This window comes from Mytilus trossulus, chromosome 3 (genome assembly GCF_036588685.1).
Source record: "Mytilus trossulus isolate FHL-02 chromosome 3, PNRI_Mtr1.1.1.hap1, whole genome shotgun sequence".
Taxonomy (NCBI): Eukaryota; Metazoa; Mollusca; class Bivalvia; order Mytilida; family Mytilidae; genus Mytilus; species Mytilus trossulus.
Genome location: NC_086375.1, coordinates 33958068 through 34030156, shown reverse-complemented (window position 1 = coordinate 34030156; position 72089 = coordinate 33958068). Strand labels below are relative to the sequence as shown.

Genomic DNA, 72089 nt, shown 5'->3' with positions numbered 1-72089 from the left:
AGTAAACTTAATTTGCGACCATCAAATTCCCAATTGATGTCGTCATAGCTTAATACAATATTGTTATCTCATTTCTAATGCAACTGACATAAAACAACGTTAAAATATGTATTTTAAATCTGTCATATGCCGTCTGCGCTTGCGCATACGTTCCAAAGCATCAATTGTCAATTGATGCAATGTAAATAAGTGACTTTATCCAATCAAAATGAACGTTACAAAAGTTGTTGCATTAGAATTGTCGTTTGTTGATGTAGTTTATAAGTGTTCCTCGTTTCTCGTTTCTTAATTGGATTTGACCGTTGGTTTTCCCGCTTGAATAGTTTGAACCTAGTCTGATTGTGGGCCCTTTAGTTTATAGCTTGCTGTTCGATGTAATCCAATGCTCCGTGTTGAAGACCGTACTTTGACCTATAATGATTTGCTTTTACAAATAGTGACTTGGATGGAGAGTTGTCTCTTTGGCACTCATACCACATCTTCCCATACTTATTTAGCACATAAGTCTAATTTAAGGCCGACCATGATTCGTGCTTAGTGAAGAAGTAGTACAACAATTGTTAAATCAATGGTTTGAGCAGCGTTGGATCCATAATTTTCAGAAACGGGGGTCCGCATCATTTTTTGGCTCTCAAAGGAGAGCACGATCAAAATTTTGCCAAATATTTAATGTTATTTATAAATATTGTTCAGGTCCCTCTGAGTTCCACTTAATACATATTCACATACGTTGACTTGAACCAAACTTTCCTGGGTTGTCATTTTCCTATTTCAGAATGGCCGCCCTAGCTTTTATTTCGTAGCCACATATTTTCAAGTAATATGGTTCCTTAAAGCACTGATTATATTTTCATGCTTCTCCCACTCTACTTGCTAGCTTACTGTGGAATCTTTTAGTTGTTTATTTTGGGATTATTTTTTTGGGGAAAAAGGAGCAGGGCGGCTTAGAAAACAAGTTTTGACCTACGTTTTATTTTAAACAATATACAGTCAGACGTTTATTTTTTTTGATCTGGTCCTTGATTTGTTACTCCATTTATATATTGGTACCTTCTTTTATTGCAAATTTCTTCTTCGTAACATCCCCATCTCACTTATCAAAATAAGATAACTACCGAACCTTGAAATAACCTTAATTTTTTAATCGAAAAAAAAAGAATAATGTTGATATAATAAAAACGGGATTTGTTTATGTACATAAATTAAGGCACATTTACATTCATATGATAAATATGGCAATATAGATGCAGGAAAAAATAACGTATTTGGCTTTATATGTTTTTGTAGACGAAACGCGCGTCTGGCGTAAATACAAAATTTAATCCTGGTATCTATGATAAGTTTATTTACAACCGCTGTGTCGATGTCACTGCTAGTAGAGTTTTAATTCCCCGAGGGTATCAACAGCCCAGTAGTCAGCACTTCTGTGATGACATGAATTATCATTGATATGGTCATATTTATAAATTAACTGTTTACAAAACTTTTGAATTTTTGAAATACTAAGGCTTGTCTGCGTCAGGAATATATTGCCTTAGTTGTATTTGAAAACAAATGGTTGAAGGGTAACAATTAATATTTGCTTTTAGCAACTATATCACTTTGCACCAGAAGTCCATATCTTAGTGGCATCAAGCTGTTCAGCTAAATTTGCACAAGGTGTCATGTTAGCTTATGTTATTACTTTGCGTCTTTCGTTCGTCTGTTAATGTCTAACATTTCAAAATCAATACAAATAAACACTTGAAAAAAAGAAAACAAAACAAATACAATATAAATTTAAAAAATACGACAAAATGCCCAAAAAATCCAGACTACAATCCCAAAGGAGAAGAGTTTTTAAATAAGAAGAAAACAAATTTAACTAAAAGATAGTGTATTGTACAAGTTATTATCTTTTTCTCCACAAAATTTGTACGGGTTATTACTTGTACAATTATAATTGTACAAGTAATAACCTGTATGATGGCATCATACTAGTATACACATTTTGTACAAGTGACAACCTGTACAAAATGATAAAATGTACACAACATATACATGTGTATGAGCGTGACAACATACCGGTATCAGATTGAAATGTGCTATTATGAAAACTCGAGATTCAATTTCTGATTCTTATTGTCGATGAAGCGATACTACGCTCCGTTAAAGGGCTCATTATGAATCACGTGCGCCGCTACATTAATTTTTAAGACGACCGTTGTATTTTATTTTCAGAGTCGAAGTCAAATGTCGGTAAAGAGACTTTCCGTAAATCTCTAAGAGTATATAACTACCATAATTGATCTCTGTTACTGTACCAATACAACACAAACTGTAATTACTGAAGGTCCTTGGTGTTGTCTTCCATGATTCGTGGATTCTTATTTCTCAGTACTTTATAGCCCAAACTATAGTTCTGACGGCTTTGTACATTGTAGTATTTGTAATATATCTTATATACCGGATATTCAGCACCTTCATGCATATATAAATGTTTAAGTCATTTTAAAGAATTTTCAAAAGATTTAATTTAATTCAAAAAAACCAAAGAAATCAGTCATAAACTAAAAAAAATCTTGGAGGAAAATTCAAACGTAAAAGTTTATAATGGCAAAATCAAAAGCTTTAACTAATTATACGAATGAATAACAACTGTCATACTCCTAACTTGGTACAGGCATTTTCTAAGGTAGAAAATGATGAATTAAACCTGGTTTTAAAGCTAGCTGAACCTCTTATTTGTATGTCATTCACATAAAATTCCATTATATTGACAACAAATTGTAAGTTCACTTTTCTGTTTCAAATATTTCTGTTTTCCTTGGATAGAAAAAAACCTTGGTCACGGACAATATCGTATTCTTTTTGTAATTTCTTAATTGTTTAAGGCAGGACGCATTAACGTTACTTTTATTCTTTTTACGATTTCTTTACTAAAAGATAACGTCACGACTGATATATCTTGTAAAATTATTATCAGTTAAAAGTTGTGTTGATGTAACTCAAGATATTGTTTTCCAGATAATTTGGAAGGTAATGTTAAAATTTGCAAATGCTATCGTGAGATGCAGTGATATGACATCTAATGCAATAATATGTTAAATAAATCAAAAACTTTTATCATAAATAATCACTTGTTTGATAAAAATATATTGACAGAATAACTATCTAGTAGTGATTTTAAGTTACTTCGGTATATTAAAATTTAGAAGATAACAAATACATTATAAACAATTTCTCAACTATCTTGCATCTCTTGTTGCAGAACATTGATATTCATTCTGCTTTTAAATATCATTTTTATTCACACTTATTACTAGGCCAAGTTAATTTTTTTCTCAAAAATCCTTAAAATTCCCCCCTCCCTCTTCCGAAAACTCAATTGATTGCACCATCACGTTTATATATTTAACTCTGTTCGGTGGTAATACTTTAGAAACCAAGTATAAATAAAGAGGTGCTCCAAAACTACCGACCAGTCTCCAACTTACCTTTCATTTCAAAGACACTGGAAAAGGTTGTCGACAGTCGACTGGAAAATCACATGAGTTCACATTCTCTACATGATAGTGTTCAGACAGTCTTCCGTCCGTACATGTCATTCCACGGAAACTGCTCTCTTACGTGTTCATCACGATATTGCCTTTGCACTAGATAATAACTGTTGTGCCGTTTTGCTCATGCTCGATCTATCGGCCGCTTTTGATACCATCGACCATCAGATTTTTTTTTATCGTTTGGAATATTCTTTCGGCGTTACCGGTGATGCTTTGCTATGGTTAAAATCGTATCTTATGAACAGGACTCAACGTGTTGCTATAGGATCAGTACAATTTGACGATATCAAACTCAATTTTGGTGTACCGCAGGGCTCGGTCTTAGGGCCGAAACTACGTGTATATTGTATTTTTGCAAAACCAGTAGGCGAAATTTGTAGGCGCCACGGAATGTCATACCATTCGTACGCAGACGATACTCAGGTTTATCAAATCATTAGACCGAAAGGAGACTGGGGCGATCTGTCCAAACGCCTAGAAAAATGTTTTTCTGATATTGGTGATTGGATGAGTGCCAACATGCTGAACTTAATGAAGACAAAACAGAATTATCAATTTTTGCACCAAAACATCAATTGAAGCATCTTTCTGATTTTCGTCTGACATGTGATGGAACAGTGTTAAGCGACGTTTCTTGTGTGAAAAATCTGAGAATGTACTTTGATAAAACCATCAGTATGGAACATCAAGCCAGTGCGATCAGGGCTTGTTTTTACTAAATTCAGAAAATTGGTCAAATTCGAGCCTGTAAAACACTAGTGTGCTCCCTAGTTACATCAAGGCTGGACTATGGCAATGCATTGTTGTACGGTACTAACATCAACATTATCAGTAAATTGCAGCGGGTCCAAAACACAGCATCACGTTTGATAACACGAAAAAGGAAATTTGACTCAATTACACCTGTTTTAATATCTTTACACTGGCTACCCATACATTACCGTTGATAATATAAACTTCTTTTATATGTGTACAAAGCACAGCATGGCAAGGCTCCTAGTTACCTTCAAAATTTAATTACGCCATACAAGCCAAGTAGATCTCTCAGGTCGGAAAATAGTACGCTCCTACATCCTCCAAATGACGTTCAAACGAAAAGCTACGGTGAGAGGCGTTTTGACAAGGCTGCACCTCACTCTGGAACAATTTGCCATCGTCTTTACGGAGTGTAAATTCTTTAGATGTCTTTAAAAAGTAACTCAAGACTTAATTTATTTCGGACTGTTTTTAAGGATTTCTTGTAGATTTTATATACTTTTAATTGACTGCATTAGTTTAAGACAGTTTTGTATATTTTAGGGTACATGAATTTTTCATTTCTTTTATTTCATTTATTTCTTTTTTCTTTTTTTAAGTATCTTCATAAATTTTTATATGCTTGTTTGATTCTTTGAAAATAGTGCTTTGTAATCTTTGTTTTATGTATTTTTGTATTTTATACATATTTTTTCAAACGTGAAGCGCTTAGAGTAATTTTTGTTATTATATAATGCGCTCTATAAATATTGTATTTATTATTATTATATATTGTTATAGAATATTTTTGGTTGACAGTTATATCGTTGACATTTATCCTTTATCTAATAGCTAGAATGTAAATCAAAATTGTTCCTTACAAACTATATGTTTTCATCTCAACGTGTTTGCTCGTTTTTGTTTACATTTGACCTTTAGATTGATAAAAGTTCTTCAAATAAATATGCACTAAGTAGTGATCTGAAAGTACTGCAGTTACTGACAGCTAGTTCAAAGCCATTTACAACTAATACAAAGTCATGCATCTAAGACTAAATTATCAATCAGTACACGCCCAACATCCAATGGGTTGAGTGTACAGACGTCACAAACAGTCAGAGAAAATGTGACCTTGTGCAATGCCAAGATACATTTACTGACAGACTGTAGATCCATGAATGTGTATATGTATATAACAATAATATTTAGTCTGCTTTCAATTTACTGATTACAAAATCAATATTGATACTAATAAAAACAATACTTAATGATATCATTACAGTGTTGAATTGTAACCTTTTAGAATTAGTTTATTTGAAGGAACGATTTGACTGTATAGTCTTTTTTTGTGATATTCATTTGCCTGGACTCTGTTTCTTTGATGCAAATGACGTGGCTCTGTGCTTAAACATCCCGTCATTGTGTTATTGTTCTAAGATAATTTTGAATTCTTGCCATTCATTTTCGCTGATGTGCTTTGTCTATATGACTTTTGTGTTTCTTTGATACATATGACTTTTGTTTGTACTTAAACATACCGTCATATTGTTATTGTGCTAATGTAAAGGAGTAGGTCCGGTAAGACCCCTTTTTGGCCCCAAAATATAACATTTTTACAGAATTGTTAGAATATAAATTTTTAGCTATTTATTGGACAGAAGAATGCTTCTGCTACATAAATATGGGCTGTTTTTGACAATACAATGCACATATATCGGGTTGTAGCACCATTAAGCTATGCTAAATTACTGAAATCTTCAAAATTCAAGCATTTTAGTTAAATTTTTGACGGTTTCCTTGTAAAACAAAAGTGGCCGCATTCGTGTTCATCCTTAATATTGAAATTTAAGTTGTATTTGATGATAATATATAGCATATATAAAGGTTGTGGATGAACACGGATGCAGCCACTTTCATTTTTGACAAACACCATCTGTAAAGTGACATTTTCCGGCATATTTGGTAGATTTTTCATATTTAAGCTTGAATCGGATCGTTCTTAATGACTAAATCAGTTAAAATCTTTCACATGCACTAATTGCATCAAATGAAATAGACACTTAAGTGTTTAAAAAGTGGTCAAATCTTTCGTCAGATGAACCTGAAATTTGAGGCCAAAATCGGTCCTAACCGGACCTACTCCTTTTTGTATTCTTGTTTTTTATTTTTGTTAATATACTTTGTCTGTATGCAATTTTGTGCTTCTTTGTTACATATTGTTTTGTTTTTTTAGGGAGTAAGATTAAAACACAATTTTGAATGCTGTATCCCTTTTTGAAATTTTTACTTATAACGTCTGTTTGTTTTGTCACACATCGTTGTCAATATAATAGAACTTGATGTGACTGTCACACAAGTGAGAGGTTTTGCTAACTTTAAACCACATTTAATCCACCATTTTCTACATAAGAAAATGCATGTACCAATTCAGGAATATGACAGTTGTTGTCCATTCGTTTGATGTGTTTTATCATTTGATTTTGCCATTTGATTATGGACTTTCCGTTTTGAATTTCCTCGGAGGTCATACTTTTTGTGATTTTACTTTTTAATAATGTGTTTTAAACAATTTGTCTATTTATTTTTAGATTTTAATGCGCGTTTTATTGGCGATATGCTTATATTTATGTTTCATAGTTTTATATTATATCAAGATAAATTTCATTGCGTTTGAGGGAATAAAACATAAAACTCCAAGTGTAGTAGTGGGAATGTCATTCATTGCCCCTTCACGTTCGTACGAACCTAAATTTCGTAAAAAAGTAAAATCACAAAATTACTTAACTCCGCGGAAAATTCAAAACGTAAGTTCTTAATCAAATGGCAAAATCAAAACATCAAGTTTGGATATACAAGTACCCGACCCCATCCTATATGTGTTTTTGTTAGATGTATTTATATTTATCCAACAGATGAGTTGAACCTTTTTTCAATTGATTTTCATAGTTCGTCTTTATGTTGAACTATTACACCACTGTCCCAAGTCAGGATGAGGATTATGATCCCGCTAACATGTTAACCCCCGCCAAATTATGTATTCATGTGACTTCTTCCACATCTTAATCATCATTTAGAGTTACATAACACTATATCTATAATCTGTCGTTTTAAACCAGATCGGAACCATTACATGATGAAAAAAATAAAATTCTTCCACATCAGTTTTCTGATAAAGGAATCGATACTTCAGACATCAGCAATGTACGTCATCACAAGAAGTAACATACACAAATCCCATTTCATTTTCAATCTGTTACTATTGTATCCTACAATTACGTCCAAACCATTGTACTTAATATATTTGAATTATCTGATTGGGAATCATTCTATATATTCTAATTTTTAAATTTGCTGTCTTTGAAAAATGTCTTTTATAGTTCAAATATTAAATCAATTGGTTCAAAGAAACATTTAAGTTTATTAGGAACTAGATAGGAGCTTTGATTCTTCTTGAATAGTTTGCAAATTCGTGTTTAACGTAGATTTATGACTGAATGAAAATATTGAATACAAAAATTACATTAGAGATGTTTATCATTTACTGTGCCAAATTGAATATATACGAAGGGAAATAATCCCTAAAAGATCTGATGTTTTTATAATATTTGTGTCGGCTGTTCCTGCATTCAACCTACACACTAGTTGCTTGTTGTTACACGGCTATTGTGTTATTTATGTGGTATTTGAAAGACAACGTAAACGATTTATATGGCTAACAAATGGCAAAGTTTTGCTCATTGTTCGACCCGTACGGTGATATACAATTGTGCATTTCTATGCCTGTTGGTCTCTTGTGGAGAGTGGCGGCATTGGCAATCATCCTACATCTCATTGTACCCAAATCATTCGAGACAAATGTTATTGTAATAACACCGTTATGGAGTTACCTCTTATTTTTTAATCACATTTGCAAGTTTTGCAATGGATTACGTATTTTTCAGGTGTTTTTAAAACTAATTGATTGTCAGATATTGATTGCATCAAAGGCATTTCAAGTCTTCTTCAACAAATCGTGGATCAGATTTCTCCTTTATGTCTAAGCTCAAGTGCTATTGCTACTTAACGTAAATACAGATCTGCCTTCCACTCGGTTTTTATCTCCGGATACACCGGTAGTACCTTATCTAATTTAAATGGCTTATACTGGTAAATCGTCACGAATCTTTGTGAGTCTAAATCAGTCGTCATATTATAGAGGGATCTACGAACATCTGTTAGATATAACCGTGTTAAACAGTTCATTAAGTTCCATGCAAGTGGAATTTGCGTTTTGCAGGTTTTCTTAGACATTCAGTGTTATCTTGCATTACGTGTCATAATTTGTGGTTTTGTGAATCTCACATTAAGTAGTTTAGAGTATCTAAAATCTGTACTATCTGATTTGATATCTGCGTTTTACAATTATTTGCCTAACATTCGAACAGTACACTTGACATTATATGTTCTAGAAATAGCAACATCTCTTCCAAGAAATCAATTTAGCGCGACTAATTTTAATACAAAAAAGACTTAGCTTCACAAATATTTGTAACTTAATTCGTTGTAATTTACAATTTGCCATATACATTTAATGTAAATATATATACTTATATTTTCTTAAATATTGTGAACATGGTTTTATTTGGATAACATATGGTATTGAATAAACTGTTTGTAAATTTGTAATTCATGATCATGAATATAAAAATCATCTTTTTTAATGTTTCTTCAAATTAATGGTTTTAGTATGAATGAGATATACGACTCCGTCCAAAGAATAAGGCGGAAGAGCCTATCTAATTCTTTGTTTCTGATAACAACCTGATAGTTCTATACACAATTGGTGTTTCTAAATTCTGATTGATAATGGTGTTAAACCATTCAGTGTTCTTCTGCGAGTCTTTGTTTTTTTTTAGGGAAAGAACAAATCATAGGAAAATGCAGCGCGATTTATATACTAGTGTAGTATGATTGCTGGATTTTTAAATGTGAACCATTTATCTGAAATACTTTTCAGATCTTTTCTGCATACAAGCGTATCTGGGTGTGAGTGTCTTCTTCATTTCAATCGTAAGCAAGTGTACGTTTCTACTAATAGTTAAATCATAAGTTTTCAAACTTATTTGTGCCTGTTCTAAGCCAAGAGTTTTTCCGAAATTGTTGGCCTATCAAATATATTATTTTGTTTTATTTCTTACACTAGAATCAGTAACTGACTAAGAATATTTATATCTTTTACTGAAAAGCACAATAAGAAAAACACCAAACCCGAAGGAAAAATCAAGCTCTTGAATGCCGAATGAATTGGGGAATATATAAACAATATGCAGGTGAATATAAAAAAGAAGAAGTGGTATGATTGCCAATGAGACAACTGTCCACAAGAGATCAAAATGACACAGACATTAACAACTATAGGTCACCGTACGGCCTTCGATAACGAGCAAAGGCCATACCGCATAGTCAGCTATAAAAGGCCCCGATATGACAATCTAAATCAATTGAAACTGGTATAATGCTGCTTAGGCGAGGGAAAATTCATAATTTCAAAATTTTAATCGTATGGTTTGTGATACATTCTAGTACTGAGATGACCGCGTAATTCGAATTCGAGGCATAAGTCTATAAATGAGATTGAGGAAGCCGTGTTTGTTGTTTCTTTAATTTTATAATCCGTAGAATAAACAAATGGAACAACCTATCAGAAAAGTTAGGATTATAAATAGAAATTGTATCATAAATATATCTGAGTATAAAATTAAATGACCTGGCAGTTTTGATCTTCTTGTATTTGACATGTGTCTGAAGGAACAACTTCGACTCATATGAAAATAGGAAGAGGTCGACAAGGAGAGGCGCACACTTCGTTTCACTCACTTAACTGCCATTACTCCGGAATGGCCAAAAGAAGACCTAATCTGGAAAAATCCAGTGCCTAGTTATCATGTACTTTCTATATAAACAAAATATTTCAAAGTTTCAGCAACAACACAATAAACATGTTTCCATTGTTGCAGTTTTATTTCGAAACATTTTTCAGGCTTGTGAGGCCAAACTTTCTTTCAACATGGTATTTTATAGCTAGAAACAGCAGCCATGTTATTCAATTCAGTTCAGACAAAAAGAAGCTAAAAATATATTTGAATATATAACTAATTTGAACAAATACTTTTTTTTTAAATGTTGCAATTTACATTCATTTCTTTTATCTTCCAGTTTCGAATACCTTAGTGTTTTTGGTATATTAAAGTAATGTGTGTTTCTGATTTCCTTTAATAACAGCATTTCATGGTATTGAACATTCAACATGTTTAAGATCTAATTTAGTTGAAACATATTTTATTTGCTTAAGGTAGATAACCAGTATATATTTTTTGAGACAGATTTTTTTTATAATTTGCCAAAATGAAGATTTTACTATGCTCTTTTCAAAAATTTAATAAAAAGTATGGGTCACCGTGCTATTTTTCAAGCAATGAGTCGTTGAAAATTGCAAAAATTTGGTTAGTTTGTTCATGAAAAAACACATTAGTGTGCATAAAAAAAATTCTATGAGATAGAATTTTGAAATAAATTGTGAGAAGAAAGGTTTCATAATATGTTTGAAGAAAATAAAAAGAAAACATGGTGTCACCGAACTTGTTTTCTTGCTACAAGTAAAAATAAAAAATTCCCCTATTAGCCCAGTATAAATTTTGTACTAAAAGAGTTATCTCCCCTTAAATGGCTTATTTGAAAAAAATAGTTTAAAACCCCCAAAAAATGATAAAATATTTTGAATGAATCCATTAATAAACAGGTTTTCTTCAAATAGAAAAACAGTCTAACTATTGAATTACAATTCTGTCTCTAAATTGGCAGATTTAGGCAAATAACTAGACCGATTTTGTACTGTGATTGTACAATCCAAGATGGCGGTATACCATCAATCTACCTTAAATAATCAAAAAGGGACATTGTCGATTCTAAATTTCTACAACACATGTTTGCAGTTGAAAAAATTGGGGGTTGTTTTGGGTGTAATATATGATTGTACTTCCACGGAGGTACTCTAGATATTACTGATTACAGAAGAAGGATATGACTTAAGCGGGGCCTATCGTGTCCTTCATTTTTGAAAACTCTGTGATCGATAACATGTAAACTAATAGTGTGATTTTGTATTGATAGTGAATTCTAAACATGATATGAACAAAGAATTAAATTTTGAAAATGAAATAATAAACCACAACCATTAACGAATTCACCGATTAAGGACAGGTACATGCATGTTGCGATTAAATTAAGTAATCATCCACTCCTTTAAATTTGGAAGAATTACAAAATGTACAATAGAAAATAAATCAGTGATACAAGTACAGGAAAACACAAGACATTGAAACACTAGACGATTAGGAAAACAAAACCACAAGTACCAGGTTATCATATAAAACAATAGTGTAATCAAACAATGTTTGCACATCCGTAAAGGAAGTGCATGAGTATTTTATGAAAATAACACTTTATGAATTAGTTTATTTTTGCTTTCGTTTGAGGTACTTTCTGTTATATAGTGAGACTAATATCCAAAGTGTTTCTGAATCAAAACATCCAACCACAAAAACGAAGGCGAACACACCGTATCACCTCGTTAAGAAAATTTTTCATGTTTCATGTAAAACATAACTTGAGAAATCATCATTTTGGCTTATCCCATATCCTTTTTTAATCAAGCGTTTGTTTGTCAACTATTGTTGTTACTTTTAGAATTGCCTGGTTTTTTAATTATACGCTTGAAATACATTTTTAACTTGACTATTTAGAACGATCAATAATTCTTGAGATATTTGTAAACACTTGCATTTCCATTTTGACCGCGTTATCGTAATTCACGTATACGTGCGTTTGCTAGTAAACGCGAAAAATGAAGTTTACTAACAAAATATGTGCACGCGGCGTTAATGTGCGTTTACTTTATATAATTCTTGGTCTGCACCCAACTATATACTATGTTTGTATTGATACACGTTGTAAGGGTTTTGCCTATTTCAAAATATAACCTAAATGAAAAGGGTAAATATTGTCTCTGACGTATCTTTCATCAGACGGATGGTAAATTTGTTCGTGGATGATTATTGTATGCATTTAAACGAAATCTTCACCTTGTTTTGGGAGTTGATAGCATGAGATGCCAGTTAAGTCATTGTCTTTTGGTTCAGTCAATTTGGCAAGAACTCATTTGACTTTTTCTTGGGAATACCATTTGAATGAAAAAGATACGAATACACAATAACTCAAAAATCCAATATACACAACAGAGCATTTCATTTAGAAACATAGATAAAATTGAGAATGGAAATGGGGAATGTGTCAAAGAGACAACAACCCGACCAAATAAAAAAACAACAGCAGAAGGTCACCAACAGGTCTTCAATGGAGCGAGAAATTCCCGCTAGTATAGGTCAATGTATATCTCTTTATCTCTGAAAGGCTTGTTATTTGGATGGAGAGTTGTCTCATTGGCACTCACACCACATCTTCCTATATCTATTGATAAACCTTGAACACTTATCAAAATAATTATCGAAGTGAAAATTTATTTAAGTGCAAAAAGATAAAAAAAAATAATAATTATACAATGACAATAAGTTTACGTAGATGACCTGTCAGAATGACTAAATATATTGAGAGAGACTGCTATATAATCCTAATTATGGAATAACTTTTAAAAAACTTTGAATTTTTTAAATTCGAAGGCTTTTCTACGTCGGGAATATATTACTTTAGCTGTGTTTGGCAAAGCTTTTAGGAATTTTTGTTCCTCAATGGTCCTCGACTTCGTATCTTATTTTTCTTTTTTTTTCTTTTTTTTTTTTTTAGATTCGAGCGTTACTGGTGAGTCTTTTGTAGACTAAAATACTAAATTTTAATCCTGGTATCTATGATGACTTCATATACCCTGTAAAACATCCTTTTTGAAATATTTGTTTTATATCAGTTAGTTACTTGGGATCTGAGATATAAACTCAAAAGCTAAACTTTAAAATACAAAACCATGAGGTGTAAAAATGGGTTTTACTTTCATGTTACTGAAAATAAAGTCAAATGAAAGAAATGCATACGTGGATTACTAAAGATAGATATTTAGTCGAATTTGCAAACGGTTGTTAAGTCTAATGAGGCTTACTTCTTTGCATTACACACATCCGTATGTATAAATGAAATATGTATTTCATGTCGTATTACAGTATCACAACATTGAGTAATCATATTTTCTTGGATTGTTTTGGTTTACATGTATGAAATCTCATAATAAAAGACGAACCTGTAAGTCGTCACGGTTGTATCCGCAAATTACTTAAGAATTGAATGCTCTTTTTTGTAAATTTATTGGGGTGTAAAAGCGTTGACCGAAGTACATTTTGTATGAAGCGCGGCTTTTACAACCCTATAAAGTTATAAAAAAAAAAGCATTCAATACTTATAATTACATTTTTACCTATAGGATCATGAAAACATGCCTTTTATCAAGTTTTTATTTCATTTACCTGTGCACTTTATTGTGGGACCTCGTGTCATCATTAATAAAAAGTTGCATTGTGTAATGCAATTGATTAAAGAATATCACGAGATTGCTAGTTAGCCAATCAGAATAAAGTATAATAATGAAACATACATCTAATGTAATCACTAAGAGCTAATTGCATACTAAATTGATAATTATAAATCATGTTTTGCAGTATAAAGACAACAAAGTGCTTTTATTTGACATGAAAACTTGATTAATCAGTTCAAAAATATAAAGGGGAAAAAAGTGATTTGACTTCTTTCATCGTATTTATGCAAACTCAAAACACTTTAATTGCGCAAATGTAACTTACAAATTTTGAAAACAGTCAAAATGTAAATCGATACACAAACAAACAAAATTGACAAAAATGAGATATCAAAAATTTGTTGTAATTTATAAGTTTGACCTAGGGAGTTTATTATCTTTTTGCTATTCATGTCAATATTTCCAGTCCACAAGGAAAGCTTTCATACGAATTCCGACAGATTCGGTAATTAATCATTGAAGGAACCAAATTCCGTACGACCATTTCGTCTCCATAAGACTTTTGAATAAAGCTCAAAATAGAAAGGTTGTGATGCCACAACAAATACGAAGTTGAAGAGCATAACAAAACCCATATAGTAGCGATTCAATTCAATCAATTTATAAATAGTTACTTTACAAAAAGGGATATATCAAAGATATTGCATGCAAAACTACTGGCCAGTGGAAACCTCGGGAAAAATCATTCATCAGCAGTGGCATCGACCAAGCTGTTGTAAAAACAATCAAAGATATCAGAAGTATAAAACAATTTTTTACCGAAAAAAAGTAAACGAAATTATTATCCTTATTTATGTTTATACATTTAATCCTTTTACACACATCACATACAATACCATTATGTATGTTAAGCTGTATTTTCCATATTTAAAGTACAAATAATATCGTTGAAGTACATTGACAATATCAGATAATTTGCAACGCATAAAAATATAAACACGTGTAACATAAGTTAAGCCACTATATATTGAACTAGAATTTGTTACAATTTATTTTGCGTTATTGTTTTCAAGTTTGACAAAAGGAAGACATGAAGTACGTCTTTGGTTTATTTATTTTGTCTACGATCACCTTAAGTGAAGGCAGTACGACAGTTACGACAGTAAGATCATGTTTATCTTTTTATCGTTATATTTCTTAAAACGTATTTTTTTTCTAATTCCTGATTGATACGTGTCCATTTAATTGATTTATTTTACTCATATTTGATACCATAATTGATTGATGACTATATATATATATACATCCCTATTGCACCCTTAAGCAAATAAAATATGTTTAAACTAAACTATTATACTCCTTTTATATTTTATACCTTATCTGGTTGATCAATTATGTTACACAAATTTAGTACAGACAGATTCCATATAAACTATTGGAGTAGGTTTCCATTCTGATAGTATATACAGCTCAGTAGTCAGAATTAGTGTGTTGACATTAAAAATCAAAGACATTTTCATACTCATAAATTAACTTCTAACGAAACTTTAAATTACTAATGCTCTTTATTCAACCTTTAAAATTTTTGATACGAGCGTCATTGATGAGTCTATTGTAGACGAAACGCGCGTCTGGCGTAAATGTAAAACTGCAATCCTGGTATCAATGATGAGTTTATTTATATACTAAGTATTTTCGACTGTAGGAAGAGAGTCCTTATTAGTATTTTGCAATACCATTCTGAATTTTGAGGCAATGACCTTCAACTTCGATCTTTATTAGGCTTTTTACTTTTCTTATTCGAGCGTTACTGGTGTGTCTTTTGTAAACAAAACGTGCGTCTGGCGTACGAAATAGAAGACTGATTCTCTAATGAGGTTTTTCAATCACAGATTTCACGATAGATATCAAACCTGATATGGTGAATTCATTCATTTACTTAGATACACACATTCGTTAATTGATGAAAATATTGTCATTCATTGATATATGACTTCGTTCTGTTCGAGATTTCTGCAATATGCTTAAAAGAACACTTGTAATTCACTATATATCTAGATGCGTGGTTCTGTTGACTTTCAACTCCAAATATTAAGTACCCCCGAATATAAACGAGTATTGTTGACTTTTATTTCTTGATATGGTGAATTCATTCATTTACTTAGATACACACATTCGTTAATTGATGAAAATATTGTCATTCATTGATAAATGACTTCGTTCTGTTCGAGATTTCTGCAATATGCTTAAAAGAACACCTGTAAATCACTATATATCTAGATGCGTGGTTCTGTTGACTTTCAATTCCAAATATTAAGTACCCCCGAATATAAACGAGTATTGTTGACTTTATTTCTTATTTCATTTATTGGCCGATTTGGCTTTACCTATTTTAGGTATACCAGCTAGTTATCTTATGTGACCTTGAACATAATTGAAGAGGCATAGATTGTCAAATCAGATTTAAAAAAAAAAAAAAAATTTAAGTTCGTTCTTTATTTTTTCTTCCATACATTTGTATATTTTAATCTTTATCCATTTTTGATAGTTTACTTAAGACGTGGATCAGTACTTATACATCCCGCTGTTATGTTATTTTGTCAATTATGAGTTGTTGTCTTTCATTTTTGCTTATGTGATTGTGTTTCTTTGTTGAAACAGTTGTTTGTTTTTATAGTGAGTAAGATAATATTTTAAAATCCATTGAGGATAGTATTATGGTTATCCTCTGTGCGTCCGTTTCCAGTTTTCTGTTTGGACTGATTCTCCATCCGTGACCTCCACATCAAAGCTCGCTTTCAGTATTTTACATCTTAGGTTAATTTCTTAATTTTACGACGTAGTAAATAATTTTTTCTACTAAATGTTAATCATACGAAAGAAGATTGCTTTACTGTTACACGAGTCATTTGTCAATGTTTACTGAAAATTTAATGCAAAAACACTAATATGTTTATAATTGCAATAGGTCTAATGTGTCACCAGATGTTTTCCTAATGATAATTTAAAACTTATTAGAACCAGCACATGTATCCATACGAAATTGTTCTCTTTATTATTAACTGAAAAAAAATCTTTAAAAAAATGACGAAATGACGAAATATTAAAATTTGAATGCGTTTGATAAAAAAAAATTACTTTCAGAAATAATATTAAGTCTTTATTAACAGGACCCTGTTCGAAAGCAGATTTTATTGAAATGTGATTCTCAAGAATATGCAACACGACCGAGCTTTGCTGCAAGGAGGATCAGTCATCAACTTAGTAAATAGATATTGAAATCCCCAATAGACAGATGTTTATAAAGGCAACAGTAGTTTACTGGTGTCCAATAGTCATAAATCGATTGAGAGAAAACAAATCAGGGCTTCAAAATTAAATCAAGGGGAACACATCAATTATAAGAGGAAAACAGAGGAACAACAGGAACACTTCAAATGGCAACATACATTACTTATACAATATGTTATGCTCTTACACCAAAAAAAGTTGAATTTAATGCAACAGAGACTGTTGATGATCTACAATCAATTCTGTAATATCAAAACAACCAACAAAAAGTAACCTACAAAAAAAAAAAAAACCAACAACAAAGAAACTAACAAAAAAAAAACAAAAAAAAAAAAAATAATAAAACAAGATGATATGACAACAGACAACGTTAAGGTGGTATGGGTGTCTTTCGCCATCTTTGATTGTAAAAAACAGAGATTAAAAAGTCCAGATTTTCAATCAATTCAGTAAAATTTGATGCAGGAATGCAAATAACTTATTTGAATTTTCATTCAAAAGAACCAAGTTATAAGAATATAACTTAAAAAAAAAAATTTTTACAAATGTATATTATTTTTTTTTTTTATTTATTTTTTTAAAATTGGCATTTTAAGGGGAGCTAACTCTGAAACGGTGCATTTTCTGAAGGATTCTACATGGAATTTTTCCTATTTTGTATTTTAGCCGGAATAAATGTACGGTGACCCTATATTTTCTTCTGATATTCTCAAAGCCTGGTCTAAAAGCTATCTTTTCGTAATTTATTTTACAATTCTATCATTTAGTTTAGTTTCCAATAACAAAATGGTGTGTTTTCTTGTATAATCCATACAAAATGTCTCATTTTGTCACAACCTCAAGCTTAAGAAAATGCATGGTGACCTATCATTTATATTATATTTTTGAACATATATCAATATATACTACATTTTTGCAAAGTATGCACAAATTCTATCATTTTTATTTCAGACTCTCATACCACCTTAATAGTAATTTTTAATATACATTTCAACCCCTCTTTAATCTCGAAAAGAACTAAAAGAACTAACAATATAATTCTATGAAAACTGTTAAAACTAGATTAAACACACCACATGTCCATGTGAATGAGTCAGCAACCTTGTCAGTGTTATCACGTGACATATTATATGCGTTGTTTTCTAGGAAAAATTCGATGTTAATGTAATCAAGTTTTTATTTTTATAGTTAAATCTTTTTTTTTTGCGCACAGCTTTTGGAAAGGTGCAATTTTTCATCTATGTGATGTGTTTTTCGAGTAATTTTTCAGAAATATTCATGGATATAAAAAAAAACAAAAAAAAAAACAAAAAAAAAACCAGCAGCAGTATACAATTATCGAAAGGTGGTCAAAAATGATAATCATCAACGCATTTTAATAACTTCATGGCTCTCTAGTTGTCTTTATTTCGTATTTAGAAACGCAGCTATACTTTGTGTAATGTCAATTTCATCATGAAACACTTTCTCCCCACAATCAGGGCTTAAGGCATGAACATAAGTTTGACGATTTAAAAAGCCATCAATGAATTAATTAAAGTTGCAGCATAAAACAATATGAAGCCATTGTCATGAAAATATAAACCTGTGTGTATTCGGCACAAAACTGGGGACGGTTCGGAAAAACCTCACCCTTCCACTGTTTCTCAGCCTCATACAAAATCTTTATTTTTTTTTCTGACATTGACCTAATATTGTATATTTATTCATTCAATTGCATAAATCAATGATCACAAATTGAACTATACACAGAATAAATCTCCTTCTATTTACAACCTTCCCTTGCTTAAACTTTTCTCACACATTTTGATTTCTTAATCTAAATTTAGACATACTAGTATAATCTACAGAAAGCTATACATCCCGTCACATTTATTGTGATATTGTAATTTTTTTTATTCTTGTCTTTTATTTTTGCTTATGTGCTTTGTCTATGTACCTTTTGTGTTTCTTTAATGCATATTTGTATGTTTTATAGTGATTAAGATTATAACACAATGTTGACAGCTGTGCCCCTATTTTTGATATTTTTACCTATTATGTCTATTTGTTTTGTTCACACAACGTTGTCAATAAAGTAGAATGTATGCGATTTTCATACAAGTGAGAGGTTTAGCTAGTTATAAAACAGGATTAATCCATTATTTTCTACATATGAAAATGCCTGTACTCAGTCCGGAATATGACATTTCTTATCCATTTGTTTTTTGTGAGATGCTGGGCTTTTTATTTTTCTTCTTTCGTTTTTGAATTTTCCTTGAAATTTAGTATTTTTGTGATTTTACTTTATTTTTTATGTTTAATTTAATTTAAAGAAAACCTATGTCACAAAGTAAGTTTAATATCGTTTTTGTTTTTATAAAATCGGTAATTTTGTTTAGCTAAAACTACTTGACTAGTCTTTACAAATATTTACTTTTGAGTCTTTTGTAGACGAAACGCGCGTCTGGCGTATATACAAAATTTAGTCCTGGTATCTATGATGAGTTTATTTACAACCACTGGGTAGATGTCACTGCTGGTGGAGATTTATTTCCTCGAGGGTATCACCAGCCCAGTCGTCAGCACTTTTTTGTGCTGACATGAATTATCATTGATATGGTTATATTTATAAATTACCTGTTTACAAAATTTTGAATTTTTGAAATACTAAGGCTTTTCTACCTCAGGCATAGATTACCTTAGCTGTATTTGGCAAAACTTTTTAGGAATTTTGGTCCTTAATGCTCTTCAACTTCGTACTTTATTTGACCTTTTTAATTTTTTTGGATTCGAGCGTCACTGATGAGTCTTTTGTAGACGAAACGCGCATCTGGCGTATATACAAAATTTAGTCCTGGTATCTATGATGAGTTGATTTACTAGTATTCTAATATACATTAATGAAAAAAATTATCTCACATCAAGTACAGAGTCTGGTAAAATGTATAAAAAAAAATACACCGAAAACAGACTTTTAAGATAAATAAAAGAATACAATAACGCGTTATCAAGATGATAAATAATGTCAGTACCCAGAATCTATACTTCAAGACTATAGTGTATTATTTGCAATTGGATACGGAATATATACTAGGTAAAATAAGAAACTTTATATTGGTTTTTAAGTTGACAAAAATCACATACATTGTATATTAATTTCCAATATTTTTAAGATTAAAAATGGTCCCCTGAATGATTTATATATCAGATTTATCGGGCGTATTGCATTTCCGCTAATATTTTATATTCCCAATACTACGTTTCCGCAAATTTAAAATATACGTTTCCGAATATGTATTTATTACTTTTCCGGAAATTTACCTGGTAAATAAAAAATATTTGAATATATATTAGATAAATTATCTATTTTATTTTTTAATAAAGAAAATGTTCTGATCTTATATCTACAATATACTAGATATAACTAGTTGACTCTGGTAAGGATTAGTTAAACTTTGGCCTACTTGCCAACTGACATGATCGAAGAATGCTTTGTTGAAATAATAGCCGATGCTCAATCTGACGATAAATGCATGGAGTTTGCCGATTATACATTGTATATTGGAATTTTATTTAGATGGCAATTGCAATTTGAGATATCCATCAACCATTTGGGCATCATCTCTAGACACCGAGGAAAAGAGAACAACGAATGGTGCCGAGTCTTTTCATGTCCACCTGAACGAGCAGTTTTACGCTAGCCATCCTAACATTTGTGTCTTTGTCGTTGTGTTATTGAAACTGCAAACAATATCTTACATACAGATGATAACTCTAACTGTAAAAGCATCCGTTTGGAAATATGAAAAGGAGAAGATGGACTTCCTTCTTGACCAAAATACAAAACTTGTAAACGCTGAATGTACCACTGTGGACTTTGTACACAGTACGACGTGTTGACTACAAATATTCTGCCAGAACTGACTTATGAACTCATATCAAGATATATCTGATTAGTGCTGACTTTTGTACATATGTTTTCATCCATTTAAATGATGAACTTTCCTTGCATGTTATGATGACCTTTAACTTAATAAATATTTATTTTGTATCATGACTTTGCTTTCGATCAACAGGTATTCTTTAATTATTTTCGGAAAAGTAATCATTTATTTTTTCCGGAAACGTAAACTTTTTTTTCCGGAAACGTCATCTTTGTAAAATTATCGGAAATGACGTAACGTAATTTTCTGATTTCAAACAAATAACTTTTTTTTTTACCTGTATATAGATGGAATCGAGTTGTTCTGTTGGTCATTAATTGTGTTGAACGCGATTGTTAACAAAAGTTCACATGCATGTCAATGCCCCGTCTACTTCAAAATGAGAAAGAACGAGCTATTGGGATGTTGCACGCGCCGAGCTGAAAATCATCGTTCGTAACCTAAATACAAACAGGAATAGGGACGAAATATGGCTCCCGTTTTTCGAAGACATCTTCTTAACCACGTTTTCAGTAGGACAGCGCCCGTTGTCACATGGCACACGTTTTGATGAACTTTTTGGAAAATAACCATATTAGTGTGTTGCCATGGCAAGCAATGTCTCCAGAATTATGGCGAATTGTACATCTTTGAAACGAACTTGGACGACGTATCAAAAATAGCCAAAATTAGCCGCAGACGCTCGCCCAGTTCCGATTAGCACTTACAGGGAATGAAACATCTCTCAAGACTTGACTCGACGTCTTGTTGATTCTATGCGACAGAAGTGTCAGGCGGTGATAAATGCACAAAATGATTAAAGAGTGTACAGAAGACTTATTTATGATATATGCATACATTGGTCCAAGAACTGGATTAACATTATTGTTTCCTAGTCACTCGTTGCATATGCCTTTAACTATTATCCATAATTATATGCGTGTGTTTCATTTTAGAAACCAGGATGTCCACCAATTGATCCACGAATCAGGTGTGTTCATTTTCACGAACAATGTAAATCGGATTCAGAATGCAAGCCAGGTAAAATAACATAAAAGGCAGGATAGATTTCTTAATGCATGGCATTTTTTGTTTAACATACAATTACAAACCAATAGCATCAAAAACTTACAGCGACACCTTCAACACGAAACTGAAAATTGTAATGTACATTGTTCGAAGAAAATATAAAAAGTTTAATTAAAATTAGTCAAACCAGCAGATAATAAACCAATCAAATTACTGTTTGAGACATGATTCCGTCATATATTGCGAAACAGTAACATATTTGTAGAGTTTTAAAACGTTTAAATCTTTGTACTTTTATTCGGGTGAAGATGTGTCCCTATGTATGAAAACCAGTTAAGCATTACATCAGATGTACAGAGAAAAAGAAACACATACAGTCTTCATTATGATAAGTGTGTATATGCATAACAGTACTATTTCCTTCGAGGAAAACGTTGGTAATTATATACAATCTCACAGTAGAATACACAACTATATGATATTTGAATTAAAAATCTGATTACAACGAATAATATAATATTTCGAAATTAAAAAATAAACATATATGATTAATGATGTCTTTCTTGTCCATGTCTTTTAATTTTTTTTCTACTTTAATTCATCTTTTGCAGGACAGTTATGTTGTGGAGATAATTGCGGAACGAATTGTAGAGGTATGTATTTGCATCTAAGTGTTAAAAATACAAGCAGGTTGACAAATTTTGATACGAAAACAACATAATGCATCCTCTGTTGGCAAAAAATAACAAAATATTTTCATTCCCTGAAAATTAAATAATATGTTTTGCTTTGTTTCATTCAAATTGAAAATCGGCGTGAAACAAATAAAATGTATGATTGAACAGAAACAAAAACCGAATAAACCATACATTTAAAGAAGATGTATCATATAATGAGAAGGAAATTGAGAAGAAAGTACTTTAAATAAGAAGATGTGGTATGAGTACCATTGAGACGACCCTCCATCCAATTCACAATGTATAAACAATTAAAATAAAGTTCTACATAAGAAAAAGCTTGTAAAAAGTCGGAAACATGACAGTTATTATCCATTCGTTTGATGTGTTTGAGCTTTTGATTTTGCCTTTGATAGGGCACTTTCCATTTTGAATTTTCCTCGGGGCTTGGTATTTTTGTGATTTTTACAATTATAGGTCAAAGTATGGCATATAACTTGGCTCTTACCGATCAGCAAGCTAATAATGGCACCATAATGACTATTGTAAAACTATCTATACAGGAAAACCAACGGTCTAATATATTATATCAAAACAAGAAACGAGAAAAAAAAACATATGAACCACGCCAACAAAGGACAACCATTGAACATCAGGCTTTTATAGGCGTCAGCTTTCGCCCTTAACTATGACAGAAGTGTTACATTGAAACATAAAAGCACACACCATAAACTATCAATTAAAATGGCCTAACTCGTTCGAAACGAAAAACAAATGAGAAATACAGAAACAAATGAGAACTGCTGAATTACGTACACCTAATCAAGACATGTTCCTAACCATTTTCTATTAATAAAATGGTTATCGTTGATTCTAAATGAGTTTGTTTGTTTTGTGTCTTTATTTTCATCTTTTTCTTTATGGTGGTGGTCTGTCTTGAACTAGTCTAAGTTCAAACAATTTCAATGAGTACCCACATGTGTTTTCTGAAACACATATTTCAGGCAATATCTCAAAAGTTAAGAAGGTTATCTTGATTTACCTTAATTAATAAGAAACGCCGCAACCCACAACCTGGAAGTCAACGATGTAAAACTACTTTATTAATAGAAGCTTCGTGACCGGAAACATAAAATGAAAAGTCCAATTTGTTTAAGATAACTTTGACTTAGATAAAAGGAAACGAAAGTTAGTCATAATTTCTAACCTAATCAATGGAAAATTCATTTTAAAAATAGGTAAAGTAATAAAACACCGAACTCCGAGGAAAATGAAAACGGAAGGTGTGTAATCAAATGGCAAAATCAAAAGCTAAAACGAATCAAATGAATGGATAACAACTGTCATATTCCTGACTTTATACAGTCATTATTTTATGTTATATACTTATTTGGGAGTATTCGTTTCAGCTAGAGATAGTCTGCAACACGTATTACTACAATTATAATTATTGGATTACTTGATGCACTTCGAACCGTTAAGTTTGGTACTGTTAATGGTATTCGAAGAAAATGATAAAGCTGTGCATGTTGTATTTGCCCATCTTGTTGGACAGATTGATTGCTGCTCACTTCATTAACCTTTATAATTTAAAGAATTGAACAAATGCTTTCTGATTTCAGTCAAACAAATAACTGGAGCGCTATCTCAATTTTCTTGCAGTAGGAACGCTTTTATCCAAACATTTAAAAATCCGAGTATGAAAAAAAACCCATAAAATGAGATAAGCTGTATGCTGATTAGTTATTATCTCTGTAATCCTTATTATTCAGAACTTCTGTATTGACAGGAATTATCATTTATATGGTCATAACTAATAAATAAACTGTTTACCAGATATATAACTTATGAATTATAAGGATTTTCTACCCCAGCAACCGAAAAACTTAATTGTATTTGGCAGAACTTTTCGGAATTTTGTTTCCTGATATTCTTGAATTAAGCACTTTATTTGGTCATTCTAACTTTTTGTTCGAGTGTCATTGATAAGACTTTTGTAGACGGAACGCGCGTCTGTGTACTGAATGTAGATTATGTCATCTATGAATTTATATTTACCCTTATAGTCATGTGATTTTACTAATTTTTAAGTTTGACTTGTAAAATGACATTTTTTTGGGGCATTTCAGAACCCTCTCCGCTACCACCAACTCAGCCAAGTGAGTAAGAAATAACTTTACTTTTAATACATATGTTCATTAACAATCGTTTACTATTCATGCGACCGTCTTTGTATGTTTGTATTTATCAACAGGCTTTCAGTAATAGTACTAGTAATACCATGATGACGCGGTGTTTCAGTGTAAGATCAACCCGAGAATTCCGCCTGGTTCATACAAAAGTTAAAAAAAAAAAAAGACACTTTACAAACGAACACATTTTAAAAAGGTCAACAAGCATTAAATGATTAGGAGTATGTTCGTGTCAGGAGTCAGAAATTCCGTGGTTGCCGTTTTTTCAGGATATCGCAGTAATTCTCTCATTTATATTGTTTTATATTTGTCAGTTTTTTTAAAGCTATTAATACAGTATAATATATTTGCTCATTGTTGAAGTCTGAACATTTAAATAGACAAATACAAATCACAGCTACATGCTGAAAGCTGTTAAATAGTATTTATTTTAGCTTAAGCTAGTCTACAACACCTTATAGTACAACAGATATTAAAATTCTCAACATCTTAGAAATATAATAAAAGGGGTAAGGGCCATGATCTCCCTGAATGCAAATCTAATCTATTTATTTCATGTCATTGTGAATAATAGATAAAATTTTCATTAATTGTCATTTGTAACAGCTTCAATACTAAATATTCTCAGTTACGGATAACAACAGAATTTCATTTTGGGTATGGAGAATAAATCATCTATTTGTCCGTAGGATTCTGAAACGGTCTCTTATTGTTGAAATAAATAAAGGCAACAGTAGTATTCTGCTATTCGAAAGTCATAAATCGATTGAGAGAAAACAAATCCAGGTTGCAAATTAAAACTAAGGGAAAACATCAAATATAAGAGAAAAACAACGAAACAACAGAAACAAAAACAAAAAACCAAAGGACAATGCAACACACACAGAAACGAACTATAAGATAACAATTGTAAATTTCCTGACTTGGTACAGAACATTTTAAGAAAAATGATAGGTTGAACCGGGTTTTGTGGCTAGTCAAACCTCCCGCTTTTATGGCAATGTTAAATAACACACTAAAATGACAACATTACATGACAGGACTACAATACAAATAAATGGAAGAACAAATCAAATATTAAAAATCAAATGTGAAAATAAACCTCGTATTCAATAACCTTTTTTTCAGATACATGCTGGCTCCCAAAAGATCAAGGACCATGTTTTGCAGCCATACCTCGATTCTATTATGATTCCAACACTTACAAGTGTAGGAAGTTTATCTATGGAGGATGTAAAGGGAATGCTAACAATTTCCAAACTAAAAAGGAATGCAATCAGGAATGTAAAAAGTCAGGTATATTTTTTTTTATAGTAAAAAGGAATGAAATCAGGAATGTAAAATGTCAGGTTTACTTTTCTATAGTAAAAAGGAATGCAATCAGGAATGTAAAAAGTCAGGTATACTTGTCTTTAGTAAAAAGGAACGCAATCAGGAATGTCAAATGTCAGGTTTACTTTTCTATAGTATAAAGGAATGCAATCAGGAGTGTGAAAAGTCAGGTATACTTTTCTATAGTAAAAAGAAATGCAATCAGGAATGTAAAAAGTCAGGAATACTTTTCTATAGTAACGCTTACATTGAAGATAATTCCATTTCAAACACATATGTATCTAATAGCAGCACATAACTTTACATATTTAAATAGGCTATATATGTTTCTGTTGAAGATAAATCCAGAAAAGCGCCATTGACGCATGAAATTTATGTAATGTTGTTTTCATCTTTTATAGCTTAGGATAAGTGAATATTCACTATTGGTAGTACAACTTTGAGTGATTTTGGAATACGTTTTCTCATTGATTTTTCAACGTTAAGAGACATCATTTTTTGATAGAAATATTTCCACGAAGATGGCATTACCCTATAGAAATTACGTCCTTTTTTGCAAATAGACTAGATTTCGAAACATAAATGATCTATGAGTTGTGAAGTTTTATTCGTTTTTTCGATATATTTGCAATTAAAATGTTATATTTAGAAGCCTATACACTCTCTATGGGATAATTAAATCATAAGGCGATTTTTCATATCTGTCAATTATAACTTGCGAACAAACAAATAAATTTAAGACTGCTGTGTAGAGTTACGGAGAAGATATCAACGGGACAGAAATCATGAGTTCAATAAAAACAGACAACACCTTATAAATCCCACTGCAAGGGTTGCACCTATCCAGGAATCTAATGTTCAGGGGTTGTGGTTTGTTTATGTGGTTCATAAACATTTCTCGTTTCTCGTTTTTATACAGATAACACCGTTGGTTTCCCCGTTTGAATGGTTTTACATTAGTAATTTTTTGGGGCCCTTTATTGCTTGCCGTTCTATGTGAGCCTACGCTCCTTGTTGTATACCGTACCTTGACCTATAATGGTTTACTTTTATAAATTATGACTTGGATGGAAAGTTGTCTCATTGGCACTCATACTACATTTTCCTATATATATTTACTAACACTTTATTTTTATGATAGTTGTGACCATCATATATTATTTATTTTCCAGTTTGTTCATTACCAAAGGATCAAGGACCCTGCGAAGGATATTTCAAGAAATGGTACTACAACGCAGCAACAGGGAAATGTGAAAAATTTATTTATGGCGGTTGTAAAGGAAACGGAAATAGATTCAATCGTTATAGGGGTTGCATGAAAACTTGCAAAGGAGTCAGTATGTATATTTAAATGATTAAATGAAAAATAAACCACCTTAATTTAATGATTATCTGTATGTGATACGACTAATCAGCCATAATTCATAAGTTGGTGTTTTTTTTTTTTGGGGGGGGGGGGGGGGGTAAATTTTTCTAGGTCATTAATAAAATATAAAAAAAAACGTTATACATGTGCTTTCAATGCACAATTTTTGAATTCCTTCGCCAGCAACGATTAAAGGTAAAGGTAGGACAGTCCAAAATCAATGAACACACATTTAGCTATATAACCGAAAATGTAAGTGTTATCACAGTATTTTGATTTTCAACATAGACAATTCATCAATGTCTTGTAATTTGTGTAGTGATGTCTTGAACACACCTTAAGACTGCCGTTGACGTTCTTACATCTGAATTAGTTGATTGAAGACACCCGCAATGTTTGGAATTTGGTTGTGCGCATGCGTTTTTAAAAGGAGAATTTACATAGCAACGTGTTCAATAGAATATTTTTTTCTGTAATAGTTAACTAATTATTCTTTGAATTAATAAATGATAAGGCATTTTGTACATATTCCAAAATCAGTTATTATTAAACTGAATTATTGCGCTTACATTTAAGCCAATTTTACAACAGCTTAAAGTTTTTGCGAAAGGTCTCGAACCAAGTTCTATATTTGGATTTTTACTGTTTTGATTTGTTTGAATTGTTGGCCACGGATGAGTCTGTTGTAGATGATACATGCGATGATCACAAGATTAAAAGCCTGATCTTCTTCGATATGATTGGAATATTTGATTTGATATTTCGCAGTTAATGACAAAATGTTTATGTTCTGTGTTGAAAAAATGCATTTTTCCGTTTTGATTGATTGAGAGTTATTTTATTAACCTTAATAATTATAACAACTTTTTCGATTGAGTCAAAACAAAAAAATAACACTTTTTTCGATTTTTTTTTGTATTTTAGAAGCAACACCACCACCATCACCATCGCCACCATCGTCACCACCAACTGATCCAGGTGAGTAAGATAATTACTCTACTGTCTATATATACATGTATGCTTATGTACATTTGTTTACCACGGGTGCGACCGACTGTCTATTGGTCTTTAAATGTTTGTACATGCTTATCAAGATATAATGGTGAGTAATTTACCTCCAAAATACTGATTGTACAATTTTCCACGAAGGCAAATACACCGGATTGTAACTTAAATTCTTTTTTTCATTGTGATGCTTGGTATTCTTGGTTTTATTTTGTATTTCGATTTTAAATGCTGTTTCGTTAATATAGTTCTGGCGTTTCGCTGAAATAATGATTTCTTTGATTGTACTATACAATATAGCATATGTAAGTGTTCTGCTATTATATAAAAAAGAAGCTGTGGTACTAATGCCAATGAGATAACTCTCCATCAGGGACCAAATGACGCAAACATTAACAGATTATATAGGTCACCACACGGCCTTTAACAATGACTAAAGCTCATACCGCATTGTCAGCTATAAAATGCCCCGAAATCAAAAATATAAAATAATTCAAATGAGAAACTAACGGCCTAGTAAATGTACAAGAAAAATGGAAAATCGAAAAACAAATTTGTAAAACAGCAACAAACGACAACCCCTTAATAACAGGGTCCTGACTTGGGACAGACAGACACATACATACATATATTTGTTTTCTTGAGGCCAGTTTAAATAAAATCAGATTTACGTTAATTGTAGGTATTTATAATAAGAAGAGATAACTGTATTGTGTTTTATGCTCCGAAAGCATCAATTAGCGACGCCTTTGATGAGTCAGTTAACGAATATCTGGACAATGGTTGTCTTTGGTTCATTTTTGTTATATGTGTTTATACGTAAACTGTTTTATTATAATTTGGCCGAGGCCTTTTATATCAGTTGTTGAAGGCCTTGTGTTTTTCTCATTGTTGAAGGCCTTACGGTTGTCTATAACTGCTTACATCAGCTTAAATTGAATTTTGGTGAATAACTGTCTCATTGGCATACACATTTGATTCGTTATATTTGCAAATTACTGCAACTATTGCAGCTTATTTATTTATGGCGAGCATTTACGATATAGTAAATTTTAAGACGATATTCAAAAGAAATGAATTCTAGTTATGTTAGTGGTTTTTAAATTGAAATTTCATAAGCGGGGATAACAAATTCTAGGTGAATGTTTCCATAAGGACAAACAAATATCCACATTTTTGTTTCGGGGCCATGCTTTGGTCGGGTTGTTGTTTCGTTGGCACATTCTCAATTTGCATTATTACCTTTATTATTGATGAAAAAGAAAAATAACATTGAAAATGTGAGCCAAAACCATTTTTTTTTATATTGTAATTATAGATTATAAGATGTCCTATTTTTTTTATCAGTCCTGGTATATCCCGTGGATCAATATCAGCCCATGGCAATAGCCTAGTATATATGGGTCTAGGGATGTTCCCTATATGAAAAAGGACATACACAAGAATCAATATTCAAAACAAGTCATGTCGCTAAAAGATCGCAATAGCTCTTTCGAACTACCGGTATGTTTCTGCATTCAAATGGGCAATTTAAAGGATACGCGAGAAAAAAAGCTGATAAAATTTCAATATGCTGCTTATCTAGTAAAGATAATTTTTGATAATTTCCGTTCCGGAATAATATAAATAATAAATAAATACTTTATTTAAAGAGGGTTAAATCAGATAGTACAATTCTAATCTGCCCTGATGACCTCTGAATAATTAAAAAAATATACAATAATATAATATATACATTTACATACATACTTTTTATGCAAAACAAAAGGCGAAAAACATACAGAATAGGTTCATGAACATATTTTGATAATGTCAGATGTACAAGATAAATATATGGGCTTTTATTTAATAGGTAAATTTCATCTGATAATTATATTTTTAGTTTAGAAACAAGAAATTATAAAAACTTTGTTTGAACTGTTCTATCGTTTCTATACATGAATACTGTTCCAAGGAACTGTACCGGAATATTGAAATGTTTTTTTGGTATGAAAAGACAATTAGTGTCCGATGAACAATTTCAATATGCTTCTTATCTAGTATAGATAATTTTTGATAATGTCCGTTCCAAAAATATAATACATCTGAATTATCATAAATAAAATAAACGCGATGGTTTGGAGAATAAAATATTCGAAGGGAAAAGTCACATCATGCTATTTGATAAGAAAATTATGTATCAGTGTAACCAGTAGAACAATAAAAGATCTTTATCTGATAGTAACACGATTAATGCATGTTTTAATTTCCACAATTATCCATAGTTACAATTGTCAAGATATGTGTTGAGTAACAAAGTAAACTGGCAATACGATTGTGCAAAGTAAATAAATAAATGAACAAATACACATTAAACCTCTAAATAAGGGTTGCTATGGAATTTGAAATTTAATGACAAAAAACAGAACTAGGTTCATTTTGAGTAACTAAGTTAACTGGGAATACGTTTGTGCAAAGTAAATAAACAAAAAAAAACAAATACCAATTAAAACTCTCAATAAGGGTTGCTATAGAATTTGAAATTGAATGACAAAAAAACAAACAGAACTAGTTTTATTTATAAGACGTTCATATTTTATCTTTCAAGTAAAATCAAAGCCTGGTTTGTGTCCGAAACCAAGCGGCATAGCTGGTATTTGTGTAGAAGAATGTGGAGGAGATTTTAATTGCCCGGGATATCAGAAATGTTGTTCTAACGGATGCGGACACTTTTGTACCAATCCTGCAGGTATCTGAACCTTTCTTGAAGTGAAAAGCTTTGAATTTCATGTTTATTTGCAATTGGGAGTTATTATTTGATTTAAGCCAGTGGAACGAAATGATTAGTATAAAGAATAAGATAAATTATATGTGATGAAACTGTATCGAGGTATTTAAAACTTTATTTAAAAGATTAAGGAAAAATACCAGGCTTATCATCGGGTTCACCACATGCGTGTATAGGCAACACAATACTAACCAGTGGCCCACGAAAGAAAACAGTTGATTGATTATATCAAATATAAAGTAGAGGATTTTTAAAGATAGAAAAGATAACAAAAGTAATCTCTTACATGGTCATTTGTATCTTAAAAGAATCATACGACTTAAGATATGTAATCCAGAAGTATTTTTTTCTGTGCACGCAATAAGTCTTACTTCAATTGAAATGTACCTTTTCCTCTTATTAAATCCACCCTTTGGGTGATCTTGCCTGCGAGGATGACTTTTAATGGCGACTGATATGCTTCCCTCAATTTGAATTTTAGCATGTGCTGGGAAATGATATTTATTTAGATTTTTCTCACAATTTTTATAATGAAGTTAACACTAAATTTATCAATTTCATGCACAAAGGAGGGACGAAAGATACCAAAGGGACAGTCAAACTCATAAATCGAAAATAAACTGACAACGCCATGGCTAGAAATGAAAAAGACAAACAGACAAACAATAGTACACATGACACAACATAGAAAAATAAAGAATAAACAACACGAACCCCACCAAAAACTAGGGGTGATCTCAGGTGCTCCGGAAGGGTAAGCAGATACTGCTCCACATGTGGCACCCGTCGTGTTGCTTATGTGATAACAAGTTCGGTAAATAGTCGGTAGGTCTCATTCATGAAAGGGAAAGGGATTGTAGTTACGACGTAAGGAACATATCCGATATCATTTGTGAAACGGTTATTCCATAAAGGTCAACCAACTCGTGATGGCGTCCGTAAAATTTACGAAGGGATGATTTCAACTTCACCATTTGGAACTCTTGCTTTTATAGCTTCCTGGTGAGCAGTAACCCTCTATCAAGAAAATCATGCAAGCACGGGAATATCGTATCAATTGGGAGATATATATCCCGCATGCAGGTGCTGTTGGAATGTTCCTACTTAGAAATGGAAAGTTCACAATTGGAAACTGAAATCATCTCTTTTGTCGTAAAGTTTTGTTTTCAACCGACCCTCATTGTCAATTTCTAGATGTAAGTCAAGATATGAGGCCGACTGAACTGTATCTGTAGTATCTTTTACTCTAATTCGATGGGATAGATGCGTTCAACATAGTCACCAAATTTTGAATTATTTAGTGAAAGAACATTATCTATATAACGGAAAAGTAGAGTTAAAGGATATCGCTAAAATCTTATCTTTCTTCTTAGAAGTTCCTGCATGAAGTCAGCCTCATAATAATAAAGAAACAAGTCGGCAAGTAAAGAGGCACAAGTTGTTCCCATTGGAATGCAAACAGTCTGTTGAAAAACACGTCCTCCGGACGTAACAAATATGTTGTCAATCAAGAAATCAAGCGTCTTGCTAATATCAGTTTCAGAGAATTTTTTGTTTGAATCAGAGTGATCCTTTACAAAGTAGGATTTATCCCTCCCTAAGACAAGCTACTTGTATCTACGTTGGCCATTCTTTTTTATCAAGCAAATCAATACCAACTCTTTCAATTTGTCTTTTAGTTTGAAATGTGGAATACTTGTGTTAAGAGTAGAAAAGTCAAATGTTTAAATAATATCACAAGATGAAAGAGAGTTAGATAGTATGTACTCTAAAAGATCTTTGGAATTTTTAAGTATCCACATCTGATGCACGCCACCTCTAGAATAGGCAGTTTCACAATAACTTTGAAGCCCGTCTTTGATTGCTGATAAAATAGATGTTAATAATTTAGAAAGAGGTTTCGTGGAGCACTTGGAAGACCCAGCAATATACCGTTGTTTGAAAGGACACTTATATAGTTTAGGTATCCAATACAGTGATGGAAGATCCAGTTCTTCATCTTTGGTTGAAATTTCAAAGGAACATAGAACAGCCCTATGATTATACAGGATTTCCTCTTTGGTAAGTGTCGTGAAGGTATATGTTGAGTTTCCAAGTGAATTGTCCATACCTAATTCGTTTATCAAGCAGTAAATGTAATGAGTTTTACACACAAAAACGATGTTATTTGGAGCTTTATCTGCGGGGACAACAACATATTTGTCATGGAGGTAGGATAAGTGTTTTGCAACATTTGGGTCTTTAAAGATTGACGTAGCATGGGCATTGATAGACCCATTCAGTTTCTTAATTCTGATTTGTATCAACGACCTCACTGCCTTAATCCATTCGGAAAGAGTGTATACGTCTTCCTTCTCGCGCTTAGCCCATTGCCTGGCATAATCCTCGACTAAATCCATCAACATTTTAAAGTTGTATTTCCAATTGATGAATTTAGGCTCACGATATGTCTGCTAATTGTTTAACCACAGTGTTTTGAAATTTTACTTTGTCATGTTATCTAATAAATCAGACGCGTCAAACTGGAGGTCACTCCTTCCCAACATCATCTATAGCTATTAAAAATTTTGTTATAGTGGTAGTTGAAACTTTGTATAATATAAATATACATGTTTATTTTTGTAACAAGTTTATTTGTATTTATTGACCCGTCAATCGCCCCTTTATGCCTCCGAGATTGTGGTTTGTGCTTTGGTAACGTGCTATGAAGGCAATGTAATAATGGATTTTACCCATTCTTTACTTGTCACAAAATTATTACCTGAGTTCTAAGGCAGCCCTGAATAAAACGGATAACTAGGCAGCCCTCTCGTCGGGTGAACGTATCATTTGTATGTCTATTTGACAGATCTTTTGGATACATGTTTTAGTGTGCAAATGTTTTTTTCACTCGTGATTATCCGTCTCAGGTTGCAAAGTGAGTACATACCCTCAAAGCATGGGCTGGGCCAGCGCTCAACATGCAGGTATAAAATTTAAGAGTAGGTATTAATATACTTGAGTTACCTATGTTTGACATGGGATGGGCCAGCGCTCAACATGTCACGCGTAGAGAGGTGTAATATTTCGAAGTAACAAGTTGTCAATGCTCTCTTTTAAAGGCTCTCTTTGCTATTAAGTTCACATTGTTTGAGGTTTCATTCAAAACTCTACGAGTTATGTTTCTGATAGATGTATAATCAAGCGGCTCGTAACTTTCTCCTTATGGTCTAAGTTATTTGAAGTCACATTTATACATCTACACTCTATCGTCTATTGCAGTTGCAGCGATAGATGCTCGAATAATGTGAATTTAATTTCTTGATTGGTATATGATTTTTTTTTTTTTTTTTTTAAACATATCAATCATAAGCATTTTGCCCGTAACGCGAATTTTTATAATATTTGTATTTATTATGTTTTTATTTTGTTATGTATATATATTAAATATTTTTCATTTTTGACTTATTTTGATTTTCTATTGGATGATTATAATTTATTATTATTAGGTCTTTCCACTTTTCGTGGAAAGACCTTTTGTTTTTCTTCTGATTATTTGTTTTCCTTCTGCCGTCTGAGATGCTTTTTTGTCTTACAACATATCGAATGGATTTTTTGCCAATGATGTTGTACATTAAACTCACCCTGTGTGACCGAACACTTATTCTTATAGGAGTTATCTCCCCGCGTCACTTTTTTCTTGTTATCGCTATATCTCCAAAACCGTAAAAGATTTGAGCAAACTGTTTTCACCAAATTGTTCGTTTACTCTTAAGAATGATTTGGTTTATTTTGACTTGAGTGACCGGAAGCCATCTTATGGGTGTTATTTCCCTTTGAAAATTTAAGATAGGCGATTTGTTCGATAAATTCATACGTTATAAGTCGTAGAGGCCTACAGTTTGTTGATATGAAGTCCTTGGTTCATTTGAAGGATATTGAGGTCAAGGTCAAAGGTCAAGGTCATGTAATAAATTTTGAATTGTGCTTGTTATCGTTATTCCAAAGAAACTGTGACAGTAAATGATATGATTGTCCTCAATGCTCTTCAACTTTGTAACTGTTTGGGTTTATATATATTTTTGATTTGAGCGTCACTAATGAGTCTTATGTAGACGAAACGCGCGTCTGGCGTACTAAATTATAATCCTGGTACCTTTGATAACTATTTGCCAAATAACTGTTTCAAAACAAGGCTCAACATCAACCTATTCAAGTCGAACAGTTTTGTTTAACCCTTATAGGAGTTTTCTCCTCTTTTGTATTTGAAATCAGTATTTCTCCACAACCATACAAGTGATTGACCTCGGGCCTTCCGATTTCAGTTCACTGACCTATGACCTTGAAATTGAGGTCAAGGTCGAACGTCAAGGTCATGTTATAAATTTTGAATTTTGCTTGTTATCGTTATTCAAAAGAAACTGTTACAGTTAATGATATGATGTGTTTGCCAAATTACTGTTAACAATAAGGCGCAACTTCAACCTATTTCTGTCGAAGTGTTTTGGTTAACACTTATTGGAGTTTTCTCCCCTTATGTATTTGAAACCAGTATTTCTCCACAACCATACAAGTGATTGACCTGGGGTCTTTTGATTTGAGATCACTGACCTAAGAAGGTCAAAGGTCAATTTGAAGTTCTAGATTTGGACCTTTGCTAAAAATTCTTTCTGATTTATTATAAAACAATTAAGTCGTCTGCATAAACCTATTAATCTGATTTTTTTTTTATATCAGGTTGATTTACCACATTACATCAAACATTTTCTAACATCGTTTTTTAAATTTCATTCTTATTATCGAGGTGGAAATACTAAAATTGTTCTCTGAAGAATTGGTTTTCAATTAATTATTATTTTTATTATTATTATTATTATTACTATTAATTATTATTAATATTTTCTTAATTGAATTTACTTTATCAGTCGTTCTGGGTCTGTTTACATAACAGGTTTGATTAATACCACGGAGATGCGTCCAACATACATCCAATCTTAAATCAGCTGGGGGAAGGTCATTGTTCGTTCATATCTTGGTTTGAATGAAACATGGCCGTTAATAACTGGTATACCAATGGTTGTAAATGTTCATAACCTGTCACAATGTTGTGAGTTACGATTTTGAAAACAATTCTTGTAGTATATAACATATTTTCCTGTTTTTTATTATGAAAATCACATTTGTAGTAGTAAGTTATTTTATTAATTTTTTTTGGCAGGACCATCTCCCTCGCCTCCACCACCACCACCAAGGCCAACGTTTCCGCCTCATTCAGGTGAGTGTGTTAAATTAACATAAATACATATAAACTATGATGACAATTAAAGCGTTCCTGCCAAAAACCGAAAATAAGAGTTTTTAATGTGTTTCAGTAGCCTTTGACCTTTGTTAGTCTTGTACTATTTTTAATTTTAGCTTCTTTTGTATAATTTGGAGTTTAGTATGGCGTACATTATCACTGAACTAATATATATATTTATTTAGGGGCCAGCTGAAGGACGCCTCCGGGTGCGGGAATTTCCCGCTGCGTTGAAGACCTGTTTGTGACCTTCTGCTGTTGTCTGTTCTATAGTCGGGTTGTTGTCTCGTTGACACATTCCCCATTTCCATTCTCATTTTTATTGTTTTAATTGATCAATTTAATTGATCAAATTTAATTTGTTTTCATCATAAGTACCAATGCATTAATCATAAAACATTTGAGTACACATTGATTTCACATTGCTTCCCTTTTATAAGTTTTAAGAATATGTTTTTATGTTTTGAAGATTGTATAACGCTTATCTTGGTATTTAGATATTACCATATTTGTATAATGTAATCATGTTATCATATAGTCATCCGTTATAACTCCATGTACTTGTTTTTCTGAATATGTCTGAAATATATAGCAAGAAGGATATTGGTAAATCTTTTCGTATTAAAATTAGCTTGAAAAAACATACATTAAAATAACATTATTTAATGATAGTTTAGAAGAATAAGCTATTTCTATGTTTTTCTTCCGATAGTTTGTGAAAAAGGAACGCCATTCCCCAACATTAACTGTGGATTTGGATTAGGCATAAATCCATGCCCACGTGGTTATTACTGTAAAATCGAAGCAACGGACCATTATGCTGTATGCTGCCAAAATCGTAAGGTCATCCAGAAAAGCTAATTATGTTAATATTTTGATGATTTCATACTTATTTTTTTTGTAGTCCAATTCTTATTCATGTAACATATATGAAACAAAAACATATATTATAAGATTGCCACAGATTCGGAAAAAAGTACAGTGGAAGACGATGAAGTAGAATGTTTTTGAGGCTGTCAAGTGTTATTTATATTTATTTTTTTCCATTCCAACTATTGTTCAGGAGAAGAAGGTCTTCCTAATATATTATAATAAATGAACAAAAATTGCAAACAAACAGCAATAAAACATTTTTTTTTCACAGCCTGTTCATATGGAAGACCACATCCTACGTTAAGTTGTGGAATGATGGTCGGATCTAACAGATGTCCAAATGGATTTTCATGTGTAGCAGGGGCTGCTGATGAGTTTTTTGCATGTTGTCCAACAAGTACGTTTAATTAGCTTTTCCAGCACATACAAAGGGTCATACAAGCGAATACAATATGATAAAGCTAACATAGATGCTCGTTTGAAACCTATGCATTTTACAGACATACACTCACTTTTGTGTGTCTTTTTTCAGAAAAAAAAGTTTAATAATTAGTTTTGATTTTTTTCTGTTTTCCAACCAGTTCTTATCACTAACTCTTGTTACAGAGATTAGTTTTATAAATAAAAGCCCCCTAACACATGTTCGTTTAAAAATGTAATAATGAAAACAATGACAGATATTAGATCTTAGTTTTGATGCTTATTGGAACATTTATTATTTTATTCTGTATTCGATGAAAAGTCTTTGATTTAGATATTTTCTATTCTGTTGTTTGATATGCAGAATTTATTATATCTTAAACAAGTCATAATTTTTTTGGTCACGATTTTGAAAACAATTTAACAAGTAATTAACATAGATTTTCTGTATTTGCAGGACCATCACCAACGCCTCCTCCGCCTCCCCCACCACCGTTTCCGCCTCAATCAGGTAAGTGTGAAAAATATAACAGAAAAATATAAACACCATGATTAAAATTTAATCATTTTTGCCAAATGCCCAATCAGGAATTTCTATTTCTATAATTAATGAGTTTTTATTAAAGAATTGGTCAATTTAGATATTTTTTCATAATGAGGAACAATGAATTATACTTGACACATTTGAATGAAAGCTCCCATTGTTTGGTGTGAAAATACGTTTGTCGTTTTAAGAATGTTATAACTGTCAGCTAGAATTTAAGATGTTATCATGTTGTTATTCAGTCGTCAAAAATGTATATAAGAATAAGAAGAAGTGGTATATACCAATGAGACAATTCTCCATCCGAAACCAAATCACATGGAGGTACTCAACTATAATACACCGTACGGCCTCTAACAATGACCGTATAGTCAGCTATAATAGCTATGTAAACGTCTATTTATGTCGATAAATGTAAAACTATTCATACGAGAAAACTAACAGCCTGATTTGTGTGAAAACAACGAACTGACAGGCACTTATAGAATTTGGCTGAGTGAAGCAAGTTAACGGACGCCAAACCCTCTCCTAACCTGGGACAGTTGTGTAATAACAGTTGTGTAGCGGGAAAACAATGAATAAACCAATAAAAGCAATTTGAAAGCCCTTATACAAAGCAGTAAAATAGTAACAAAAACACCGACATCACATCATAAGGTATGCATTCCTTCAACAAAGCGGCACTATGTATAGATCTGAGGGTATTAGCGGTTTTTGACAGCAGTCAGAGAAAAACATGACTGTGTGTACATTGCCACAATACAGGTATCGACAGATGGTAGAACTGTGAATTAGCATGTATATATATATATATATATGAATATGTATATAACAATACTTTTAATTTGGTTTTATTTTACTGATAATAAATTGATATTTATTCAAATAAAACAATACTTAGAGATCGAATAACAGTGTTAAATTGGTAACCTTTGAATATAGGTTTATTCAAACATGTTAAAAGTTCGATTAATTAACTCCGATCGTTTCCCAATATACAGAATCTTCAAAAAATTAGAATGAGCTATCCAGTTTGAATTAACTTTTCTACAGCTTAACTTGCAAAGCAAATCTTTACATATATGGAATTCTGTAAATGTTTTGGGTCGATGCCACTGCTGGTGGACGTTTCGTCCCCGAGGGTATCACCAGCCCAGTAGTCAACACTTCGGTGTTGACATGAATATCAATAATGTGGTAATTTTTATAAATTTCCTGTTTACAAAACTTTGAATTTTTCGAAAAACTAAGGATTTTCTTATCCCAGACATAGATTACCTTAGCCGTATTTGTCACAACTTTTTTTAAATTGTGGATACTCAATGCTCTTCAACTTTGTACTTGTTTGATTTTTTTTAAATATTTTGATATGAGCGTCACTGATGAGTCTTATGTAGACGAAACGCGCGTCTGGCGTACTAAATTGGAATCCTGGTACCTTTGATGACTATTGGACATTTGTGGTACTGTTTATTAAAAAATCATTGCGTGGTTTTAATAATGCGAATAATGCGACAAGGTGTGTATAGTAATAAGGGTATTTCGTATATTAACATTTCATACATATATCTGTATTTAACTTTTTTTGTAAATCGCATTTATAAATGACGCAATAATTTGTGAATTTACTATAACTGAAATCCCATAGTTAATAATTAACCAGCAATACATAGATAACTTTCATTAATATCAAAAACGTCACTGTAGACAAGAAAATAGTGAACACCATAATATGCTGCCTTAGAATATTTCACAATCTAGATATTTTTTCAAATGGTATTTAACTCATTCATAAGTAGAGCGAGAAGGATGACCGAAACTCGATTTGCATATTTTTCATTACAATTTCACGTGAAAGCAAAAGATTTAATGATATCATTTCTAATTATTATAAAAAAAAATTTTTTTGTTTTTTTCCCTACTTTTTGTAGTTTGTGAAAAAGGAACACCATTCCCTAACATCAACTGTGGATTAGGACCAGCCAGTAAAACATGCCCACGTAGCTATTACTGCAAAACTCACCCAACAGATCATTACGCAGTATGCTGTCAAAATCGTAAGTTAATTCATCTATAAATAGGACTAAAATCACAAACAAACAAAAATAAGGTTGTTAGGCTGTGTCGCCTATAAAATTATGACTTTTTTTTTAACTAACTCTTTATTTGTTTAACATAATTGAGGTTCTAATACAAAAAATGCCTTGCTGAAACACGGAGATATACATTTAAGCTTGAAAAATTTACCATAATAGTACTATTCAAAGCATTTGACAAGGTTGATTATAATTGTATTGATCCTGTTAAGAGTTGTTTATATTCAAAGAGGGGCGAAAGATACCAGTGGAATATTCAATCTCAGGTGTCGAAAATAAACAGATAACGACATGGCTAAAGAAGAAAAGGACCAATAAACAAAGAATAGTACAGAAAAATCAACAAAGAATACTGATGACTGATCAACGCTTATCCACCATAAACTGGGGGTTATCGCATGTGCTCAGGAAGGGTAAGCGGATCCTGCTCTACATGTGGCACCCGTCGTGTTGCTCATGCTATTGTAAACCCGTTTATAAGTCTAATTCCGTAGGTCCGTATGTTTCCGGTATTTGTTATTGAAAGCACTCCCTTTGCGAGTCTTTTTACAATTCAAACATCGACATGAACCCATCCACCATTTTCAACAGAATGCAGGTTTTACCAACTGTTCACCGATCCCGATATAATATCGATTTGGTTTTTATTTCACATCTTAATTTGTGAAAACAATGATCGGGTATAAATGGAAATATAAACTTGTGTAAGAAGTCTATAGATATCAGTTGATGTGGTATGATTGCCAATGAGACAATTCTTCATTAAAGTCCAAATTTAAAAAAAAAATCAACTATTAAGAGTCAAATGCTTGTTTAGCGCTAGGCAGATATCTGGAAGGTATTTATACTAATGATCTTGAATAACAAATTCCATTGAATGAACGTATACCATTCATTATCAATACAATCAGGAGAGGTAGTTGTCGAGGCACTTTCAAAGATTGTAATATCTTTGTACAAACAATTCCTCGTCGCAGAGTTTATAACTGTAATTGTAATATTTTGTTTAATCAAAGTCCAGGCTATTCTTGGATCATTCTGTGGCGTTGTTATCCTTTGAAGTTAAATTCAATTAACCTAAATTAAACATAATTTGTCACTCTTATATAAACTGAAAGACTGAAAGCATAGAGAATTAGTATGCAATACATGAATACAAACATCTCCAAGCCATCAATACGGTTTTATCATATGTCCCGTGCCACATTTAGAAAATACTTCGCATGGGCTCCACCAATTTTGTGTTCAATTTGATAGACGTATTACTCATTGATTTATGACTCAAAGGTAAATTACTGACAACGTAAATAATGATATTTCTTATTGGTTCGTATCCATTTTACTCTGTGTATTCGTAAACTTTCTTCTTCAATACACCATTGAAGTGTTGTTAAGAAATACGGCTAGGTGAGGAATATAATTAAAATATTCCGTTGTTTCGATATATTAGAGCAACTAATAATAATCCTTTCATATAAATCTTGGTTTTGAAAAGGTTCCATTAAAGACTATTGTTTTGAAAAATAACATATCAAATTTTCTTTGATATTGTAATAAATGAATATTATTTTTTTTTTGGAATGTGCTATTGCGAGTATAAGAACAAATCTCAGTGAAACATGTCTTTGTTTTCTCTATGTTTACAGCCTGCTCATACGGAGTACCACATCAAACGTTAAGCTGTGGAATGGTGATTGGATCTAACAAATGTCCTTCTGGATATTCCTGTGCAGCAGGTGCTGCTGATGAATTCTTTGCATGTTGTCCAACAAGTACGTTTGATAAACTTATGCTTTATCCATTTTGCATATTTGAACGAATCTGATCTATGTCACTAACTAGTATGTTCGTTTGAAACCTATAAATTATCATTCAAGGCATAAATTCTCTTATATATTTTCTATGGAAAAAAAATTCAATAAATGTTAATGATTTTTTTCTGTTTTCTAACGTGTTCTCAACCTTGACTATGATATCACCTAGTTTTTTTAGTGTGGTTTGTGTTGCTAAGTCTTCAGTTTTCTATGTTGTGTCTTCAGTACTATTATTTATCTGAAATGTCTTTTTATTTTTAGCCATGGTGTTGTCGGTTTATTTACAATCTATGAGTTTGACTGTCTCTTTGGTATCTTTCTTCTCTCTTTTATAATACAGAGTTTATGTTTTAGTGTTACATCCTTGGCTTCTTTTCAGTAATAGCTATATTAAACCTCATAGATATTAAACTAGAATATGTAAACACCATTCCATGAAGCGGTGGTTTTAGTGTAGATAAATTGACAGTTCTGAAATTTGATAACGAAAAAAACTTGTATGTATTTCAGAACCTTCACCATCACCGCCACCGCCACCAACACTTCCTGGTGAGTACGATACAAACTTTACTATTAATATAAATGTAATGTTAAACAGTTAACCATTAAATTTCGTTAGACCGGATGTTTGTTGGTCTGTTTGTCTGTTTTTTTCTTATTAACAGGCTAAAATGCTGGTTTTAAACTTGTGGATAAAAATTTTACCAAATTACCTCCTTTTTTCTTTTCTGTTTTAGTGATGAATTTGGTTGATTTCTAATTAAGATGGTGTTTCATTGAGTTGTGGCGTTTTTGTGTTTAAATGTTTGGTTTGATTGTATCATATCTTTAAGCATTATTGATAATTTGGATGTTTTCTCTCTTTCTGTTTGTTTGCTTAAAGGCATTGTAGTCTCATCGGTTTCATTGTTAATCTGTTTTTTATGTTTTAGTGACAATATTTTATATAGTTGTGTTTGGATATACGAGACAGCAACCTAATAATTTTTTTTACGGGTTTTGATGCAACTCTATTTCGATATGTTTAGAAAATCTATTTTTTTAAATCTATTTCTTCATGGCGAGTTTTCGAGATATTTGAATTTCTGTTTGAAACGATTTATTGTTGATTATGGTCTATTTATCCGTGAAGTTAAGGATATACCAGTTTTTTTTGGTAAATACTGAATAAAGAATACAAATTATTTGAAATATTTTAAAGTTCTGTTCATGGTATCTCATACTTAAATGTTAAAAGCGAGGATACCAAATTTTAATGAGGATACATCGGAAGGACAAACAGATATTCTTGTTTTTTTTATTATATCTTTTAAAACAAAACGGAGATGTGAGTCAAAATCGTTTTCCTTTAAGTTAAGTTAGTATTTCGTAAAAAAAAATACCTAAGTAATCGTTTGAAAAAAATATCAAATGATTGTTATGTTTTTCTTTATATACGAGCAAATTCTGATTAATTACTGTTTTCATGGAGTTTATGTCAAGGGCTTAAAATTGTTTTTTTTTATTAAGTTTTTTGGTTAGCAGTACGAATTTCTTGACAGAGCGATGTGTACATGTATGTGTCTCTTCTCACCATGTGCATGTTTTTGCGGTATCAAATCTTTATATGTCATAGTCAAATGATTTATTATTTTTCACATTGTGTCATTTTCCCGTTTATGACATTTTTAATAAGTATGCATTCGTATAGCGGATGATGGAAATATACCAGGAGACTCTAAACCCATCGACGAAACCGATCTTGCTTCTTAATGATGATTGTCTGTTTGGTAACTTCATTCGTCGCTTCTTAGACCATTAACGATATGTTAATGACACTAAACCCCTCTCGTCATAATAGAGATTTCCAATAAAATGACATACGTACCTAACTCGACGTACGCACGTAACGGGACCGGTTATTGCTAACCAATTAATTTTGAAAAATGCGTTACTCAAGTTTTAACTAAGAATTTATAAACTAGGAAACCCATCCATAATAAATTTAATCAATATCAAATATTTCTAAGATGATGAAAAACGAAAGAAATCATGATTTTTGTGTATCACGTGATTCTTGAGATTCCCGCCAAAACTTCACTGTCATAAGACCACGTATATATACCTATCTTTACCTATCATACGATAAATTGGAGTTGTCTTTCATGGTTTTGACAATGACTTTGTTTTCAGATATAATTGCAAAATTTAATGAACTTATTATTTGATATTTGTATTGATTTTGTGTGTCGTTATCAGATAGATTCTTCTTTTCGATTTTTAATGTTTTATAATATTTAATTTCTTATTTATCGATCGAAAAGGGGGAGTTCGCCCTCTACCCCTGTATCCCCGGATGCAAGTTTAGGTATACTTAAACAAAAACCTCGCCCCATAATTTGGTATAGTTAAAGACGAAAAAGTACTTTTGAAAAATATATCATTGATATGAATTTCTGCCCACATCAAATTATCTTCATTTAAATTATAGAAAAATATCATTTTGTTTTACAAGTCGAGTACACCTTTTGCATTCGGGTGTGTTGGAATTTACTTTAAACGTTAAATCTTTTTAAAACAACAAAAAGACAACCTTCTCGCTTCGGAATTCGTTATTTTAATATTTGTATGCTAAATGTCGTCTTGGTAGTTTTTAAAATTCATAATGTGAGAAGAACTAAGATATGGGTCAAGTGAAATGACAAGAAATGATGGGTGTGTTTGATTACAAGTTGGTAATGTACTTGTTCCATTATATTATTTATGTTAATAAAATCATTCAAAGTTTAATGAAAATATTTAAAGAGTAAAAACAATAGTTGTGGTTGATTTTTACTGAAGGCATATTCCAGCAACAATGCGTGTTCAAAGAGCAAAACATGCATTCAGTGTATGCTTCCCTCCGTCATGCTTCAATGCAGTAGGACGAAATACGTTGAGTTAGGTCGGTTATGTCGAGTAAAGTCATTTTATTGGAAATCTCTACTATGCGTAAGTGTAATTTTGACAACAAAAAACCAGTCATGACTTTCATGTTCGAGTAGACAAAATAACAAAAGTAAAAGAAGTGAATTAGGTCATCAAACTTTTTCTATAACGTATACTAATTAATCTTCAAGAAAAATCAAAACCAGGGTCCTGTCCAAAGCCCAAACCAGGAACGGCGGGTATTTGTCTTCAGAGATGCAATGGCGATTTTGATTGTCAAGGAAATGCAAAATGTTGTTCTAACGGCTGCGGAAATCAATGTTCTGCTCCTGAAGGTACCATATTAATGAATTTTATAGTATGATTCACCTATCATTTGAAATTACTTTTTCTTTCATTTTGCATCGGCTTTCTGGTCAGTTTTTGATGATCTGAATACACATAAAAAAAAGTTTCAATAAATCAGGAAATTGAAAATTTTAAATCTTAGTCGCGTATATATAATTCAAAGCATCTTATATTATTTAGTAATAATTGTTTGTTAAAACAAATCAATTAACAAAAACACATAATAAAATAAAAAAAATATCAAGTAGTATATAATCATTCTATATGAATATCAAATAAACTACTTTAAAAGATGTATGATATAAATCTGATTTATTATTTTAAAATTGAATTCGTCTTTCAAAGATTAAAATGATATCTTTGTAGAAGAGATATTCAATAGTTTAATTGATAACAAGGAATGAAAAATGGCCTTCAAATAAGTGAATTTTTGCTTTACGTATTATTCTAAGAAATTTAAGCAGCAATTTGTTCATTAATCTAAGTATGCAGAGCATCCACAACCTCCGGGCTATAAACATAATGTTTTTTCAACCTCTGGTGATGCTCGCTGAATGTAATTTATGGATACGAATTTTAATGAATGTTCACATTTTTATGGATTCAAACGTTATATTTAGGCAAAAAACATAAATGTAAAATTTTGAATACGTGACAAAATAAATCTAACATTATCCGAATCGTCATGTTTGTCCACAGGGATATTGTTGCGAAATAATGTTTTGAAAATACGTATAGCTACTTTCAACAACGAAAATGAATCCGAATTCTTGATGCTAGTAGATTAAACCTAACTATAAAAATTTCATAATGTTCTCACTACAATATTATTCGATCTAATTATAAAGACGATGTTTGAAACGTCTACAATTGCATCGCTAGTCATTTCAAATCGGGAGTTATGGGGAGTCCATCGAGCAAGGTGAATGATAAAATTACTTTAGAAAAAATGATCAGACCGTCTTGAAAAAAGTATTATTTATTAACTCAACGTTCTATCTTTTTGCCATTGTATTTTTATTTCATTTTAAAACCACCACGCTTTACTTTTAAAACCGCACGTTCCCTCAAGGTGTAATACCACCATTGACTTTTCCCTATTAGTCTTTGTTAAATTGGCACTTTAAAAAAAAATGTATAGTATTTTCCTTTATTACAACCAAAGATATACTTTGCATTTATAAATAAAAAAAAGAATGCTGCTTTCAGACATCCAACATACATATTTACGACTCAGAAAAAAATAAGGGCACTGAAATTTAGGGTTAATTTTCTACAATGGTCAAATTCAAGGGAATATTTTTTTAGGTCTACTTTCGTATGCAACCGGATGTGACGTACCATGATTTGGTGGTATTACACCTCAATAATAATCATGACTTATAACTTGACATAGGTCGTTCTATTTACAACATGCATATTTTTTGTCGGCCTATAAGTAGGTCTGTTTTGATACTTTATCTTAAATTACTAGTACCCTACAACCTAAACATCTCCAAATATTCATAAAATACAATGTATTTGAAATAATAAATGTATTCCTTATCTAATCACCAAATTCGTATACGGGATGAACTATGATATACTTCTTGAACTATGAAAAATAGCGAAATCGTTTTAACTTTTAGAGAAATATTTTGATATAGCTCTTTCGATTTGTGTTTTGATTGCTTGTTATGTATATTCTTCCCTTTTTAGATAATGATCCAAAATGTAGAGTTGGACAACCTCTATCTAACATTAACTGTGGACGTGGTCCAAATCGACGGGATTGTCCAAACGGATATTCCTGCAACGTTCATCCTACCGATAAATATGCTGTTTGTTGCCGAAATGGTAATTAAATATGAATAATAACTTTCAACTGTAGAAATAATCCTTATACTGTAAACCAACTTATTTTTGCGAATACTTTATTTCGCGTTTTACCCTTTCTTGACCACTTCGCGACAATTTAATTTCGCGATTATCTGATTTACTTGATGCAGTTTATTAAGGAAAGATCAAAGATTGACATATTTGCGACGATTTATATTCGCGTTATTTTTCTACTCGCGAAAGTCGCGAAAATAAATCGCTCGCGAAAATAAGTTGGTTTACAGTAGTTGATAAAATATTTTTACAACATGTATTTATTTTTACGTGCAACTACTAACATTTGAACATTATAGGAGTAAATTATAATATATATACCACATAATTATTCTAGAGATCCTTTTATACATTTAACGTAAACAGATTCATAATGGAATATCAAAGCAATATGCTTTACATTGCAATTACTTTTGACAAGTAATGCATTGAAGTATACATTACATTTGTAAATTTCATTATCAAGTGAAAAGAAAATCAAACATTGTTGAAAACAATATGAGGTCACAAAAGATTTTAGCATATGGCTTAATCTCCAAGTTTCTTTTTTAATTTTTTAATTTGTCTTTATACGTTTCTGTTCAGAGATTATCACTTTATCTAATAATCTAGTAAATATACGTTTTGATTTACGGTATAATTCTTATAATGTAAAACAAGCTCTTAATCGTAATCACTAGTCACGAAATACTTTTTGATTTATGTTGTATTGCTTGTAAGATATATTCTTCCCTTTATAGATAATATACCAATCTGTAGAGTAGGACAACCTCTGTCTAACATTAACTGTGGACGTGGTCTGAATCGTCAGAACTGCCCAAGGGGATATTACTGCAACGTTCATCCTACTGATAAATATGCTGTTTGTTGTCGAAATGGTAATATATATGTAGAATATGTGGATTCACCGACCATACGTTTTGAGTAAAAATAAAATTGTGAGAATGGAAATTGGGAATGTGTCAAAGAGACAACAAACCGACCATTCAAAAAACAACAGCAGAAGTTCACCAACAGGTCTTCAATGTAGCGAGAAATTCCCGCACCCGGAGGCGTCCTTCAACATGTTGTTTATGACAAATACATGTGAAAGTGCATCATAGGGTATATAATTATACGAATAGTACCAAAATGAAGCGTTTTCTGATTTGTAGTTTCATTTCTTGTATGGTCATACTGTATATGATTTTGTAAAAAAAATGGTAAACATGAAGATTATAAATGGTGAACGACAAAGCATGACCTGGTTTACCAAGTACGCATGATATATATCATGATCATATAAAACCTAAAACTTAATTTTTGCAAGCTCTGAGTTTGAATAATTTCTGACAGTCAATTCAAAAACAGTTATAATCCAGAACAATTTCTGCCCGTTACGTCTTTAGAACGTTACTAGTCTTGGCTATGTTTATTTACTCATTTTAATTTTATAGTTTATTTTTCTAACAAAAAAATTGAAATATAGTTGACAGCTAAATAATTATAAAGTTTTGTTCATTTTCAGAAATGATATAATTTTTTTGTCAAGATTAAGGACCCTTTTCTGTACGCCTGTATTTTACGAAATTTTTTCATTGGTTCGTTGCATTTAATAGAAAACTGGGATATGGGGGCAAAGAAAAACATGATTTTAGAAATGTATAGACTTGATTACAGCGATGTTCGTTATAAAAACTTAAACATAGATTACTTGTTTTTCATGATGTGCCAGCGTTTTTGTTTACAAAAAATAATGAAAAAAAAAAACAACCATTACAATCCAAAATACCTCGTGCAGAGTTACTTGAGTCTCTAACTACGATTAACAAACAATAAAAGTCAGTTGAAAAAGGCTTCTCTCCAGATGAATACTTTACTTCTTCAATAAATCTGAACTAGTTTATGCTTTATTAAGTAAACCCTCGTTCTTTGTCTAGGTTTGAGTTTACTGTTAGACCTTTTCGTATTATCATACCTTAAACGTTTGAATAAGGTTTTGAACTTTTTGATATTTTAGCCTCAAGCATCACTAAAGATATTATTTGTAATTAGCTAACGCATATTGTGCAGTTAAATGGCGTCGTCATCCAAAATACCTTTGTAATCTTATTTTCATTTAGCATTCATTGTAAAAATTAAGGAAAATGTTGAATTTAATTTCATCGACAGATCAAATAAAACGTATACAACCATGCAACTGTCAAAAGTTGTTTTAAATGCTAGTTACATTGATTTACTTTTTTTCTATTTACAGTTTACATGCTGCCTGGTTGATGTTGCAACATGTCAAAGTTATAAGTTTATAAAACAAATTCAACTTACACGTGTGTTTGTGTTTGGTTTTGTTTTTTTATCATTGTCGCTTCTGTAGAACAGAATAAACTTTGCTTAGCTCAAATAACAAAAGTTTCAGCTTGCCAATTGTGAACTTTTCATTTCTATATAGCTATATTTATGTAGCGCCTGCATACGGAGTATATATATATATCTCCCAATTAATACGGTATTCCCGGCCTTGCGTTTTCTATCATGATTTCCTTGAAAGATATTTGCTGTTTACAAGGAAGCGATTAAACCAAGAGTTTCAAGTGGTGAAGTTGAAATCATCCCTTCGTAAATTGTATGGACGTCATCATGAGTTGGTTGACCGTTATGGAATACCCGTTTCACAGATAATGGCAGAAATGTTCCAATTGTCATAACTACAATCTCGTCCCCTTTCACGAATATAACCTACCGAATAAGACTTGTTGCCGGGTTTGTACTAAAATGAACAACACAACGGGTATCATTTGTGGAGCAGGACCTGCCTACAATTCCGGAGCAACTGATACCGACCCCAGTTTTTGATGGGGTTGTTGTTGCTTAGTCTATGAGATTCTGTCTGTCTTGTGCTGGTGTACTATTGTTTTTCTTTTTTAGATATGACATTGTCTTCAGTCTATTTTTGATTTTTTATTAAAAAGATAATGTGGTATGATTGCCAACGAGGCAACTCTCCACAAAGGACCGACATAAAAAAGGAAATTAACAATTATATGTTACCGTACGGCCTTCACAATGAGGGAAGCCCATACCGCATAATCAGCTATAAAAGGCCCCAAATGACAATGTAAAACAATTCAAACGACGAGAAAATTAGCGGCCTAATTTATGTGTAAAACAATAACGAAAAACAAATATGTAACACATAAACAAAAGACAACCACTGAATTGCAGACTCCTGACTTGAGACAGGCAGAATGTGGCGTGGTAATTAGTTTGAATTTCCCTCTGGTATTTTAAGTTTAGGAATAAATCAAGCCTTTTGTCAAATTATTCAAGACTTTTAACTTTTTGATGTGTCAACAAATTCTAATCTGTTTCTCTTTTTGTTATAAACGCTTGAGGTTAAAAGAAACATAAAAATTTGGAGTTTAGTATGACGTTCATTATCACTGAACTAGTATATATTTTTTGTAGGGGCCAGCTGAAGGACGCCTCCGGGTGAGGGAATTTCTCGTTTCATTGAAGACCTGTTGGTGACCTTCTGCTGTTGTCTGCTCTATGGTCGGGTTGTTGTCTCTTTGGCACATTCCCCATTTCCATTCTCAATTTTACATATAAAAACACAAAGATGTATGAATATATAAACGTACATCAATGTATTGTCGCGTTTCGTTTGTATTCATTTCGCTATGTAAGGAAAAAACCCTACGCAAGTCTGTCCCCGTCCCCGTAATAAAATGGAACATTGAACATTGATCATGGCTAATATTCAAAAGAAGGGCATGAAATAATAGAGGGCATTCATGCTCATATGTCTATTGATTGATTGATTGTTAGTTGCTAAAAGTCCAGTAGCAAATAATTTATGCATGTTCAGGACGAGCACAAGTTTACAAAAAAAAGTCTTGTAATAGAGACCATCCGGAATGAGTCGGGTTAATGTGATCTACCACTAGAAAAAGGAGGGTTACTAGGATAGGGTCAGACATTTTGTCTCGCAACAGGCCACTTACAGACCCATGAAAAATTTATTGCACTGGTTTTTAAGGTGCAAAGAGCGTATCATACTCTTTACACGAGGCATCGCAGATAACGTCCCTATTCTGCAGGACTTGGGCGTAAACTGCAAGCTGGTACATCCCGTAAATCAAACGGACGGCACACTTTGGTAAGCTTTTTACTACCGGTCGGAGAAAGAACAAGTGACCATATTTCAAAGTATACCCCAGTTACCCATCCCATGGATGACTCCTAGGTAAAAAACAAACAGACAACGCAATAGCTTAAAAAGTCTTACACCAATAGACAAGCAAAAGTTCACAAAACACAACAATGAAAACTAAAGACTGAATAACACGAACCCCATCAAAATAATAAACCAACGTAATTGTCTCGTCTAAGAGTGTAACCGAAGTTTGTTTATATATTCCTACAAATGTATTGGCACAACGATTAAATGCTACACAAACCAGATGTTTAATACCATGAAATGCTGTTTAAAAGGAAAATCAGAAACACACATAGCTATAAAATACAATTAAACTGAAGTATTCACAGCTGGAAGATAAAAGAAACGAATGATATGTGCAACATTAAAACAAATATTCATATATATTACAGATTAAAAATGTGTCGAGGTTTGTGATTGGATAACAACACAGAGATGTCAGTATATATTCAGGAAACTGCCGGGGTATATACGACGTTTTTATCCCCAATTGGAACGTCAAAAACGTCATCAGCGGTTACTATGTGACGTAGTCAAAAGCTATCAGACTGTCAGAGCCTCACAGAGGGAAAATAATGACGTGCTTCAGTCAATAATACATTTTTTGATACAAAATCACCCAATTAACACTTTAAATACTTAAATTTAATGTTAACAGTGTTATTATAAATTATTGCATACACGAAAAAATTATGTTCACAGCAAATCAGAAAATCCTTCACGTATGCCGAACATATCAGGTCGGGGTTTTCAACTTATATATGCGTTGTCAACAAATACCTGCACTGGAAAATAGCATTAAGTCAGGGGTAATCCGTGTAATATATGTGTAATTCAGGTCTTAGAAAGGGGATATAAACTCTAAGCCGGGAATGTTACAGTATATACCCTGTCTGAGACCTGAATAACATTTAACAACTTATTTTTGTATGAACTAAATTGAATAAAATGTCCAAAAAAGAATATTTCTGCATCACAAACCTGAAACAGTTCTGAAGTAAAACTGCAACAATGGAAATATGTGTATTGTGAATATGTAAATGGTCTTTTTTTTAACCATGTCGACTCCTGGGCAGTTAAATGCGCCTCTTCTTCTTTTAAAGGTAATTAAACAGGTTTTGTTCAATGTTGTGCATTGTACGTATGCAATAATTTTACGGCGTGAAACATTCAAATTATGATTGAAATAATCACTATACAGTATACAAATTTGAGCTCGTTTTAACCTGTATAACCTGTATAATTCAATGCCAAAATAATTGCACTGTAACACTGCTTAGTTTCATGCATGTTGCCGTTGTGGCGTTATAGGCGTCCGTGTAATATGGATGTCACTACAAACACATACCTAGCTGTACTGCTTATGCAAACTTTCTATCAGGATCTGATTAGCAAGAACATCATACATAATACTCAATATTCTGAAAAAAATATTTTGTAAAAAGCAAGGACGGTAAGCGCTGACTATGTTGCAAACATTTGTCCCACGATGAAGTCATATAGACGTATGTGCAATATCTTCAATCATTCAAATCTTCCGGATCATAGTTCGTGTCATATGGGCATTTCTTAAACGTGCTTTGAATATAGAAAAGCAAGATGAGGAATAAGTGACAAATGAGACATTTTCTCCATCCAAGACACAATCTAGTAAAGAAAGCTCATCGCTGAAAAGTATGCCCTAACAGGATAAAAAAACTACTAGCGTACTAAATGTTAAAAAAGTTAAAAACAAAAAATGGAATTGTGGCTGATTTATCGGCTTTTGAGTTCACTCTCTCAATGTTATGGGTGTCTAGATGCTCATTTGCTTCAAACGTATCTTTTGTTGTTTTCGTCTGTTTTCTTCTGTGTCTGGTGCCGCGTGTTCCATTTCGACTTAGGGTTTTGATTACCTTGAAATTACATCGAAATTGAGAAAAAGTATTCTCTTTTTTTTGTGAATCTGTTAAACTGGCTTCATAGGCGCTACTTTGCTATATTGCAAGTATACCAATAGGTATAAAAAAGAAGATATGGTATGATTGCCAATGAGACAACTATCCACAAAAGACCAAAATGACACAAACATTAACAACTATAGGTCACCGTACGGCCTTCAACAATGAGCAAAGCATAATCAGCTATAAAAGGCCCCGATGGAACAATGTAAAACAATTCAAACGAGAGAACGAGAGGGTTCTTTTTTGTGTTCAGGTTTAGACATTGCATATCTAAAAAATTATTAGACACTCAAAAGGATTATTTTTACACATTACACAGAACACTTACGCTTAACACATACTATCGTAAAAAGTTGTCAACATTTAAACTTTAAAATTGATAACGAACATACTTTTAGATTTTACAGAGAGCACTTAAGTTGACAAGTTTTAAGTAACAGTCATCTAACCCAAACGTCTTGCGTACATGCACATTATATCTTTACCTAATATGTTAAGTCCAGTACAACTCCAGTAACCATCTTGCGTAGCCATGAATCCCAGTTCCGTCATCATATTCATTATTATTAATATTCAAACCAAATGTAAAAGCCATTCTCAACGGGAAGAAAGCCACATGTGCAAGTGCATGTGATGACATTACATCTTGTCCCATGAATTGTAGATGGTCCAGGGTACTGTAACAACTAACATCAACATTGTCAACTAATAGGCGTCCATTGTAGGTCAAGGGAGCGTATACTCCTGTTCCATTCACTGTCTGAATTGATAAAACAGTTGTCATATATACTGTCTTACGGTCTTGCGTAGTCATTAAAAAACTAAGTTTATCTCCTGGTCTGACAGTGGAGGCATATTGTGGGGATCTGTTTTCTCCAACAAATAGAACGTGATCAGAGGTCAACACGATTTCACCAAGGTCATGAACTATTTTCAGAAATGTAAATAAATCTGTCCGTAATCGATGTAGCCATGAAATAACTTCGTCTTGTACAAGTTTGCCTTTGCTATCTAACGTTAAAACTAGATCGCCAACTTTCAAGTCTTTCATACGTTTCCCCTTTCCATTTTGGAGCATTACAACAGAATCCTCATGGAAACATCCTCTGGCTTTATTTGACTTACCGGTATTTTCTCTATTATCTTTTTGTTTTTCCTGATAGACAAATTCACCCTTCAAAGCTAAATTCATAGCTTTGTGCATGGTTATACTTTTTTCTTTGCTTACTTCAGCTGTGATATGATATATGGGATATAGATCAATTGAACTCCATAGAGGAACAGGAGAATACTGGAGGGATTCTACCCATGCTTTCCAATCACTTTGATATATATTTTCTAATGAAGTCTTGTGTGTTTCTTTGTCTCCCCCGTTCCATCGTAAATATGATGAAAAATCTTCATGAAAACTATTTTGTTTGTCTGTTTTGATATTATCAAACTCTGCACCCCTCTGAAATATTGAAAATTGTGTTGTCAATGCAATTAGTATATCTTCAACTGACTGGTTTTTATGTACCTCAACATGACCAGTTAAGGATCCCCCTATATATGCACCAGTCACAACATACATTCCCCACTTGTCAAAGAAATCTTTCCAACTCATAACTTTGTTTTCGTCCGTTAAACTATAGTCTGACGGAAGACCTTTTACATCAGTTTTAAATTCTTCATTGATTTGAAATGGTTTCCGAACTGTAACGTGTTGAATTTTTTATTCTACTGAGAATGTTTGAATAAGAGAATTTTTGCCTTTATTGTAACCACTTCGAAAACTCACACCAAAGGCCTCAAAATTAATGAATCCATCCACAATTATGTTCAACTCTCTTAATCTTTTACTCACGTATTCTTTGGAATCATGAACGGACTCACATTTTATTTCCAATGACGAACAATCCTTCACCTGTACATTCGCGGGGAGTCCGTTCTCAATGTCAGACTCTTGTATCATTAATGGTGACATCAATGTTGCTGAATCTTTAAACACATTGTAACCTTTTCCCACATGGTAGTCAATACCAGATGCCTGTTTTAATGACATACCAAACACGTTTTCTAAGATAACTTGCCTCTCCTTTGTGATCCTAGTTGGATAAAATTTGACCATTAATTTGTTTAATGACATATTCTGTAGATCGCTCGTCCTGAAAATTAGAAGATCACGAAATCTTACCTGAAGTATTAATATATCGTTATCAAGAAATTTTATCTGTTTATTTTTTTTGTAATCTTCTAACATAGTATTTACCTCAGAAGAATGTACCATAACTACCGATTGGAGCAACTTTAAATGCATGGATTGTGAATCTTTTTCAGAAACATTATAAGATGATATGGTATACCCTTTCTTAACGATCGTATTCTTACCATTTCGAAAACCAACTGCTATGGCTTCGTGCCCTATTTCGTCACCCACTCGTTCAAAAATACTTTTACATGCTTGGTACAGTATTTTTGGCTGTTTGTCACCATTAGGTAATATATGCCAGTCGCCATCAACTTCTAAATCGTTGTCCTCTGGTTTGTTTTCCTGAACAACGACCTCTGGAAGAACCCCCAAAATAAGCTGTACAATTTTTGATACTTCTTCTTTCTTCTTTTGCACATTTTCTTCCCACCGTTTTTTATTCCGAGCAATGGACGTAGCATGAGTGAGAACAACAACAACATTTGGATTTAGAAGATCAATTGCGCCTACTTGACTTATTCCTTTTAACATTTTCACAAAATTGGAACTTTTCCCATTTATTCGGTTGTCATTGATATGCTGTATGATCATCACCAAATTTGGAAAACTGTTTTTTCTCATGTTAGGATGTGAGTCTAGAAAATATTTTATGGACATTATGTTTTTTGCATCCCGCTCGAGGCCATCCGTATCACCAAAACCAGGGGTATCTATTATGGACAGTTTAAGGTCTGGTATTCTCCATTCACTTGATTCCATATTTAATATATATTCAGTTGTAGAGCGGGTTACTGACTCTACATCACCCGTTTTTGCAATATTAGTTTCGAACAGGTAATTAACTGTTGAACTTTTCCCAGAGCCACTTAAACCAACTAGCAATATAAACACTTGATTGGGAATTCTCCTCATGTTCATTGCAATACGAGCCATCTCCATCGCAGGATGGCGTTTACCCTCATAAAACAAAGCATTTAACTGTTTCTCATTTTCTGGCAACGACATCCAATCATCTGTCCTGTAAAAGTTATAGTTTTACGCAAAAAAAACCAAACAAACATGTTGTACATAATTTATCTTAAAAAATCGAAATATCTTAATTATTGTTGAGTATTTCTTTCTAAAATGTGAAAAAGATTATATGGCCAATGAACAATCACACATTATTGCCATTTTTAATGAACATTGAATACGTGCACTTATAATAATTCGATAAGTTCAAAATTTTCATAAACTTACTAAAAATAGGAGATCACACAATTATGTAATGATATAAGTTAAAGGAGAATTAAACAGACAGATACACCAATTATATTTGAATATAATTAGAAACAATTTGTCTGTGCCCTAAGTAATTTTCAAAATCTTGGGAAATTTGCATATTTGTATGGAAAAGAGTTATGATCATGGAAGCCGCCGTACCAATAAAGTTTGTTGTCTATGAAAAAAATATAAAAAACAAGGGTTTTGCATATAAATATAGGAAACAAGGTTTTATAGGAAATAACAATGATAAAAAATGCCATTTACGTCATAAGCAATATACGGAACACATTTATTTTCACAGGTTCAAAATATTTAGTTATCAAGAAGATATGGTATGATTGCCAATGAGACAAATCTCAATTCAAGTCACAATGACCAAAAATTAAACAATTATAGGTCAAAGTACCGCCTTCAACACGGAAACATGGCTAACACTGAACAGCAAGGTATACAGGGCTTCAAAATTACTAGCGTTAACAATTCAAACAGGAAAACCAACTGTCTAATCTAAATAAAAAACGTGAAACGAGAAACACTTACAATGAAACGAGAAACACTCGCAAACCACATCAACAAACGACAACCACTGATCAACCACGATCGTAAGTTATACTGTAATGTGTATGACATACGTGTACTTTTATTTTTACGTTTATGATGAAAAGAGCCGCCGGCTCTTGACTAGGGACAGGTACAAACGAGCTTTTCAAAAATGACCAAGTATTTATCAACGTACGACATTGTTTCACTAATAAAAGAGTTTAATGAACTATGATCATGATCAGTCATAGCAGAACCAAGAGTATCATATAGGGCCTTCTACAATTATTCTGGTTTTAACATTTTAGAATTTATGTATGAATACTATGACTCAGTATCATGGAAGACCTAAAGTTAGTTAGTACTCAACTCCGTTGTTTAAAGAGTTTTCGCAAAGAAAGTTACATTTTTAACAAAACATAAAAAAAAAAACCCACCAAAAAACAAAAACAGAATGCGAGTTAAATTTCTCATGTATTTTAACACTCTTTTGATTGAAAATGTACGAATGTTTCGTCTTTTCACAAGGCGAGTAAAACTTTAAATACATTTAAACTCTTTGTTCAGCCAATTTTATGAAACAAAGACCAAATATGCAAAAGTTCTGTGAGGCACTTGGTTGTATATTATTTTCCGTAATATAGAGGTTTCATATCAAATGTACAATCTACTGTGTGATATCGAAAAAAAGGTTGAAGTTGGCTTTACGTGACGCTTTAATCTTTAACAAAGTGTTACAACTATATTATTAATATCATTACAAGGTATTTTTATAGCGTATTATATAAAACTACAATTACTCTGAGTGCTTGACATGTTTATACAAAATACACAAATTCGTACATATACGAAATTACAAAGTTAAAAATAAACCAAAATATGTTTAAGAGCATACAACATCAAATCAACTATAAAAAGTTTAGAGTCGGGAAACTTGGTTTAAAATGAATCAAAAGAATTAATCATTGAATAAGTAAAAATTTGAAAATTTATATGGCATTGATATTAGTCCAGTAGTCACATAGTCGATTTAAACCCTTTGTCTAATCCTTAGAATGGTACACTTTGCGACCCATTAGATTTTTGTGCTGCACCAATATATATTTCAACGCTACGCCTTTTCACCAAGTTAATGATACATATTTGGCAATAGTAATATTAATGTGATAAGGGAAAAGTGAAAAGGGAGCATATGAAAACAAATACTTAATAAGTATTTCTTGTATGACGACGTGCATGCCGCATCAAAACATTCAAGTGCAGGACATCAGTTGCTGTATCGATGAAACATAATCAAATAATGCCTCATACAAAAACAATACATCAGACATATTTTGGCATATATAAAGGTGAACAAAAACAAAGAAATAAATTATAAAACAAAAAGACATTTTACACCGAGCTTTATACTGCCTTAGTTTAAGACAAACCTTAATATTTGAAATGAAAATATGACTTATTGAAAGAAATCAGCCATTGTTAGCTTTTTCGTCCGGTTAAAAATCGGATAGCAAAATACGCTAATTCTGCTGATTAAAAAAAGCAGGATTTAGAGTGTTTTTTAAAATCTGGACAGGGAACCAAAGCTTTGCATTAGGGATACATATAATTGTTACTTGAAATTGATTTTAAACAGTTTTAAAATTACAGTAAATTTCAATCTTACAATATTCGTATTTTCATGCCGGCACCGAAATACTTGACTATGGACTGGTGATACCCTCAGGGACTTACAATCCCATGACAGAGGCATCGATCTAGAAGTAGCAATAATAATTGTACCATTTTTGGCACCAGATCACCTATGTTGTTTTAATATTACATGTTCAATACATTTTTTTAAGTAGTGAAAATTGAAAGATGATTCTATGTGACAGTTTTCATTGAACAATGCTTATCAATTATCATACCTGATATTCTGTTTGTCTGTCATAGTCGTTTTATCATCATCCGTTCCATAACTTGATTGTTGATTTTGGGGTCTCTCACATACACATACATTTTCTGTGACAGTTGTGAAGTTGTCATAGAAAATACAAATGTTATGATAAATTCCGAAAGCACACATAAACAGTAGCAGCCTATTATAGATAAAAACACAAATTTATCAAATAGGTAGATATATATTATCTTTCGAGTCAACAGCGAGTTAAATAGTTATCAAAATTTAAAAGTGACAGACATACATATTCAAATTATATTTCTAAATGTTGTTTTTTTCTATTCAGTTTTTTTGGTCTCCAACATTTTATGCGTTCTTCCAAAAGTTTCCTTACAAGCACTGCTGATCATTCGCATAATTTTTTCAGAGTTCAGATGCTTCAAGAGGCCTAGCGTCTTTTGTTACGGTTATTTTACAAATCTAAAGATACTGGTATTGAACAATCACAGCCACGTTGAACTGGTCATTTATATGACAAAATATATCATTTCAGTGATTGAAAACGTTGTGGTGCCTTTTAATCGTGTTTTGTGTCAATCTTAGTGCTCTTCCTTAAAACCCTATGTAAGCAGTTATTGTGTAAGTAGATATATATAAAAAAAAAAAGAAGAAGAAGATGTAGTATGATTGCCAACGAGACAACTGTCCACAAGAGACTAAAATGACACACACATTAACAACTATAGGTCACCGTACGGCTTTCAACAATGAACAAATCCCATACCGCATAGTCAGCTATAAAATGCCCCGAAAGACAAAAGTATAACAATTCAAACGAAAACCTTACGGCCTAATTTACGTACAAAGAATGACCGAAAAAAATTATGTAACGACAAGTGCTGCCCTCATTCACAAAAAAGTTCCACATTGTGGCTCGCGGCTGATAGTTTGTGTCATATGTACTATTGTTTGTCTGTTTGTCTTTTTCATTTTTAGCCATAGCGTTGTCAGTTTATTTTCGATTCATGAGATTGACTGTCCCTCTGGTATCTTTCATCCCTCTTTTACTATATCAATGTGTAAAAACGCCGACATTTTCCGCCTATAATTTTCTTTATTTCTTTTATCCTCATTTTTTTGGTGTTTTATCTGAATTAATTTCTTTTTAATCAAGCAGTAGTTTTGATAACAAAATCCTTGTTTTTATTATGCATAATATTTATGCTAAAATACAGTGTCAAGTCGCATTTCATTAGGTGATGTCACAATTGAAGATTAGTATATCCGTTGGCGTCTGTGACATAGATACTTTATAAAAAGAAATTGAAAGTATGATGGCATATATCTTTTTTGACCATTTATATAAAGACCTATCATCATTAAGAGGGATAAAGGGAATTGTAACATTTCAAATTTTTTAAACAGACTGCGATGCTATTTTATATTCTGATACAGTAACTAATGATCAGTCAATAAATGGCAAAAATAATATTTGTACCTTATTAATGTGCTTAACATTTTTCCAAAAGGAGCTCTGTATTTTCTGCAAATATAAATAGATAAATAAACAGGTGATCAAATACATTAAAAATTGACGTAGAAGAGATGATTTGACAGACGCATTTCTTTATAAATATCAAACACTTCGATCTTGTTAACTACAGGCCAGATTTCTTTGTCGGAAAATATCTTGATTTTTTAAACTAATATTTCGATCAGCTTGGGTATGATATCTATCTGTAAATACGAAATATCGATTGTTTTTGTTATATGAAATCGGTTTCACGTGAAAACAAAAGTGAATGTACGTATGAAACTTGGGGAACGTTGGCAATTTAAAATAAAGGAATATATTTTCAATACCCGCGTTGCACATATTTTATGTTTCCAAGTGGCATAATTTTTTTGAAAAAAATCGATCGACCACCATTATAGATCTTGTCTGAGATATTGCTAATAGTAATCTATTAAAGTTTAAGCGTTATAAAAATTTAGCAAACATTAAACCCGTGAGAGTGCTAACGAGGCCGTTTTTTTTAAAATAAATTTTATATTTCCAAGGGGCACAACTCTTTTAAAAATGTCGATTGGCCACCTTTCCAGAAATTATCCGAGATATTGCTGTCATTCACCTATAGTATAAGTTTTATAAAACATTTGGGGAGAATTGTTCCCATAAGAGCGTTAACGGGGCCATTTTCCATGAAGTTGAATTTTCAAGTGGCACAATTCTTTTATACTGGAGCCTCCAAGAAGCCTTTGTCGCTCAACTGATATTTTTATTTACAATTAATGCATAAAATAACGCAACCGTTGTATTTTGCTTTAGTTTCAGAGATATATTGCTAATTGAATATGCTACTCGACTAGACTTTAAGGAAAAGTAGACGAAGCTTAGCTATGGTACAACATTTTTATTTTCATGTTATTCTATGGTTGAAACTCCGCCCCATTTTTTGAAAGATATCCACCTCAGAAATATTTGAAGTATCATGAACGTTAATTTGTTTTGATTTTTAACAAAAATCAATAAATCATTTATAGACACAACACATCATACATTTCAGTCAAGAAACCTTAAGTTTTTAATTCATATAACATAAGATATTTGGATTTGCGATCCAATAGGGGGACGTACACTATCTTCGCTCCTGGATTCACCACTGTTTATTATTTGGCAATTGTGCTAAAAATAGCGTTAATATAATTTGATTTTTTAAAATAATAAAATTTAACTTTGTACTTGTTTGGCTTTATAAATATTTTGATATGAGCGTTTATCCTGGTACCTTTGATAACTATTTACACCACTGGGTCGATGCCACTGCTGGTGGACGTTTCGTCCCCGAGGGTATCACCAGTCCAGTAGTCAACACTTCGGTGTTGACATGAATATCAATAATGTGGTCATTTTTATAAATTTCCTGTTTACAAAACTATTCTCTTTTTTTAGTGAATCTGTTAAACTGACTTCATATGCGCTACTTTGCTATATTGCAAGTATACCAATATGTTTTTTTTTGTGTTCAGGTTTAGAATATCAATAATGTGGTCATTTTTATAAATTTCCTGTTTACAAAACTATTCTCTTTTTTTAGTGAATCTGTTAAACTGACTTCATATGCGCTACTTTGCTATATTGCAAGTATACCAATATGTTTTTTTTGTGTTCAGGTTTAGAATATCAATAATGTGGTCATTTTTATAAAATTTTCTTTTTATAAAAGTTTGAATTTTTCGAAAAACTAAGGATTTTCTTATCACAGGCATATATAACCTTAGCCGTATTTGGCACAACTTTTTGAAATTTTGGATCCTCAATGCTCTTTAACTTTGTACTTGTTTGGGTTTATAAATATTTTGATATGAGCGTCACTGATGAGTCTTATGTAGACGAAACGCGCGTCTGGCGTACTAAATTATTATCCTGGTACCTTTGATAACTATTAACGATATCTTAATTGAAAATAAACAATAAAACTAAACTTACTGTCATTAGAAATGATATTAACTATCCGTATTGAAGGATTCGAAATTTTTCTTTAATTTCTAAAAAAAAACCAACCCCGCAGCCAGCCATCCATACATTGTCGCACAACTGTCTTGCGTGAGCTTTCATATCATTGGATAAAACGGTAACGTGATCAATTTCTTATATTTAAGTTCAAGCTATTAATAATTCTATTTATATTACAAAATTTATATACCATGTGTCTTACTCATTACTTCGGATTCGTTTGTTTAAATATGTAAACGCGTAAAACCCATGGTATATATAGTAGATAAAATTAAATTAAAATAAAGATAAACTGTAAATTATCAGTACACGCAACATACAACACTAATACGAATAAATGACTATTTCTACTTTCATTTTCCTGTCTTGTTGTTGTTTTGATCGATATCTTTGGCATATTGATGGCTTAATTCATTATGGAAATCCGATAACTAGGTATGGTTCATTTATCTATTTAACTCGTACATGTATGTCAAACAATAAAAAGTGCATTTTCAATACTGCATCTCCTATCTAAATCAATCGTGTTTCAGTGTGGCCATTGTTCTCTTGGTTTCTATCGTGGGTTGCTATGTAAACATTGATTGTGCAGAATCCGAGTGTTTTACGCCATAATTAAAAACCAGTGGGTATAAACGACCCTTTTAAGAACTCCACATTAAAAGAGGGGCGAAAGATACAAAAGGGACAGTCAAACTCACAGATTAAGTTTCATCAGAAGGAATTTACATATACGACCAGGTTATACCATAAAAAGTACTCTGATTACAGTCAAACATTTGTACCTTAAGAGTTATAAATTAGGACAGGAAGTAGATAAATAAACTCAAAATGCATGTTATTTATAAAAAAAAAATATGAAAAATATAATAATTTACCTGGATTGTGATATTTCTATTCTTGAAACCTACAGAAGATTGATAATTACCAAACACCTTATCACGAATTTCATTTGATACGGTCCACTTGTTTGAACAGTTTAAATTAACGTTATGGGGCTGTTGATACTTATTGTCCTTAATCAGGTCGTGAAAACTATCTGATATGGATATATGGACAATAACTGTTTAGTGTTTTTAAATATCAGTTGAATTTGTACGAGGCTAGGTAACAATGTGTATGCGAGCTTTTAGTGAGCTATTACACCTGTTTCGAGCCGAGTACACATACAGCTGATATTTAAAGACACTAAACAGTTATTTTCTTTATCCTGCAATTAATTCTGTATATTATTTGTGTTTTTAAAGACAAAGAAAACAAATGTTTTGCATTTATTTTCGATTTGAAATCCCTTGAGGCCCGTGTAGTAATACGATACAGTATTCACACATTCAGCTGAAGACGGGTTCGCAAAAAAAGTATCTCGAATGGTCAACAATAATACATCGCTCAAGGTGAATAAATATCTATTTGAACATAACAATTAATTTCAACAATAAAAACAAATAACAAAACACTGTCCAATTTGAAACAGGAGTGTACGAGGTGTTCTACGCTTGAAACTCGACATTCACTAAACATGCATGCTGAAATTGACATGGTTGTTTTTGTTACACAATCATACAAATTCAAGTTTTGAAATTGATATTTGCCATCGTAGAATGGACTGTTGTGCATGTGTGTATGTGTATGTTATAAGAAAAATGGTGTGATTCTTATTGCTCTACAGAAATGTTTGAAAACAAACAGAACGTATAAAAGTAATCGCTAATTCGCAATTGATACGTCGTTGGAATACGACTACAAAACACATTCTGAGGTCACGCAGGTTCATACAATACTCAATTCGGCAGTTGGCAGAGCTTTAAAGCGATATCTGTATAGTATACAGATACAGCATAGCGATATTTTATCTAAATATATACATATGATAAAACAATAATCACGATTACACCGAGTTGCAAATTCTTGGATATATTACTAGGTTCAACTTCGCTAGAATAATGAAAACCTGATACAAATACAACTATTATATGGTTGTCATGAATGAAAACTGAATAATTGAATGAATGAAGAACTCGATCAAAGCGACCTAACCGGCCAGTAACTACTAAACAATCTTAATATTTTCCTAATTTTATTAACTTTTAGAATTTTTTTCACATTCTTCACTATGTTCTAGATTTCTTTCTATATTTACAGTATATTCTGTCTAATTTCCCAAGAAATGCTTCCCAATCAAATAGGTGCAGGATATCTATATGATAAACTCATCATAGATACCAGGACTAAATTTTGTATATACGCCAGACGCGCGATTCGTCTACAAAAGACTCATCAGTGAGCGCGATTCGTCTACAAAAGACTCATCAGTGACGCTCGAATCCAAAAAAGTTAAAAAGGCCAAATACAGTACGAAGTGGAAGAGCTTTAAGGACCAAAATTCCTAAAAGTTATGCCAAATACAGCTTAGGTAATCTATACCTGAGGTAGAAAAGCCTTAGTTTTTCAAAAATTCTAAATTTTGTAAACAGTTTATTTATAAATATAACCATATCAATGATAATTCATGTCAGCTCAAAAAGTGCTGACTACTGGGCTGGTGATACCCTCGGGGAAATAAATCTCCACCACCAATGGCATCGACCCAGTGGTTCTAAATTAACGCATCATAGATACCAGGACTAAATTTTGTATATACGCCAGACGCGCGTTTCGTCTACAAAAGACTCATCAGTGACGTTCGAATAAAAAAAAGTTAAAAAGGCCAAATAAAGTACGAAGTTGAATAGCATTAAGGACCAAAGTTCCTAAAAGTTATGCCAAATACAGCTAAGGTAATCTATGCCTGAGGTAGAAAAGCCTTAGTTTTTCAAAAATTCTAAATTTTGTTAACAGTTAATTTATAAATGTAACCATATCAATGATAATTCATGTCAGCATAAAAAGTGCTGACTACTAGGCTGGTGATACCCTCGGGTGATTCTTACTTTGTAAATATTTTTTTACTAGAACACTTGATTTTAATGCATCCACTGTGTTCATTTTTCTTTTCATTTCCAATGATATATGTCCAAATTAAACAATATTAGATTCAGAATTTTATACTGATTATTTCCAATTTCATATTCAGTAAAAAAGATTATCCTCATGTTAGGAATATTTTTGAATATTTTATTCTTATTTTTCACTTTATCACTAGTATTGACTATATCTAATGCCTTTATTTAACTTTTTATTTTATTTATATGACAAAAATCCCATTTGAACAGGTGAATCATCTTCATAATAGATTCAGAAATTTATAATGAATGTTATCAAAATCACTTTTTAAGCCACAGAAACATGATGGTTGAATTCCAACTATTTATCCTACTTGCATTCAATTTTGAAATTTTTGAACCTTTTACATAACTAAATCCCATCTTATAAAGATTGGGTGAAGACAGTATTTTATAAACAAAAGTCCAATCATAATAGATGTCAAAGAACATTACTGAAAGGTAAATTCCAAAATTATTTCGAATTTTACACGTACATCATAATGTGAAAGCCAAAAAAAATACCATTTTGAAGGAATTATTTCCTCCTTGATACATTCATGACAATCCATTCTTTGTAAAAACAAGTCTTATTTTAAGTAGTCAAATTACTATTAAAAAGTATCTGTCATGTGAATTCAAGAAAAATAAATACAAAATCGTATGCACATTGATACCAATTCGTTTCAAACATTAAAAATAATAATCCAAAATTACATTTTAAAGAATCATTTATTATGTAAAACAGTTTAAGTTTTCATACATATTAACATGTAGTTAATAAAATCTTTTACTGATAATGACTTTTTGGTAAAAAGTTTGATAAAGCATCTATATTGAGAATTTAAAACAATAAAAACCAAAAATGTTTTCTTCCCTATGAATTTTTGATAGAATAATCCTAGGTGAAGAAAAACTTCAGTGAAAAAATATGTTGTAAGGTTGGGTTAGTTGAATATAAAACTGTACAGGAAGAATCAAGGTACATTTAAATCGAATAATACCAACTTGATTTTTAAATGTCACTATTGTATAATCAAATTTACTATCTGGTTGAACAATAGGTAAAAGTAAGCAGCAACACCCATAGTCAAGTCACAGTAATATGCGAAGTGAAAAGAGAACACATTTAGTATTGAGTGTACGTCAATAAGATCGATGTCAGTGTCTGAGCAGAAAGTTGATGAACAAGGGGTATGTCAAAGAACGTCTAGTCCTTTTTCTTAAAAATTTCATCGGAAGGTACCAAGACCTTGTTGATAAATATGGCGTATCAACTTCGCAAATAATACATGATGGTGTTGATGTACAGATTCTACGTACTGACGTTGTTTATCATCTGAACAACGTGTTATATTGTTCTTTCATTTGTCTTTATTTTAATAATAATATTACTTTTACAGTTGGATTGTTTTCTGTGATATACATTTAACGTGGCTCGGTACTTATGCATCCCGTCAATGTATTTGTATTATCTTACATTTTTGCTGTTGTGTTTTGTAGATGCGACTTTCTGTGTTTCTTTGGTTCTTATAATGTGACTCTGTACTTTGGGAGATCCTGTCAGTATGTTATTGCTCTATGAAATATCATTGTGTTATATTTCTGTTGTAAATTAGGGGGGAAAAAACAAAAAACGTTGAACCACAAACGTCAAAATTATTCATGCAGTGGAATGAACAATTTATGGATTCTTATAAATTCTATAGAGCCTTTGGACTATTTGAAATCTCGGACTACTTCTTAAATTAATTCTTACATACTTTTGATGTTTTAACCCTGTATGCTAACATTGCCAACGTGAATATTTAAAATTGTTTGTATTAACATTGAACGACAAAAACATGTGGTGACGTATAAATTTTCTGACGTCAGACTCAGCAATGAGTGTGTTTTTAATTTGATAGATGCTTTTGTGTTCTGTTAAATTGTTTCTTTTAAAATTGTAACACGATGATGACTGCTGTACCCATATGTCAGACACAGCAAATGATTGTGTTTTTAATTTAATAGATGCTTTTGTGTTCTGTTAAATTGTTCCTTTTAAAATTGTTACACGATGATAAGTGCTGTATCCATATTTTGACTATTTTATTTATTTTGTCTGTTTAGTTCACGCATCATTGTAAATATAACAGAATTTAATGACACTGTCGTACAAAGTGAGAGGTTTACCGCTATAAAACTAGGTTTTATCCACGAATTTCTACATTTGAAAATGCCTGTACCAAGTCAGGAATATGACAGTTGTTGTCCATTCTTTTTTGATGTGTTTTGTCATTCGATTTTGCCATGATTAGGGACTTTCCACTTTGATTTTCCTCTGAGTTCAGTATTTTTTGTTATTTTACTTTTCAGTAAACAAACACGATCAAAAGAAGTTTTAGAAGTAAGATTTCTTAAGTTTTTGTTCAGTTAATGTACTTTTTTTAAGACGTATAAAAAGAAACTTCTGACAAAAGGCGCATACGAACAGTGATCCTACAGGTAAGAACTGATAGCCAATTCATATGCTGGCGGAAAAAACAAAACATATGGAAGATCATTTTGGTTTTCTTTGTTTTTGTTTGCCTTGCTGTCGTATGCTGAATTGGTTGGAAAAATTATGCATGACAAAACTGTTGAAAATGAACACAAAGCATATTTTTTGGTGATATTTCAACTACTAGTATTAACTTTCAACATCAATTTGATATAAATAAAAAGCATAGTTAATTGATGTGTTGTTTGTTTTATAAAATTTTGAAACCAGGTTAGCGTTGACCTTAAACATTACGTCAAACTGTTTACCTTTAGTTTATTACTTGTGATTCGGTTTTTTTTTGTGAGTTTTTCACCAACGAAGGTCGATAGGTTATGAAAACTTGAAATTAGTCAAAAACATGAGCAGATATTGCTGAACCTGATTGTTAAAAATATTTAACCGTAAAGCTTAATACCGATAGAAGAATTATGTACATTGTATATTGTGCTTAGTGCAAAAATTCAAGAACTGGAGATCGATTCGTAACGTTATTATGTCTCCTGCACACTGATATCGTATAATATCAGCTGTGAGCTCATTTTGTATCGAGCAGCTGATATTCTGCAATATTAATATGCAGACAACCAGATAAGTGATTTATCGTGTTTTATTTGAATATTTTGCATGATAGAAACAAATTTTGTTTTCATTTCATCGGCAAACCAAAAGACGTCCTGATAAGTGCGGGTTAGACTAAGTTTTTTCGGTTTATACCTTATAACGTCATTGATATATCCGTATAGAAGATATTAAGGATGGATCAACGTATTTGACGTCACAAGGCCGTGATAAACATGTATAATAAGAGCCGATAGAGTGATATTGACAGTGGACAACAAATGCACAATACAATGCAAGAGTCATAAACCCAGTAGTAGACATATAAAAGTACTTAAGTGGACATGACTAGGGTGACTTTGTTTGAGAGGTAGACTTTTAACAACCTCATAATCAGAACAAAGCAACACATTGAGCAGTAGTGAGATATAAAGATATGACTCGCTTCTTCCTTTTAATGACATTTTGTACAAAAAAGTTATCGATAACCGTAGAAACAAGAAAATTTCTAAAATCAATACATGTAAAAAAAAAAAGGGGGTCCATATCAAAAAGTGAAATAATATAAATATCTAAATCGGAGGAAAATTCTAAATGTAAATTCCATAAGCAAATGGCAAATTCAAAAGTTTAAACACATAAACAGAATATATAACAACTGTCATAGTCGTGACTTGGGACAGGCATTTTCTATTGTAGATTTTTTAAAATCAGATTACCATGTCTATACAGAGATATGTCTTTTAATTATAAACGTATCATTCGTTTAAACTTCGGCTATGGTAAACCTGTCCTAAGATTGATTAACATTATTTAACAGCTAACAAGCTCGCACTTGTATGAAAGTCGTTTGCAATTTAATTAAAATGGCAACGATGTGTGAACAAAACAAATAGACTTATTTGGTAAAAATGTAAAAAAAAATTAGGGGTACAGCAGTTACCATTGTGTTTTAATCTTAATCACCATTAAAAGAACAAACAAAGAAAAACAAAGAAAACCAAAAATATATATAGAAAAAACATATTACCAATACGAAAGAGAAGAATACACAAATTAACCAATACAACATAATACCTAGTCACGTTAAATGGATATTACCAAAACATAGAATAACAGTTAAAGGAATAATATACAAACTTATTATAATTCCCTTATTTTGTTAAAACCTTGTTTTTGGTGTCATCTAAATGAGTTTATTGATCATCAGTTAACTTATGTTGTCTCTTATTAACATACATATGCGCACTTCTTAATTAAATATAGAACTAATTCAAAATATAACCTGTCGTTATCATTCACTATACGAATCGATAAGGTATCGATGCATGTGAAGATGACTTTCTGAAAATGTCTGATGTGAGCCACATGTTACAGGTTAACATGTCTACAATTAGACAAATAACGATTATTTACCTGTATTGAAATTTGATCGTTTTAGAGTTCATTTTATGAATAAAATAAATCATTTGTAATATTCAATTCCAAAATCGGAAAAACTCATTATCGTAGTTTTTAAATCCTTCAATGTGATTTGTATGGGGTTTTGATTGTTATGACATGCTTTTCTTTTTATACACATGTATTTGTAATTTAACATACAAAAATATTGATCAATCTTCACTTTGAAAATTGTTCTCCTCTTACCTTTTTGTATAAACTATTCAAAGTTACTTACATGCTAAGTCGAAATCTAAGCTGTCTTATTTACCTTGAAATACATCTACTTCTTATCAAGAACAACATGTAAAGCAGATAATTTTTCGAAAATGCATTTTAATATTTATTGCAATAGCATTAATCGTTAAAGACACGTTTAAAATTATAAATTTTGATGTTCGTCCAATTATAACTCTACAAAAAATGAATTCTAGATATAATTAATGCAATAATTCTAATAATAAATTTATAGATTTATAAACATTTGGTTATAATAAACAATCAACAAAAGGACCATACGATACAGGAATGACAGGGAAATATCTTAAAGTATTTTCAAGATAACACAGAAGTTAAAAATAAGATAGGGAAATAAGATTATTTTACGTTGTTTCTGATGTGAAAAAGTTTTGTATGTGAGCGGAGTGTATGCGATATTTTATCTTTGTTTAAATTGGCCATTTAAGATTTCTCGTCACTTAAAAGTAGATGTTGATTAGATTGGTAAAAAAATATGTAAAGGATGAATAACACTTTGCATTACTTCATCACATCCAATTGCTCTAGTTGATGTGGTCCCTACTATACAATAAGCAATCAATAAATCGAAGAACACGTTATGATTTATGTTTTATCCAGCAAGTGGGTTGCTAGCAAGAATTGATCAACAGAACCCGTCCCAACTATGCCAGTCATAGAACCAAAACTATTTGAATGCTGACAATAAAGAAAAAAACAAACATTGCGAAGATACATTATCAAAATAAAGATAACCGTATTTGGAAAAACCTTTTAGAATTATGAGTCCTCGGTGCTCTTAAACTTTTACCCCTTTTCAACTGTACTGTTTCGACAGTTACAAATGAGTCTTTTGTAGATGAAACAGGCATCTGGTATACTCAATTTTAATCCTGGTATCTATAAAGTGTATCTGCTAAATAAAAATCGCTGCACATCAATTCTAGGAAGAATCAGAACAAAAGAAAACTTGTATATATTGTATGCACTGCAAATAAATGCCGTTACTGTTTAAATCACTTCAACAGCTCAAAAAGGAAATAACCACCTTGTGACCAACTCGCCTCCATAGAAACAGTGAATTTGAAGAATAAAAATTGGTGGAGACAAAATATAAAAAAAATCTGTGTGCAGGAAAGAAAAATAAACACCAACATCTTTTTTTTGTAAAATTAGTTTAGCAGTATATATCTTAGGCCGTGTTCACATTGACCTAAACTCGATGTTGTGTTAGTGTAACTCACACATAAACTAAACATCATTACGTTCTCATTGATAAAACTCAATTTTTTCATGTAGTGTAAA

At 31.8% G+C, this 72089-nt stretch overlaps 1 protein-coding gene and 1 long non-coding RNA gene across 2 annotated transcripts; both read left to right on the top strand.

Annotated features, from left to right (window-relative positions):
• The first annotated feature begins 14849 nt into the window (after positions 1-14849).
• LOC134710706 (papilin-like) lies at positions 14850-42982 on the top strand. The gene is made up of 15 exons (XM_063571098.1): positions 14850-14953; positions 21944-22028; positions 22628-22669; positions 24823-24852; positions 26014-26181; positions 27390-27554; positions 28511-28561; positions 31176-31316; positions 36553-36609; positions 37346-37471; positions 37778-37903; positions 38384-38437; positions 40402-40527; positions 42213-42338; positions 42891-42982. Exons 1-15 carry the CDS (start codon positions 14882-14884, stop codon positions 42980-42982), a joined length of 1461 nt encoding a protein of 486 aa, XP_063427168.1. The 5' UTR covers positions 14850-14881.
• A 2503-nt stretch (positions 42983-45485) lies between these two features.
• Positions 45486-49809, top strand: LOC134711301 (uncharacterized). The gene is made up of 4 exons (XR_010106163.1): positions 45486-45622; positions 47334-47471; positions 48248-48385; positions 49744-49809. It is a non-coding gene; the product is annotated as an uncharacterized LOC134711301 (long non-coding RNA).
• The last annotated feature ends 22280 nt before the right edge of the window (positions 49810-72089 follow it).

What these genes read in the sequence shown, in the direction of transcription:
- LOC134710706 (XM_063571098.1), top strand. Translation starts at nt 14,882, where the DNA reads ATGAAGTACGTCTTTGGTTTATTTATTTTGTCTACGATCACCTTAAGT. An exon ending in AACGTTTCCGCCTCATTCAG is followed by an intron (nt 36,610 to 37,345) that starts GTGAGTGTGTTA and finishes TTCTTCCGATAG; the next exon opens with TTTGTGAAAAAGGAACGCCA. An exon ending in CTTTGCATGTTGTCCAACAA is followed by an intron (nt 42,339 to 42,890) that starts GTACGTTTGATA and finishes TATGTATTTCAG; the next exon opens with AACCTTCACCATCACCGCCA.